Source organism: Acinonyx jubatus, chromosome X (genome assembly GCF_027475565.1).
Source record: "Acinonyx jubatus isolate Ajub_Pintada_27869175 chromosome X, VMU_Ajub_asm_v1.0, whole genome shotgun sequence".
Classification (NCBI taxonomy): Eukaryota; Metazoa; Chordata; class Mammalia; order Carnivora; family Felidae; genus Acinonyx; species Acinonyx jubatus.
This window is the reverse complement of record NC_069389.1, coordinates 41,661,899-41,732,712: the sequence shown is the minus strand read 5'-3', so window position 1 is coordinate 41,732,712 and position 70,814 is coordinate 41,661,899. Positions and strand designations below refer to the sequence as shown.

The 70,814-nt window shown below is 45.5% G+C and overlaps 2 protein-coding genes, 1 long non-coding RNA gene and 1 pseudogene across 3 annotated transcripts in view; 2 read left to right on the top strand and 2 right to left on the bottom strand.

Annotated features, from left to right (window-relative positions):
• Nucleotides 1-5,061: 5,061 nt before the first annotated feature.
• On the bottom strand, nt 5,062-11,870 carry GATA1 (GATA binding protein 1). Its single transcript, XM_027054078.2, has 6 exons — nt 11,753-11,870; nt 7,870-8,106; nt 6,985-7,362; nt 6,737-6,882; nt 6,055-6,180; nt 5,062-5,593 (listed from the first exon to the last, which is right to left on the bottom strand). The coding sequence occupies exons 2-6, from the start codon at nt 8,087-8,089 to the stop codon at nt 5,222-5,224; spliced, it is 1,242 nt and encodes a 413-aa protein (XP_026909879.1). The 5' UTR covers nt 8,090-8,106; nt 11,753-11,870; the 3' UTR covers nt 5,062-5,221.
• Nucleotides 11,871-20,200: 8,330 nt separating this feature from the next.
• Nucleotides 20,201-43,007, top strand: LOC113597554 (mammalian ependymin-related protein 1-like; annotated as a pseudogene).
• GLOD5 (glyoxalase domain containing 5) lies at nt 24,718-31,262 on the bottom strand. Its single transcript, XM_027054079.2, is given in 4 exon segments — nt 24,718-25,097; nt 26,374-26,529; nt 28,304-28,441; nt 31,209-31,262. Coding segments are annotated over 4 exon segments (447 nt in total). The 5' UTR covers nt 31,236-31,262; the 3' UTR covers nt 24,718-24,971.
• Nucleotides 43,008-67,038: 24,031 nt separating the features above from the next.
• LOC113597569 (uncharacterized) overlaps nt 67,039-70,814 on the top strand; it is a 10,514-nt gene continuing 6,738 nt past the window's right edge. Inside the window, exons 1-2 of the long non-coding RNA XR_008290101.1 lie at nt 67,039-67,503; nt 67,657-70,814. The exon at nt 67,657-70,814 is cut by the window's right edge and continues 6,738 nt beyond it. This is a non-coding gene — a long non-coding RNA (uncharacterized LOC113597569). The remainder of the gene's footprint in view (nt 67,504-67,656) is intronic.

Genomic DNA, 70,814 nt, shown 5'->3' with positions numbered 1-70,814 from the left:
TTTCTGTATAGTCAGAAGACAGGTTCCTGAAGAGCAGAGGTCAGTAAACTTTCTCTGTAAAGGGCCAGATAGATAGTAAATATTCGAGGCTTTGCAGGCCTTATAATGGCCTCTTTGGCATATTCTTTTTTTCCATTTAAAAATGTAGAGATTGGCTGAAGTCTGGCTTTGGCCTGAAGGCTGTAGTTTTCTGGTCCTACTGTAGAGTGTCAGTCTTTGATTTCCTTTATCTGGCTGGGATTCTTTTACAGGAGGAGTGCAGAGTTTCCATGCATCCTGAGGAGAGGTACTCCTTTTGTGTGAGGACTGGGATTCATGGACAGGATCAGGTCACTTCTGGTGTTCTGCTGGGTCAGCCTGGACATAGTGTTCCTGGACATAGTGAAGACAGGGATTCCTGTAGTTTCTATAGTTTTGTTCCTCTACTGAACCAAGCAGGGGTTTCTCTTTTTCATTTTTTTTTTATGTTTATCTATTTTTGAGAGAGAGAGAGAGTGCAATCAGGGGAGTGGCAGACAGAGAGGGAGACACAGAATCTGAAGCAGGCTGCAGGCTCTGAGCTGTCAGCACAGAGCCTGATGTGAGGCTTGAACCTACGAACTGTGAGATCATGACTGAGCCAAAGTTGGATGCTTAACTGAGCCACCCAGGCGCCCCCAAGCAGGGGTTTCTACAGGACAAGACAGTTGTTTCTGGAGAGCTCCAGACTGGAGGATCCCGTACAAGTTCAGGATGGTACTCCTTAAACTGCATTATGACAGTGTGCTACAAAGAGACCAGGTGGTCCAGATCAGGGTCAGCACAGGTGTTTCTGTACAGGTTCAGAGCTGTGTTAACGTAGACCATAGGAACAGGTGTTCGTGTCTAGATTCAATCAAGAAATTGTTATCAATAGGGCTAAATTATGCTAGCTCCTGTAACAAACCCAGAATTTTAGAGGATTAACAAATAAATGTTTATTTCTTGCTCTTACAAAGTCCAATGTGAATATTTATTACTGGTCATTCAGGGACTCAGGTAGCTTCCATTTTGTGGCTCTGCTCTCCTCTGAGTCTTTGGGGTTCTCACCATTCAACTGGTATATGGGGAAGGAGAGAGAGTGGGGGATTCCATGAGAGGTTTTTATGGGCCAGGCCTGGAAGAGGTGTATATCATTGCCATATGCCATTGATCAGAACTCTGTCACATGTCCACATCTAACCATAAAGGTCAGAAAAGTGAATGAGGTTAGGAAAACAGGTTTGATGAGCCAATAGCAGTGCCTGCTACAGGATTCTATAAACCCCAAAGAGCTGCAATGTCCAGTGTAGTAGCCACAGTCAGAATAGTGGTTCCTGTACTGGGTGAGGGTGGGACTTCCAGGGCAAGGCCAGGGCCAAGGCTGTCAGGGTCACATCAGGGCTTCCTGTTCGGGGTCAAGAGAGTATTTCCAGAAAGCAAGGTTAGAGGTTCCTGTGAGTCGAGTTATGGGTTTCTATTGATAGGAAAAGGTTTTCTATAGAGTCCAGTCAGAGGGTTCCAGTATAGTTGTAGGCAAGGCTTCCTGTAGAGGGTCAGGGCTGTGGAGCTAACATATGGTAAGGATAGGAAGCCCTGTACGGTGTGTGTGTGTGTTGGAGGGGGGGGGGGTCCTGTGCCAGGTGAGGCTATAGGTACCTGTAGAAGATGAGGTCTGGGCTTGAAGTAGAGGGTCAGGAAAGGATTTTTTTTTTTTTTTTAAGGAAGGGGATTTCTATGTAAGTTCAAGACTAAAGTTCATGTTACGAGTGGGAACATGGGTTCTTGTGAGATCAGGAATTGTGTAGAGTGACATGGGGGTGGGGGCGCTCATTGTCAACAATGGAGGCAAGAGATCGTATATTCAGTCAGTTCCTGGAGAGGTTGAAGATGGAATTTTTTTTTTTAATTTTTTTTTCAACGTTTATTTATTTTTGGGACAGAGAGAGACAGAGCATGAACGGGGGAGGGGCAGAGAGAGAGGGAGACACAGAATTGGAAACAGGTTCCAGGCTCTGAGCCATCAGCCCAGAGCCCGACGCGGGGCTCGAACTCACGGACCGCGAGATCGTGACCTGGCTGAAGTCAGACGCCTAACCGACTGCGCCACCCAGGCGCCCCAGAAGATGGAATTTCTGCAAAGAGAGCCAGGTAGGGGTTCAGAACCAGATTTTATTGGGGCGCCTTTTATTACTAAGCCTAGGTGGCTTAGTCGGTGAAGTGTCCAACTTTGGCTCGGGTCATGATCTCATGGTTTGTGAGTTTGAGCCCGGCATCAGGCTCTCTGCTGTCAGTACAGAGCCTGCTTTGGATCCTCTGTCCCCCTCTCTCTGTTCCCCTTTCCTACTCATCCTCTTTCTCTCTCAAGAATAAAAATTTAAAAAAAAAAAAACAAAACCTTTTCAGAACTAGATTTTATTGTGATTGAAGCATTTCTAAAATGTTATCTGGAGGGCTAGGCTCCAATACAGTGTGAAGACAGAGGTGTCCTGTGCAAGGTCAAGGCAGGATTCCTATAGAGAGGTCAAGGCTAGTGAAGAGGGTCAGGACAGGTGTTTCTAAAGAGATGGTAAAAGGGCTTCCTTACAGTATGAGTTCACAGATTCCTAACTAGGGTTAAGTCAGAGGTTCCTGTGCCGTGGGAGGACGGGGTTTCCTCCTATTCACGGTGAGGGCTGATATTTCTATCCAGGGTCAGGATGGGTTTCCTGTTGCTAAATAGAGAAAGAGTTCCCTTAGAGTATCAGACTAGGGCAGCCATTCTTCTAGGAGGTGAGGACTGGGGCTCCTGAACAAGGTGGGAGCAGGCACATTTCCAGCACAGGTTCTGAAAGGGGTTTCCGTTCAAGACGAGGACAGGGGCTCCTACAAGGTGACAGGGCTGAGGTTCTACGGGGTGACCAGGCAGGCAGGAGGCTTTTATAAGGCCAGGGCAGTTCTGGACAGCCCCTGTAATGAGCATAGCCTGCTGTGATTCTGCAGTGGGCTGGCATGGCGACTAGCTAAATAAGTGCTGTTCTAAGGACAACTGCTTACTCCCTACTGTGTTTAGGACATGTGCCCCCTGCCCCCGCTCCTTGCAGCCCTTTTCTCTGGGGCTCTAGGAGAAAGCCATAAAGAGAAGCAGCCCAAAAGCAAATTCAGCTGAGTATATTGAGGAGTGAGTGATGAGAGGGAGAGAGAGGCCAGTTAAGTGTGAGCAAGACTCACATCAGGGGAAGCGGCCCCATCCAAAATCCACTCCTTAAACTCAGTGTGGTCAGGGGGAGTTACTCCAGTTCTGAGCCTTACTTTTTCATTAGTAAAATGAAAATGTAAAATAAGTATCCTTTCTTTGGAGCATTTTTTTGCAGGCGTTCATGAACTAAAGCAACTGAAGCCTCCCAGCCATTGCCCGACCCACACAAACACTCAGCAAGTGGTGCTGCTTGCTGTCAGGAGCTGCTGGGAAGTATGGACACTAAGGCTCAGAGCCTGGCTTTGGCCCTGTGTCACCAGTTGTGTGGCCTCAAACGAGCCACTTAGCCTCTCTGGCTTAGGATGCCACCCAACTCAGCGCATGTTCCTATGTAAGGGTCTCCTTTTTGGAAGAACAGATCCCACTCTGGGCAGAGCCATTCACCCAGGTGAGTAGGTGTGTTAGAGAGGGAGTTGGCACTACGGGGAGCTCCCCCACCTATGGGGTCTAAATATTCACCCCCAGATGCTATTTTGTTCTCCTAATCTTCCCTTCTCCTTCTCTTCCATTTCCCACAGAGCTGCAGGCCGAGCTGGGCCGAGAGAGATAAGAGATGAATGACAGGGAAGGCCCACGGACAACCCCATGGTCCTGCACTGGCCATCTGACCTTCTTGCCAGCTACCATTCCAGCCCCAGCCCTCCCCCTTTCCTGTCCTGCACATGCCTTTTGTTCTCTGGAAGGGGGTCCATCATTTAGACCAACTGAAACCATACATGTCGATACTTCCGTGAACAAGTATACACAGAGCTGCTTACATCGTCAGGCACTCAGAGACACTGTGATATGGCACATACCACATGATATATGCTCACACACACACAGAGACTTGCGTAGGAATACTTACCAGCCCCACAGAGATACCCTGCCCTGTGGACCTTCATCATCACATTGTTATGCCACCACACCCCACCACACAGTCTTTGTTCAACATTCCAAAAGTGTTTATCAATCAAGTTCTCTTTTTAATATTTTTTTCAACGTTTATTTATTTTTGGGACAGAGAGAGACAGAGCATGAACGGGAGAGGGGCAGAGAGAGAGGGAGACACAGAATCGGAAACAGGCTCCAGGCTCCGAGCCATCAGCCCAGAGCCCAACGCGGGGCTCGAACTCACGGACCGCGAGATCGTGACCTGGCTGAAGTCGGACGCTTAACCGACTGTGCCACCCAGGCACCCCTCAAGTTCTCTTTTTTTAAGTTTATTTATTTATTTTTGAGAGAGAGAGAGAACAAGCTTTGGAGGGGCAGAGAGAGAAGGAGAAAAAGAATCCCTCACTGTCAGCGCAGAGCCCGATTCTGCTGGAACTCACGAACTGTGAGATCATGACCCGAGCCAAAATCAGGAGTCAGACACTTAACTGACTGAGCCACCCAGGCACCTCTCGATCACGTTCTATGCCCCCTATGTGTGCCATCACACTGTCTCAAAGATCACAGCGGTGCACAGTCACACCAGCACAATACCACATGTTTCTTCTGCATTTGCCATCACACATGCACTTCCACATCCTCTCATGCAGTCACCTGTGCCCTGCCTCTCTCTGTCACCTGGTGTCATGCACACCATATTGCAAAGCCTCACCCCCTTGGTCACACACTGCATCTCATGCCGTGGTGTGTGACCATCTCATAACCCAGAAGCTGTCACACAAAGTTTCCTATACACTATTTACAACAGCACATCATAACGCACCGTCGTGAAGTGTCACATATGTTGCCTCAGCCTCACATGGCCATACATTGTAGCCCTACACTGTCATCAAAGACTCCCAGACAGTGCCATGCACCCTATCTACCGTTGCCCTTTATTCAGTCCCACACAGACTCACATCTCCAGTTTTAGGACTCCAGTGGTTTTATTTTACAAAAGCTTTGAAGGTCCAGGCTGGGGGACGTCTTGGGGCCCAGAGGGTTGGGTTGTACAGACTGCTGGCTACATAGGAGAGGGACATCACCTCTGCCCCAAGCCCATGATCTGTGTCCTCATGAGCTGAGTGGGGCCACCACAGTGGTGGTGGTGGTAGGAGGGACAGGGCCTGTGGGGAAGGAGCCTGTGGGCGAACCCAGCAGTGGTCCCGGGAAAGGCATGAGGTGGCTGACAGGCCCTGACAGCACCACGGGGCCCAGGCCCTGGTAGAGATGGGCAGTACTGGGTGGGCCCAGTGTCAAGCCTGAGGCCACCTCCCCACAATTCCCACTGCCGCTGCCCCCAGCCACCACCATGAAGCCACCAGCTGGTCCTTCAGCTGCTCCAGTACCTCCCAGACTTGACCCTCGTTTCTTTTTCCCTTTTCCAGATGCCTTGCGGTTTCGAGTCTGAATACCATCCTTCCGCATGGTCAGTGGTCGGTTCACCTGCCAAAAGGGAGGCCATGGATGTTTCCCAACTCCACATCTTTGCCTCTGTGTCTTGACAAGGGAGGCCATCTCTACCGCACTTCTTTAAGGATAGAGAATTGGTTCAAGGACTAGGGAAGCATGACCCTGGGGTGGTGCAGGTATTGTCCTAAGAAACCCCAAGGTTGTGAAGCCCTGGGCTTGGGAAAGCCTCTGGGGTTGATGGAGCTACAAGGCAGGGGAGTGGCAGCTGATGGCTGGGGAGGAGGAAGAGGGAGATAAAGGAGGGACAGGAGGGAGTGGAAGGGAGTGAGGAGATGAAGAAATGGAGCAGGGAGGGATGAGGACCAAGGAGGAGGGGAATAGAGAAGGAAGGAGGGGGGAGAAAAGAAAAGAGAGGAGGTTATGAGGGGAAGCAAAGGTGGGGGTGGAACAGGAGCAGGGAGGAGGGAGGCTCTGAGGGGCAGGGCAGGGCGAACCTGGTGTAGCTTGTAGTAGAGGCCGCAAGCATTGCACACAGGGTCCCCACTGGCATTTCTTCGCCACAGTGTCGTGGTGGTTGTCTGGCAGTTGGTGCACTGGGTACCTGCCCGTTTGCTGACAATCTGGGGGAGAGAGAATATGAGAATCAACCCACTGCGGGGTGGAGGACCCAAGAGGTAAGGGTCAGGTTGAAGGCCGGGCTTCCTGTGCAGGGTGAGAACAGATGTACTTGCAGGGTGATGACTGTGGGTTCTGAATGGGGCAAGAGCGGGGCTTCCTGACCAGAACAGGGGATATTGGGGGTGAGACTCCATCAGTGATGGCCAACTTTGGCCATACATTGGAATCACTCGGGGAGTTGAAAACCTGATGCCCAGGCAGCACCCCTGACCAATGAAATAGATACGTCTAGGGGAGTGCCCAGGCCCCTGTGGTTCAGAGCATCCTAAGGTGATTCCAGTGTGAAGCCAAGGACGAAAACACTGCCGTGCAGGGAGAGGATAGGGTTCCTGCATGTAGCCTATGAAGGTAGGTTGAGGATAGGCATTCCTATGCAAAGCTGGGTTCCTGTATGGATGGGGAAGGGATGGGGGCTATGGATTCTCATAGAGCATGAGGACAGGGATCCCTGTGAGAACAACAGTTCCTAGGTGGAGGCAGACAGGCCTGGGGTCTTACCAGGCGCTTCTTGGGCCGGATGAGGGGCCTGTTCTGTCCATTCATCTTGTGATAGAGGCCACAGGCATTGCATAGGTAGTGGCCTGTCCTGTCCCGCCGCCACAGTGGAGTGGCTGTTGCTCCGCAGTTCACACACTCCCTGGCCTCTGATGGGGTGGACAAAGGGGATGGGGGATCCCAGGCTCAGCCCAACTTTGCTTTGCATGCTGCCCTACCTCATCCTCCCTCTGCCTTTTTGGAGATCTCACCACAGGGGGGCAAGGGCAGCGTTCCACGAAGCTTGGGAGAGGAATAGGCCGCTGGATTGAGGGGGCTCCCGGTGGGAGAGAAGAAGGTACTGGAAAAGTCAGGACCCCCATAGGCACTGCTGGGGACAGGGATTGATGAAGGCAGTGCAGGCCCCAGCGTCAAGAGGTCTGGACTTAGCCGCTCTGTCTTTAAGGTCTCCAGGAAGCTGCTGCCACCTTTGCCTTCTGGGTCTTCTGTGGCCTGGGGAGGGGAGTCCTCGCGGGTGGGGCACACAGTTGAGGCAGGGTAGAGCCCAGTCTTGCCATAGGTCCAGCCAGCATATGGTGAGCCGCCTGGGATCCCCTCCATACAGTTGAGCAGTGGGTACACCTGAAAGACTGTCGTGGAGGGTGGGTATGGGAAGGAAGGAGGGATCAGTCTGAAGCCATCCTGCTGTCAGGATGCAGTGGTGCCCAAGAACCCCAACATAGTGGCCAAGTTTCTAATCTTCCCACAGGCAACCAGAACAGCTGCTGGCCATTGGGTAACTCCTGGGTCCTGAGCCCCCCTGGTCACTTTGACAGCTGCAGTAGCCTCCACCTATTTCCAAATGGGCTTTGAGGGTGACTGTTGGGATTTGGAGCCCCGGGGATCACTTGACAACTAGGGCTACCACAGCCTGCTTCTAGCATTGCTTTCCAACATGGCTACCCCAAGACAGGAGATGGGGAGCATTGGCATTCCCTGGCCTGGACCTAGCTGGGGGAAGTGGTTAGCTCATCCATGTGAAGGTTTCCAGCTATTTTCAAGATGACCTCCTAGTGGGATTCTGCCCCAGCTAAGGGTCACCATGGCAGCCCAGACAGCATGGAGCCAGTGCTAAGACAGCCACCCAAAGGAGTTACCTGGGGAGTGCCGGTAGGCCTCAGCATCCCTGTAGTAGGCCAGTGCTGCAGCCGCGGGGGTGGCGGTGCTGGGGGCAGTGGAGGAGGCCGCTGCATCCAAGCCCTCAGGCCCAGAGGGGAAGAAGACCCCCGACTCTGGTGGCGAGGATACCAAGGCAGGGTCCACAAATTGGGGCAGGGACTCGGAGGTCCCCAGGGCCCCTAGGCCAGGGAACTCCATGGGGCCTTGGGTTTGTCCTGTGAGAACAGGAGGGGCTCTTCAGACTGCAAAATTCTCCCTCCCTTCCCACTCCTCCTTACCTCCTTTCTCCCCTTCCTGTTCGATTCCCTCAATCTTCATAGCCCTCCTGTCTTCCTCCCTGGCCCACATCTGTCTCCGTCCTTCCCTCCATCATCTCCTCCTTCCTTCTTCCCCTCTGTCTTCCCTCCTTCCTCTTCCCTTTCTTCTCTCTCCTTCGTCCCATCTCTTCTTTTCCCTTTTCCCACAATTTCCCTTCTTTCTCCTCTCCTCTTCCCCCTCTTCCTTCTTTTCCCACTCCTGCCTCCCCCTCCTCTCCCTTCCCCTCATCCCCTCTCCCTGGTCCCACTTCTCTACTTCTGTCTCTTCCCCCTCCTTCTCTCCTTCCTCCTTCCTCAGCCCCCACCTCCTCCTCTTCCCCTTTCTACCTCTCCGCCCCTCCTTATTTTCTCTTTCCCTCCTGCCTCTCTCCTTCCTCCTCTCTCTTTTCCTCCTTTTCCTTCATCCTTCTTCTCTTCCTCTCTGTTCCTCTCTTTCTCCTTGCCTCATTTTCTCCCCTCCTACTCCTCTTTCCCCCTGCCACCATCCTCTCTGTCTCCTTCCCCTCTAGAAGAGTCTGGGTGGGGTGGACTGGGGTGCAGAACCAGAGTCCCTTGAACAGCTTGTCACCCCTAGGACCTTGGGGTTCACCCTTCTGTGCTCCCCAACTTCATCCCTATCTGTTGCATCTTCTGACTTTCTCAGAAACCCATGGTTTCCGGCTTGACTCCTCCCTCCCTAACCTCCGTTGGGTCTGCAGACAGAGGGCCCCCTCAGTTCCTCCCTGCCATGGGGGGGTCAGTACCCCCCACTGCTTATCTCTGCCATCCCCGCCCAACTTTTGAAATCACCCCAAGGCCACTGGCTTCCTCTGAGGAGGGGGACAGGTGGGAGGTGTTCCCCCTACTTGTACCCTCTGCCCTGGGGAGGTCTGCCATAGTTCTGCTTTCGGGTTCTTTCAGTCCCCACCAGCCCCAGTGCTCAGTTTCCCCATCTGCCAGATAGGAGGTGGTGACAGGGGCCCAGCTAAGACCTGTGAGATGGCGGCTTGGTCTCTGTCCTTCCCTGTGTGCATATCTATGTCCCTGTGTCTCTTTCCTGGTGACGCTCTTTCTTGTCCAGCCTGGCCCTCTAGATTTCTCTCCCATCTTTCTATGCTACCATGATGCATCTTGCCCTCTTTCTTTCTGTGCTTTTGTAAACATATGATGTTTTCCTTCCCTCTCTCTCTATTTCCATGTCTCTGTTTCTGGTTGTCTCTCTCCATCTTTATCTCTGTGTCTTTTATCTTCTTCTGTTTCTCTTTTCCTTCCCTCTCTAGTCAGTCTCTGAATGTCTCTGCTTCTCTCCCACTCTGTCTCTTTCTGCTTGTCTCCTTCCTCTTTCCCTTTCTTGATCTCACTCTTGCTTTCACTCTCTCAGCCCTCTGGCCTTATTTCCACATCTGTCTTACTAGTCCCACATCTTTGCCCATACCCCACTCCACACAGCCCAGGTGAGGAGCCAGAAAACCTACCCCTGCCCCTGACTTGCCCCCATGGTTCTGAAAGCCTCAGTTTCCCTGTCCTTGGGGTGGAATGACGGAGATAGAGTAGAAGGCCATCTTCAGACACCCAGCCTATGTGACCTGCTGTGTGAACATGCTAAAGGTTGGGCTCAGCAGTGGGGGTTGTACTGGCAAATAGATTAGCCTGTAGTTCTGTCTACCACTAACTTCTAGGCGCCAGGATCCCCGCTGACTGTGCCTGAAGAAGGTATCTTGCCTCTTCTTCTCAGTTGCCATCTCTTTCCTCTCTGACTCTCTGTGGTTCTTTCTGTCTGTGAGTATCTTTCCTTCTCCGTTCCTGTCTTGCTCTTTTTCTTCCCCTGGGTCTCCTTTGTTTTCCTTCCATCTCTGTCTCTTCCTTTGAGTATCTCTTTCTCTGTTTCTCCTTTCTTTTTCTTCATGTCTGTCTCTTGCTCTTTTTCTTTGTCTCTTTTTCTCCCCATGTCTCTCTCTTTCTCCCTTCCTTCTCTGTCTACCTGTCTCTTGCTCTTTTTATCTCTGTCACCACTGTTCCTTTATCCCCCCTCATCCTCACCTCACCCCCCAGCCCTATGACCTCCCCCCAGCCCCACTGTGCCACATCACTGCACCTAGCACCTTGGCGGGTCCAGGGCTGCCCACCCCTCCTGTGGCAGGGGCCCAGCCCGCCCTCCCCCCCCCCCCCCCCAGTTATCACTCTCCGGACAGAGATAAAGTTTATCTCGAGGCTGGGGGATATGAAAGCTCCTTATCAGCTGCCCCACTAGAGTAAGTGCTGCCCCAACGGGCAGCAGGCAGCAGGCTGGCACCCTCACCTCTCCCTTGGCCCAGCCCCTCACCCCAGGTAACATCCCTATCCGAGCCCTCAAAGGAGGGTCTCTTGGGACTGAAGGGAACAGAGATGGGGTCTGGGGGCAGATGAGTCTTGGGAGGCTTTGCGGTAGAATTTGAAAGTCAGATAGGGGGTTGAGTCAGGGAGAGGTTGGGGGTATAGCTATAGAGTTTGGGGAAAGCAGATATGGGGTTTGAGGAGGAGAGACAAATTGGAAAGGTCACATTGTGAGATCAGAAATTGGTTAGAAAAGCAGAGACAAGATTGGGAATCTGAGGTGAAGTTTGAGAGTCAGATAAAGTTGAGAAGTTAGGATGTAGTTTGGGGGTCAAAGATGGATTCTGAGGGTCATGGACAAGTTTGGGAATTCCGTGGGTTTCGCTGGAGCAGAGATGGAGTTTAGTGGTCAGAGATGGGCTTGGACAGGCAGAATATGTCTGATAGAGACGGGTTATGGAAGCAGAGGAGGAGTTTAAGAACCAGGATGGAATTGTAGTGGAGAAACATTTGGGGCCAGAGGAGATCTGGGAGGGCCAGAGACATATTTTGGGGTTGGGATTGGGGTTTAGGGAAGCTAGGCATGAGGATTTATTTGGCAGAAAAGACTTAGGGGAGTAGACTTGGTGTTTGGAGTGACAGACATTTTGGTGTGCAGGCCAGGGGTTGGCGGAGAGTAGTGGTTTGGGGGAATCAGAGAAGTCACACAGAACAAATACGGGGTTTGAGAGGCACAGATGGGGATAAGAGGATGGAGTTAGGGTTCAGGGGACTGGAGAATTTGGAGCAGAAAACAGGATGGGGAGCGGACAAGGGCATGGGGAGCAGAGACAGACATGGGGGAGCACAAGTGAGCTTTGGGGGAGAACTCAGAGATAGAAACAACTCCAGATGAGTGAAAAGCAGATTCAGGGCAGAGATAGGATTTGGGGGATAAGAGATGGGGTATGGGGAGCAGAATTAAGGCATCAGGGGAACAGATATCTTGGAAGGAGAGGATGGGAGTCAGGGCAGAAGGAGGTGGGTTTTGGGGAGTGGGTTCAGGGTAGAGATGGAGGGTTGGAAAGACAGAGGTGGTTTTAAGGAGCTGTGAAGGGTTTCAGGGGTGGTAGACACTTTGGGGACCAGCGGTAGATTCGGGAGCCTAGAGTAGGCTGGAGGAATAGCCTTGAGGTGAGGGATAGCAGGCCTGGGGTTTGCCTTGCTGGGGGCTCTCGGCGGGGGGGGGGGGGGGGGGGGTGCTGAGACTGACCTGGGCTGGTTGGTGCGGAGGGTTCAGCCGCTTTGGGGATGTGGCGAGTTCAGTGTGATCCCGGGGGGTGTCCTGGCTAGCCTTGGCCTTTGAGGCTCCCTTCCTCCTTCCCTCCCTCCCTCCCTCCCTCCCTCCCCTCTCCCTCCTCCCTCCTCCCCAGGGAGTGGCTGGTGCCCCAGTGGGTGGAGCAGACGAGGGGAGGGGGCGGGTTCCTTGCTGGTGGGGCACCTCTTGGGCAGTGGGGCCTTCTTGTGCCCCATCTGCCCACCCTGTGGATTCTTGGACCCTGTTCAACTTGGGCTCCCATGGACTACAGTGTCCAGCCAAACAAAGGCGGGCTGAAGCCAAGATAAAGTGACAATAGCAGATACAGTTTTATGACTGTACTAAGCCTATGACTGTACAGTTTTATGACTGTACAAAGTTCCTACTGTGTGCTAGGTCAGGTTCAGGTTTGGCCCTTATGTATGTGAATCTTCCTGGCCACAGGGAGAGGAGGGATGTGATTGTACCCATTTTGCAGTCAAGAAGAATGAGGCTCAGAGATGTTCGGTGGGGTTTGAACCAGAGGCCATAGGACATCTTGACAACCCAGGCTCAGCCTGGGGGCCAGCCCAGGCCAGGACTGGCAGGAGGCAGGGGCACACTCAGTGCCCCACTGGGGCTTACGCCAGCTCCGGCCTGCCCTGGGGCAGCAGATAAGTCTTATCAGATGGAGGAGACTGTGGCTGTTGGCTCCGCGGTAACAGGCTGTCTTGGGATGGGGGGCGGGGCTCGGGGGGCCACCCAGGGACAGTGGCCTCAACTTATTGCGCGCCATGCTGCTTTGGAGGCGGGAAACAAGTGGGACCCAGGGTTGGTTTCTCTGCAGGTTCTTGAGGAGTGGGATAGGGTGGGGGAAGGGAAGAACTGAAGGGATAGAGAAGGGAGAGGAGCAGAGAGCAAGAGACAGAGAGAGACAGAAAGAGATGGAAATGGGAAGACACGGAAAAAGTGACAGAGCTGGAAGGAGGCAGAGAGGGGCACAGAAAGAAAGGCAAGACAGAGAGGAGAGAGAGAGACACCAAGAGAGCCAAAACAGTGAGGGAGATGCAAAGAGAAGGAGACATAGAGAAGGACAGAAGGCAAAAGATATGGCCTGAAAGCAACAGAGGCCAAGGACACAGGTGGAGAAACTGAGAAGGGAGACAAAGATGATATTGTAGAGAGGGAGACAGAGACAGAGAGGTATACACAGAGTCTGAGAGGAAGACCATGAGACCAGGTGTCAGGCTGGGGTATACCCTGGGCAGGTGGTGCTGGTGTGGGTGGGACAGGGTTGACGTGATCCCTGTGATCTGTGGCTCTACCCTCAACTTGCTGAGAGGGACCTCCGGAACTTCTGCACCTCAGTCCCTACCTTTCTGCCCTTCCTCCCTCCCCCAAATAGTAACAACAGTGACAACAACCAGTGTCTCATGCTGACATAGACCCCAGGCCAGTCCTGTTCTGAGCACTTTCTCCATGTAAAATCAATGGATGCATGTGCACACAGTAGGTGTCCAACTTGGGACCCACAGCTTGGGTAAGTTGTGTCCAATTTACCCCATAGAGCAGGGGTGAGACTACCCAGTTGTGGCCCCAGGACTCCACAGGACAGAGCACTCTCCTGACCATCCATTCTACAGATGGGGAGACTGAGACCTGCCAAAGGCACAAGGAGCTTGCCATCCCCATCCTGCCTCCACAGGCTTCATTGTCCTTATAAGCAAAATTGGAGGTTAGAGGAGGAAAGAGAGCAGGGCTATGACTTTGCATTTATTGAGCTCCCACTGTGTGCCACGTCCTGTGCTGAGCCTTCATGAGTAAGAAGGGGTATGAAGACCCCTGGGACTTAAGTGGCAATGCTTTCAGGACTTCCACTCTGGAGCCAACTTGCCCTCATTTATAGACTGCCCTAACCACCGACTGGCCATGTGGCCTTGGACGAGTTACTGGCCCCTCTGGACCTCAGTTCCTCATCTGTAGAGATGGGGTAATAATAGTGGCTACTCCATATGGTGATTGGGACAGCTACATGAGATTTAATCCGTTAAGTGATTTTAACTCACTTGAATCTGAAATCTCAATAAATGTTAGGTATTCTTATTTATTTACTGAGTGCCTATTGTATACAAGGGATAGTACTTGAACCTTTTTTACTAGCACTACTAATTCTAGTAATAATGCTGATAATATGCAACACCAATATCAATTTTAATTGATATTTAATCCTAATTCTGATATTGATGTTAGCACTAATGCTAATCTTAATAGTGGTAGTAATACTAATTTTAAATCTAATAATTATTATTCCGATTCTAGCCACAGCCATACGAATACTAATTCTGATACAAATACTTCTCTTAGCACTAATACAGTAATAACAACAGCAGTATTGTTGGCTGAGCCTCCCCAGGCACTGTGCAAAATGCTCTCCATGCCTAATTTTATCCCATTCTCACCAGGTCCTGGTGGTATAAGTGCATATAATTGCCCGCATCTTCCAGATTGGGAGTAGGCTCAGAGAATGAAGATGTTTGTCCGAGGCCCTGTGTTCTTGTCTCAACTCTGACACTGATTTGCTGTGTGATTCCTGGGCTGGCCACCCTCTGAGCCTCAGTTTCTTTGCCTGGATAATGGGTACAATCATAGAACCCACAGCGAATGTTGTCGAGGGGCCACTCAACACAGGTCCTGCCTGGCACACCATAAGTGACAAACTCTGTAATGGTAATTCTTCTCATTGTTATTTTCATTAGAAACAGCAGTTGCAGTATTGGGAGCAAGGTAGGGAAATCTGTCCTCCTCAGGAAGGACAGGCTGGAGGCACATCTCAGACAAGAGTTTGGCCACTGGACGCAGCCTATTTCTTCATAACTGGAGCAGAGAAAGGGCTTAGGAAGGGAAGTAAAGGGTGGGGAGTGGGGGCCTCAGAGCCCTGCCTCCATCAAGAGCCAGAAACCCTGAGGCTCTGAGGCCAACCTTCACCCCATTCCCTCCCCCATCCCCGTGGAGGGGGCACAGGCCCAGAAGTCTGTGGGCGACAGTTCAGCCAGCAGGGAGGCAGCTGGGAGTGGGCAGATAAGGGAATCGGCAGGGCCAGGCCAGGCTTTGGGAGAGACCCACAAGGGTGGGGGTGGGGGTGGGGTGTCCAGGCCAAGCGTCCTCTCTGTCAGGCCTCCATTTAAGACTCAGCTCCAACATCCTCTCTTCCTAAAAGGCTTCCTTGACTGATTCCCTTCTTCCTGGCATCTTCTAGAGCTTTCTCTGTGCCCATAGCATGTGGACTATTTGTGCCTCTTCCAGACTGGAATCCACCAAGGCAGGGGCAGAACCTAAGTCTCCTTGGTGTCAGTAGTGCAGAGAGGAAACATCAAAGCCTGGCTGAGGAGTCAAATGTTTGTCTCAGAACCGAACTGTTGGTTTTTCTTTTTCATTTTTCAAAAATGTTTGTTTTTTGAGAGAGCACGTGCAAGCTGGGGAGAGACAGAGAGAGAGACAAAAGGTCCGAAGCGGGCTCTGCGCTGATAGCAGAGAGCCTAACGTGGGGCTCAAACTTATGAACATGCGAGATCATGACCTGAGCCAAAGTCAGGCACTCAACCAACTAAGCCACCCAGATGCCCGTTTCAATTTTTTAAGAGAAAAGTATAAAGGATACTTTAACAACCATTCACCCTTGTCAGACATTAGTATTCTGCTTCATTTGTTTCAGATACTTTTAAAAGAAATATGTTATTACAGATACAGTTAAAGTTCTTACACAAATTCTATTTTCCTTTCTCCTTCCACTACCTTGAGTTTGGTGTTTATCTTCCTCATGTATATTTTTATTCTATTACTCCATACGTATGTATCCATAAACAGCATACAATAGTGGGGTTTTCGGCTTGCTTTTGAACTTCATATAAATGGAACCATATAGTTATGTTTCTTTTGTTCTACTTAATGTTTGTGACATTCATCCACATTGTTGTATGTATTAGTAGTTAATTCTTTTTTATTGAGATGTAATTCACATACCACAAAATTCACCCTTTTACTTATTTATGTACTTATTTTTAAGTATTTATTTTGAGAGAGAGAGTGCATGTGCACGTGTGAGCAGGGGAGGGGCAGAGAGAAGGAGAGAGAGAAATCTCAAGCAGACTCTGTGCTGTCAGCATGGAGCCTGATGTGGGGCTCGATGCCATGAACCATGAGATCATGACCTGAGCTGAAATCAAGAGTTGGATGCTCAACCAACTGAGCCACCCAGGTACCCCAAAAGTCACCCTTTTAAAGGGTGCATTTCAGTGGTTAGTACAGTCACAAGGTTATACAACTACTACCACTGTCTAATTCCAGAACATTTTCATCATCCCAAAAAGAATCCTGTACCTATCAGCAGGCATTCCTCATAATATTGTCTGTCTCCCCTCAATCCCTGGAAACCGCTAATCTACTTTCTGTCTCATAGATTTGCCTATAATGGACTTTTCATATGAATGGAATCATATAATATGTGGCTTTTTGTGACTGACTTCTTTCACTTTGCATAAAGTGTCCAAGGTTCATTCATGTTGTAGCATAGATCAAAACTTCATTCCTTTTTATGGCTGAATAATATTTCATTGTATGAACATTCTACATTTTGCTTGTCCATTCGTCTAATAAGTTGACAATTTTGGGGATCGTGAATAATGCTGCTATAAACATTCATGTTAAAGTTTTTACGTGGGCCTATATTTTCAGTTCTCTTGGGTATATATCTAGGAATGGAGTTGTGGGGCCATACGGCAGTTCTGTGTTTAACTTTTTGAGAAATTGCAGAAGGATTCTCCACAGCAGTTGTATGAGGATTCTAATTTATCGACATCTTCTCCAACACTTGGTATTGTTTCTCTTTTTTTTACATTTTTAATTTTTTTTTGGATAGAGGGTGCAAATGATCGAGGAGCAGAGAGAGAGAGAGAGAAAATCCCACGAGGGGCAGAGAGTGGGAAAGAGAGAGAAGTGAGGCTCACCTGAAGTGGGGCTCAAGCTCACCCAAAGCAGGGCTCATTCTCACCCAAATCAGGGCATGAGCTCACCTGAAGCAGAGAACAAGCTCACCCAAAGGGGGGCTCAAGCTCACCTGATGCAGGACTTGAACTCACGAACCATGAGATCATGACCTGAGCCAAAGCCAGATGCTTATCTGACCAGGTGCCCCCTCTTTTTTTTTTAAGTTTATTTATCTTGAGAGAAAGAGAAAGAGCAGGGGGAGGAACAGAGAGAGAGGGAGAGAGAATTCCAAGTGGGCTCTGCGCTATGGGGCTCAAACTTACCAACTGCAAGATCATGACTTGAGCCCAAATCAAGAGTTTGACACTTAACCAACTGAGCCACCCAAGCGCCCCATATATTGTTTCTCTTTTTGATTCTGGTCATCCCAGTTGGTGTGATGTGACATCTCATTGTGTTTTTGGTTTGATGTCCCTAATGACTAATGATGTTGAGCATCTTCTCATGTACTTGTTGGACATCTGTAGCTCTTCCATAGAGAAATATCTGTTTAGATCCTTTGCCCATTTTTAATTGGGTTATCTTTTTGTCGAGTAGTATGAGTTCTTTATATATTCTAGATGCTAGTCCCTTATCAGATATGTGATTTGAAAATATTTTCTCCAATTGTTGGGTTGCTCTTTTACTTTCTTTTGCCCCTTGAAATGCAAAAGCTTTTAGTTTTTATGAAGTCCAATTTATCTAGTTTTTCTTTGGTTGCTTATGTGTTAGGTGTCATATCTAAGAAACCATTGCCTAGTCCAAGGTCACAAAGATTTATGCATGCTTTCTTCTAAAAGTTTTATAGTTTTAGCTCTTACATTCATGTCTTCTCTTTATTTTGGTTAATTTTTATATATGGTGTGAAATAGAGGTCCAGTTTCATTCTTTTGCATGTGGATATCCAGTTGTCCCAACACCGTTTGTGGAAAAGATTGTTCTTTCCCCATTGAATTGTCTAGGCACGCTTGTCAGAAATCAGTTGCCCATAATGTATGAGTTTATTTCTGGACTCTCAATTCTATTCCATTGACTTATATATCTTTTTTTTTAAGTTTATTTATTTTGAGAGAGACTGAGACAGCATGAGTAGGGGAGGGACAGAGAGAGAAGGAGAGAGAGAATCCCAAGCAGACTCCACGCTGCCAGCACAGAGCCTGACATGGGGCTGAAGCCCATGAAACCATGAGATCATGACCTGAGCCAAAACCAAGAGTTGGATGCTCAACCAACTGAGCAACCCAGGTGCCCCATTTATTTATCTGTTTTTATGCCAGTACCACATCACCTTGATCACTACAGCCGTGTAGTACATTTTTAAATCGGAAAGTGTGAGTCCTCCAAATGTGTTTTTCTTTTACGAGATTGTTGTAGCCATTCTCGGTCCATGCCATTTTCATATGAATTTTAGGATCAGTTTGTCGCAAGCTTGGATTCTGATATGAATGGCACTAAACCTGTAGATCAGTTTGGTGAGTATTGCCATATTAATGCTATAAAGTCTCCAATCCATGAATTTATGATATCTTTTCATTTATTTAAGTCTTATTTAATTTTTTAATGTTTATTTGTTTTTGAGAGAGAGAGAGAGCAAGCGGGGGAGGGGCAGAGAGAGAGGATCTGAAGCAGGCTCCGCACTGACAGCAGAGAGTCCAATGTAGGGCTCGAATCCACAAACTATGAGATCATGACCTGAGCCAAAGCTGGTCACTTAACTGATTGAACCACCCAGGCACCTTAGTGTTATTTAATTTCTTTCAACAGTGTTTTATGGTTTTTAAGTATACAAGTCTTACCCATCTTTTGTTAAATTTATTACTAAGTAGTTTATTCTTTTTTATGCTATTGTAAATGGAATTGTTTTCTTCATTTTTGGATTGTTCGTTGCAAGTATATAGAAATATGATTAAATCTTGTATGATCTAGTATCCTGCAACCTTGCTGGGCTCATATATACATAAAACGTAGTCTCACATATATATGTAATGGTTTTGTTGTGGGTTCCTTAAGATTTTCTCTGTATAAGATCATGTCACCTGCAAATACTGATAGTTTTACTTCTTTTTTTTCCCCTATCTGGATGCTTTTTATTTCTTTTTCTTGCCTAATTGCCCTGACTAGGACCTCCAGTATGTTGTTGAATAGAAGTGGTGAGAAGGGACATCTTTGTCTTGTTCCTGATCTCTAAGAGAAAGTTTTTAGTATTTCATCATGAAGTATGATATTAGCTATAAGTTTTTTGTAGATGCACTTTTTAAAAATTTCAGTGTAGTTTTTTTTTTTTTTTAAAGTAATATCTATATCCAACATGGGGCTTGAACTCACAACCCTGAGATCAAGAGTTGCATGCTCTACCGAGCCAGCCAGGCACCCCATTTTGTATATTCACTTTATCAGGTTGAGGAAGTTCTCATTTGTTCCTAGTTTGTTGAGTACTTTTATAAATGAAACGGTATTGAATTTTGTCACATGCTTTTTCTGTATCTGTTGAGAAGATCATGTGGTTTTTGTCCTTTATTAATATGGTATGTTACATTGGTTTTCTTATGTTGAGCAAATCTTGCATTTCTTGGATCAATCCCACTTGGTTATGGTGTATAATCCTTCTTATATATTGCTGAATTCTATTTACTAGTATTTTGTTGAAGATTTTTGCATCTATATTCATAAGAGATACAGGTCTGTAGTCTTCTTGTTGTGTTTGTGTCTGGTTTTGGTATTAGGTTAGTGCTGACCTCATAAGTTTATTCCCTTTTATGGCTGAGTAGTATTCCATGGAATGGATGTATCATGGTTTGTTTAACCATTCATCTATTGATGGACATTTGGGTTGTTTCCAGACTTTTCTGTGTTACAGCACACCTGCAATTTACAAACTCATACTTCTCTGTCTGTGCACACACATGTGAAAGAGTTTCTCCAGGGGCAGAGGATATTAGTCCATCTTTCCATTCATTCACCCACCCACCCATCTATCCATCCATTCATCTATGTATGTATTCATTCATTTACCCACCTGCCACCCACTCTCCCTCCCTTCCTCCCTCCTTTTCTCCTTCTTTCCCTCATTTCTATTTCCTTTCTTCCTTTCATAAATCATCTATCTCCAGGCATATGACATCTGGGTCCAAGGCAAGCTGTCTTTTTTTTTTTAAGTTTATTTATTTATTTTAAGAGAGAGAGCAAGAGAGCACGCAAGTGAGAGCAGGGGAGGGAGAGAGAGAGAATCCCAAGCAGACTCCTCTGTCAGTGCGGAGCCTTATGTGGGGCTCAAAACCACAAAATGAGATCATGACCTGAGCCAAAACCAAGAGCTGGACGCTTAACCAACTGAGCCACCCAGGCACCCCGACCCCCGCTTTTAAGTTTATTTATGCAAGCTGTCTTTTAAAAATAGGAAGCATGGCCCAGGCAGCCCTGGGTGCCTAGCTGCTGGGTGGCCTCTGGGTCTGGGTGGCCTCTGTAGCCTGGGGGGTGATAGTGCTGGAGGTGGCAACCAGCAGTGCCCCAGGGACCCTGTACCCTTGCCAGGCACCACAGCAGTAGGAGGGCCACTAGTTTCTGTACTACAGAGCAGCAGGTACAGTAGCCATGCCCTGCTCTCCTATGATGGGATCAACCATTAGAAGGTGCTAATCCCCTGCAAGAGATTATTTGAAAAATTTTGTTCTATAAGGACGGAGTGATGTTTCAGATTGAATAAGCCACCAAGTAGTGCGCCAAGATCACCCTGATGGACCCCTGGGACCCTCTAGACATTCCTCAGAATGCCACCTTTGAGGACTAGTTGACGACTAGTTCTCCATAGGGGGCCCCAGGAGCAGATCAAGGTCCAGAAGTGGTCTGACAGAAAGTCAGCTAGATCATATGAAATCTGGGTTGGCATTTATACAGTTAAAAATGGTTATCCTGTCCAGAAAGCCTTCACCCAAACTGTGATACTGTGCATGCAGTTTTTCAACATGCAGCTGGGCATTAAAGACCCCTGGGTGTTTACCCTGCTAAGCACCTGCCAGGTGGCCCAGCCAGAGAGGATGAGTGTGAACTGCACCTGGTAAGCCCATGAATGCAGAAGTGGCAGCATTGGGCATCATCCCCAGCTCAAGAGGGATTTGAGACTTGAGAAATGAGAAACGTCATTGGCGATAAATATCATAATTGAAGGAAGATAAACATTGATGTGGGGTTTTTTTTGTATGTATGATTTTGACTACTCAAGCTACGTATACAGAATGGGGTGGAATGGAGAATGTGTAGTAATATGAACAGAAGAGATAGCTAAGATGGAGATTGCAGACGTTTGTATAGTTTGTGTGGGTGCTGTGCTTTCTGCATATGCAGGTGTATCTAAGTGTGGCGGCACACGTGGGGTGAGCATCAGCACGAGCAGTTTGCCTTGGCAGGGAGGAGGGTCTCATTACTGACATTGCTGAGAATTGCTGAATTGCTGCCCTGTGGTGATGGTAAAATGCAGAATGATTTTAATCAGTTTTATTATTAATTTTTGAGTTCTCTGCAGATAATGGCCCCTTTATTGCCTGTGCCAGGGTGGTGACTGTTTCCCCTGCCCTGTCTCCTGCTCCCTTGGCCAACGACAAAGTGATTCCTCAAAAATCTCTTCCAGACTTAAGAGCTTTGTGACATGATCTGATTGATGTAAGTTTGGGGAGGAAATGAAAGGCTATAATACAGAGTAATTATTCCTCAAATAGAAACTTAAAAGTGTTTGTTTATTTTGAGAGTGAGAGAGCACATGTGGGAGGGACAGAGAGAGGGAGAGAGAGAATCCCAAGCAGGCTCTGTCTGTGCTGTCAGTAGAGAACTCCATGCGGGGCTCCATCCCATGAACTGTGACATCATGACCTGAGCCGAAATCAAGAGTCAGATGCTTAATCAACAGTGCCACCCAGGTGCCCCTCAAAGAGACATTTTATTTTATTAAATTTTTTTAATGTTTATTTATTTAAATTTTTTATGTTTTATTTTTGAGAGAGAGGAGAGAACATGAGCAGGGGAGGGGCAGAGAGAGAGGGAGACACAGGATCTGAAGCAGGCTCCAGGATCTGAGCTGTTGGCACAGAGCCCAATGCAGGGCTTGAACCCACGGACTGTGACATCATGACCTGAGCCAAAGTCAGACATTTAACAGACTGAGCCACCCAGGCGCCCCTCAGAGAGACATCTTAAGCAAGAGGGTTTGAAAATCTTAATGTCTCTACGTAGGTAAGCATGAGCCACGTATGCTTCCTTTTTTCTATGCAAGAATGTTGATATATGTGCTTAATCATCACAGACTTGTCAGGAGACCTAGAAAGGCAGATAGTATTCTAAAAATAGCATTGAACTGGGAGTCAGTAGACTGTTGTCTCCAAAGTCCACGACTGGAATTCCCTTGTACTTGAACTCCTTTGATTAACTAAATGCACTATGCTTTCCCTCACCAGGGCCATCCTGGAACATTGTTTCACTGCCTCTTTATCTATGTAACTCCTGTGCATCCTTCCTAGGTCAGCTCACGCTTGACCTTTGCAGAGCTGCTCCTGAACCTGGATTGGGTGCATCTCGTAGCTTGAGCATGCTGTTCTCACAATACTGATTAGACTGTGTGTTAATTTCTTTCTTATTGGACACCATTGCCCACTAGCCTGGCTATGAGCTCCTTGAGTACAGTTACCACGTTCTGTTTACTTTTACATGACCCGCACCAAGTAAGTGCCTGGCACATGGTCAGTGCCCTAAACATTTGTAGAGAATGCCAGCTTCTCTGGTCATTAGTTTACTCATCTGTGAGTGGGTTAGGTTTGCTGACTTCTAGGAAGACTCCTACTAACAAAATTTATTGTTCTAGATTCTTCTACTGTTGTGATTCATCTGGCTATCATCTGTTACTAGGAGAAATGTGTGATATCTATATTATGCTGAAAATCTGTATTAGAGTTTATGTTATCTTAATACGTATTTAATTGCCAAAATAAATAGTAAAAAATTAAAAACAGGCAGGAAGCCTGCTACAGCTTTTGGCAAAGCCTTTCACATGCTGAAACTCACATCCTTACACATCCTCTCTTTCGTTTTGGGGGGGCTCTTTGGGGGTTCACTCATAGGGTCTGGCTGAACCACCAGCTGGGGACTGTTTAGAGACTAGAGTCCACAAGACTAGAGGCTTGATCACATCAAAAGACTGTCACACATGCTCCTTTATCCATCACTCATTCATTCAGGACGCTGTACTCTTTCCTTTTCCTCACTGCCTGCCTCATTTGCTGGTTAATCCTTGTTTCAGAACTCTAAATGTCTTTGGACCTCTTCTCTAGTTGACAGTTTCTCTTTTGGTGAACTTATCCAGTCTCTGTCTTCAGAGTATCTCCATAATCTAACCACCTTTTATCACCTCCCCTGCCGGCACGGCACCGCTTGCCTGGACCACTATAGTAGCCTCCCCCTCACAGTCCTCTGTTCCTGCCCTCACACCTACAGCCTATTTTCTTCACAGCAGCCAGAGGGAGCCTGTTAAAATCCTGTCAGATCATGGCCCTCCTCTGCTCATGACCCTTCCGTGGCTCCCCTGTCACTCAGAGTAAAAGCCAGAGTTCTCTCCGTGGCCCATGATACCCTACACGATCAGTCTCCCACCCCGTGTCTGACCTCACCTCCTGCTGCTCCCCCCTCCACTCACTGCTCACTTTGCACTGGCCTCACTGTTCCTCATGCACCAGGCACGTTCATGCTTCAGGGCCTTTGCACTGCCTGTTCTCTCTGCTTGTTATGCTCTTCCTCCAGCTATTGGTGCACCTCCTTCCCTCATCTTGGATCTGCATGCAAATGGCTTCTCAGTGAAGTTTCCCCCCACCATCCTATTACACGTTAGAAACTGCCCCAGCAATTTTTATCTGCATTCCCTCTTTTCCATGTTGTCTTTTGCTCCAAAGTATTTATCATCCTCTAATATACTTCATATTTCCCTTACTGTTTTTTTTTAAGTAGGCTTCATGCCCAGCATGGAGCCCAACGTGGGGCTTGAAATCACAACCCTGAGATCAAGACCTGAGCTGAGATCAAGAGTCTCAGAGGCTTAACCAACTGAGCCACCCAGGCAGCCCTTCTTTACTTTTTTTTTTAAGTTTATTTATTTTGAGAGAGAGAGAATGCACACGAGTGGTGGGAGGGGCAGAGAGAGGGGGAGAGAGAATCCCAACAGGGTCTGTGCTGTCAGCATGAGCCCGTTGTGGGGCTCAATCTCCTGAGCCCTGAGATCATGACCTAAGCCAAAATCAAGAGTTGGACACTTAACCAACTGAGCCACCCAGGTGCCCCATATTTTCCTTACTTAATTTTATTTATTTTGTCTCTTCTACTAGAATGACAACTCCCCAAACCTAGGTATGCTTATCCTTTTTGTTCAACACTGTCTCCCCAATGTCTGGAACAGGGCCAAGCACAGAGTGGGTGCTCAATATGTGTTTATTAGTTGATTGAATGGATGGTGTTGGGAGGGGGAGGCAGAAACAGATGAAATTTGTCCCAGTCCTGTCTACTCTGTCAGGAGCTGAGCCTCAGTTAAGATGAATCTGGACCTACCAGATCCAAAGGTAGACAGCACCACATACCCTGGGGGTGAGATCAGGTAAGGCATTCCAGGAGGAGGTAGTATCACTTGGGGTGGTCCTTGAAGGTTCCGTGGGACTGACAGATATCTTGAGGTTCAGTGAAGCCTATGGGGTGGAGGACACAGGAAGCAGCACTTGGAAGGGATGAGGTGAATTCCAAAAGGATGAGAAAGGATGGGCTCACTAACAAGGACAATCTGTCAGGGGCCCTGAATCCCAAGGGGATGACCCTGGATTTGGTCCTCAGAGATGTCATACCCTGGTCACTGACCCCCAAACAGCTCAGAGACCTCACACCCTGGACAAACATTCATACATAGCACTGAGACAATAATAATGAAGAGCTCATATTAATCGAAAGGTTGTTAATTTATTAGGGGAGCCTTGGATGAAGGACATTCAGACATGTAATTTTGGTCCCAAACCCAACTCCGGTCCCCCCAGTAGGAAGAATGAAGTGCTGAAGTCCTCAGTCCTTGGAGATCTCTGGGCTTGGGTGAGAGTTTGCAGGCAGAAAGGGAGAGGGAGACATCACAGGGAACAGAATGGCAGAGGGCCAGCCTCAATCATGAGGAGATATAGTTGGACACCTCAATCAGGTTTCTGTCAGGGTCTCGGAAGTAGATGGACATAATGGGTCCTTTGGACCCTGTTCTGGGGACTGGACCCTCCTCAATGGGGACATCACAAACCTGAAGTGGGAGGAGAACACAAAAGTCATTCATCACAGTCCATGTATGAGACCAAAATTCAATTCTTAGAAGACCCCTGATATCTTTCTGACTTCATCTCCTTCCATTCTCCCCTCCCTCACTCTGGCCATTTACCGGCTGTGTGGCCTCGATCATGGTACCTAACTGCTCTGTACCTCAATTTCCTAATCTGTAAAGTGGGGATGATAAAATGGTGCCTAGTATTATCTAGTAAGTGGCAGAGCCAGAATTCAAACCCAGGTAGTCTGGGCCAAAGCCCATATTCTTAGCCCCTATGCTTTCCCCCACTTTACTTCCAAACCAGACTTTTTCACTGATACTTTCCAAAGAAAGAAATATATGTAAGACCTTATTCTGTGTTCCCCAAAAGGGGAACCAATGCTTCCTTTACATTAAACCATTTTAAGTGTTAGAAATACACCAAATTAAATATTCCCTCTTCAATCCTATTTCAATCCTCTTTTTCCTTTTTTTAAGTGTTTATTTTTGAGAGAGAGAGAGAGAATGAGTGGGGGAAGGGCAGAGAGAGCGGGAAACACGGAAGCAGGTTCCAGGCTCTGAGCTGTCAGCACAGAACCCAACACGGGGCTTGAACTCACAAACTGTGAGGTCATGACCTGAGCTGAAGTTGGATGCTTAACCAACTGAGCCATCCAAGCGCCTGTTTGTTTGTTTTTATTATTAAGTAATCTCTACACCCAATGTGCGGCTTGAACTCAGGACCCCAAGGTCAAGAGTTGCATACTCTTCCTACCGAGCCAGCCAGGTAGGTGCCCCCTATTTCAATCCTGATTCTATCAAGAAGTCTCTGGTGGATGCTACCAAGTCCTTAGCACCTCCCCAACCATTTGCCAAATCTCCCTTTGTAACATCAAGCCCAGAGGGTTCGGAGAAAGGAAGTGGATAGAATCTAATGACTGGTGTTTTTATAGCTGTTTGTCTTTACAGTTAACTTCCCTTTGTGTCAAGATATAATGGTCTGTTCATGTACTTGGTTGAACATTTGCTTTTTACATAAATGCATTTATGTAAAAAGAATTTAGGTTTGTATTCTTTACAAGAGTGATGTAAATGTATTTGTTTACATGAAAAAATGATGTCAGGAAAAAGAACGAGCAAATGGTTGTATACAGGCATGATCTGGATATGACAAAACCTGTTATGTCTGAAGTTTGAGGAACACCCAGCTGGGTCATGCATTCTGTTTTCACCATACCAGCAGCAGCTTCTCAAAAAGAATGGATGTCCAACTCACCTTGAGGTGCTGGACCATTTCCTCCAAAGGTACCTCTGTGATCAGACATATGTCCAGGGAGCCAGGAACTGGGTGAGCAGCTTTGGGTTCAAATTCCTTTACCACCTCATGGAGGTTAAATTTCTGGTCTCCAAAACACAATGCTTTCCGGTCGCCCTATTTGGGAAGGAAGAACAACTGAGAACAACCTCCAAGGTTAAAAAAAAAAAAAAAAGGTAAAATGGGGCTTTTAATTAAAAACAACCTCCCTGGGGCATCTGGGTGGCTCAGTAAGTTAAGCGTCTGATTGTTGATTTTGGCCCAGGTCATGATCTCGCAGTTTGTGAGTTCGAGCCCCACATGGGGCTCTGAGCTGACAACACTCAACCTGCTTGGGATTCTCTGTCTCCCTCTCTCTGCCCCTCCCCTGCTTGCTCTCTATCTCTCTATCTTAAAAATAAAAAAAAATTTGTGCGGTGCCTGGGTGGCTCAGTTGGTTTTAGCATCCACCTTGGGCTCAGGTCATGATCTAGCAGTTTGTGAGTTTGAGCCCCACATCAGGCTCTTTGCTGTCAGTACAGAGCCTTCAGACCCTCTGTCCCCTTCTCTTTCTGCCCCTCCTCTACTTGTTCTCTCTCTCTCTCTCTCTTTCTTTCTCTCTCTCTCTCTCAAAAATAAATGAGTAAACTTAAAAAATATTTTAGAAATTTTAGAGAGCCTGGGTGGCTCAGTCAGTTGAGCGTCTGACTTCAGCTCAGGTCATGATCTCATGGTTTGTGGGTTCCTGCCCTGCATATAGCTCTGTGCTGTCAGCGTGTATCCCACTTCAGATCCTCTGCCCCCCCCCCAATGAATAAACATTTTTTTTAAAAAAGTAAACTCTCTACATCCAACATGGGGCTCAAACTCACAACCCTGAGATTAAGAGTCTCAAGCTCTACTGACTGAGCCAGCCAGGAGACCCATATATCTAAGAATGTTTTACTCTACACTCACCTTGATTAATAGTTTGGCTGCACATAGAATTCTAAGTTGAAAATTTCCCCTCAGAACCTTGAAATTTGGAGTGCCTAAGTGGCTCAGTTGGTTAAGCATCCAACTCTTGATTTTGGCTCAGGTCATGATCTCACGCCTCGTGAGTTTGAGCCCCAGGTCAGGCTCTGTACTGACAGTGTGGAGCCTGCTTGGGATTCTCTCTCTCTGCCTCTGCCCTGCTCGCACATGATCTCTCTCTCTTTCTCTCAAAATAAAGTTAAAAAAAATCTTGAAATTGTTCTATTGTCTTCTGGTCTCTGATGTGACTCATGGGCAATCTGGTATCTGCATATTTCTTTTCCCTTTGTAGTTGAACTACTTTTCTTTTTTTTAATATAGTTTTAATTTTTTTAAATATTTATTGAGAGAGAGAGAGCAAGAGTGAGCACACAAGCAGGGAAGGCGCAGAGAGAAGGAGAGAGAATCCCAAGTAGGCTCCACACAATCAGTGCAGAGCCCGATGCACGGCCTGAACTCATGAACTGTGAGATCGTGACTTAAACTGAGATCAATAGTTGGACGCTTAACCGATTGAGCCACCTAAGTGCCCCTAACTACTTTTCCTTTTAACTTATTTGAAAGCTCTTACGATATTCATTTCCACTTTGATGTTCTGTAACTTCCCAAGAACATATCTAAGTGTCAATGTGCTGGATACTCTTCCACACAAAGACTGGAAAGTTCTCTTGCGTTACTTTTATGACAATTTCCTCCCTACCTTTTTCTCCATTCTGTCTCTGGAAGTTCCACTATTTAGAATTTGGAATCTCCTACATTGATCCTTTGCATTTTTCTCACAGATTTCCTCTGAGGTTGTTTTGTTTTGTTTTGTTTTGTTTTTTGAGGGGAAGGGGGCTGAAAAATATTATAACCAAATTCTACTTCACTTGCAATTTGCATATGGGAAAGTGATTACCTTGAAAGTTGTGACTTCCATGCCCAGGATCTTGGAATAAAACATCGTGGTGTCTTTGATACTCTTTACTGTCATCACAATGTGGTCCAGTCTATGGATAAGACATGGGGAAGGAGTCTGACTGCTGTTCCTCTATGACTTAAAAAAAAATTCAAAAGAGATCACATTGCCACTGGTCACACCCAAATTTCCTGTTTCCTTCTCAGCTCCCCTCATCTCCACAATGACTATACTTCCTCCTCAACCCCATTTCCAGGGAAAAGTCCTGGGAAAAAACTTGAGGAGAGTCTTATCACCCATGTGTAGATTCACAAGAGTCTGCCATGATCATTCTCTACTGTTTTCTTATTCTCTTTCCCCCTCTAGAGGGCTAGAGATGAAGTTTAGGGAAGTGGAGGCCAAGAAAAAACCCTCTCTTGTTGTCCCCAAGCTGGAATTCATATCTTTTGCAAGGAATGACAGGACACAGAGGAGCCCCAACCCCTAAAAGTACAAGCCCTCTGTTGGCCAATTTTACTCAGTACCCTTTTTTCTCACTCCTCAGCTATGCCAGGACTGGAAGGGAGCATCTCAGATGAAATAAATGTTTCTAGGCATGTGTATTTCCAGACTCACCTTGATACCTAGAGGGAGGGCACACCTCCCCCCTTCTTACTTCCTGCCCTCAGCACACTTCCCACCTGACCTTTCTCTTGATTTGCATTCTTTAGTAATTTGTACATTTACACTACATGTGCTACAGGATTATAAGGTGCCTGTGGTCTGGCACTATAGCACAATATAGTGGTTAATAGAACAGATTTGGGGAGCCAGACTGATGTTTAATTAATCTTGCTGTGCCTTGGTTTCCTTCTGTAAAATGTGCATGATTATATATATATATATATATATATATATATATATATATATATATATAGTGAACATTAAAAAAATTGTATTTTTAAGGGCTTAGAACAATGCCTGACACATAGCAAGTGCTATAAGAGTCAACGATGATGATGATGTTGTCATGGTCATCTTGTTAAATTTCAGATTCCCTTCCATGGCCCTTAGTCTCTACAGCCCCATCCATTTCTTTTGAACTCCAAGCTACATTGTCTTTTGCCTGTTCTCATAAGGGCAATCTTTGTATCTTTGGCCTCAGGGCCTTATGCATATCTAATGCATATGCTATTATCTGTCTCTAGGACTAGAATATAAGTTACATAAGGGTAGAGATTTCTCTCTGTTTTGTTCCCCACTGTGTCCCAAACAACTAGCAGATGTTCAGTAATATCTGTTAAATTAGTGGATATCTACTACAACAATTAGGCCCAGCGCCTAGCACAAAGTCTGACTTCTACTCCACTCTACTCTACTCTACTCTACTCTACTCTACTCTACTCTACTCTACTCTATTCCATTCCATTCCATTCCATTCCATTCCATTCCATTCCATTCCATTCCATTCCACCCTATACTATTATATTCATTCCATTCCACTGTGTTACATTCTATTCAAACCATTACATTTTAAACAATTGATTTCACTGAGACCCAACTGTAAAAAATGCTGTGCTGTTGTATTTTCATGAGTGGAAGAGGTGTTAGCAATGTTGCTGAGTTTTACTGTCCTGGTGGATACAGAGGATCCACAGGGACACAGAAGCAGTATAATGAGAAAATGACTGGCATTTGGGCTCCATTGAAAATAAAGTAGAATGCTAAAAACCTTTTAATGTCTGTAGGGTCTGTAATAGCACCCCCTTCTCATTTCTGATATTGGTAATTTATATTTTTTTCTGTTAAAAATTTGAGAGAAAACAGACATTACTAATATTTTATTAATCTGTTCAAAGAATGAATTTATGACCTTGTCAATTTTCTCCAATGTATGTTTGTTTTCTATTTTACCAGTTTCTGCTCTTTATAATTCCTTCCTTCCACTTTCATAAACGTAAATTTGCTGTTCCTTTTCTAGCTTCTTGATAAGGAAGCTCAGATCATTGGTTTTCAATTTTCCTCATCTCTGCATTTGGAACTATAGATTACCCACTAAGCACAGCTTTAGCCATAACCCCCAATTTTGGTAGTCTATTGGAAATCAACTCAACCCATTCCTCCCATTTTCAGTGCCTGCCAGCTCAGACTCACTCCCCAGATTCTGGTTTGAAGAGAAGGAACTCCATCCTCACAAATTCAAGGATGAGCAGGGCTGGTTCTCTTAAGGATCCAGAAGAAGGCCAGTGTGGTTTAGAATCCAAGAGTGAGTGAGGAATGAGTAGGTGGAGAAGGCAAGGGCCAGATAGTTCAGGGTTGTTGAGGCGAGGTGAGGGAGGCTGGTTTATAAAAAGATCATCAGGACATAGTAATCATATAAGGCTTACTCTTTGCCAAGCCCTGTTCTAAGCACTACATGAAATGTAATCCATCTTATTCCCCACAGCAAATCTCTCTATATAATAGAGTGCCCAGAACACGATGTCCTCCCTCCTGCCTCCTCTTTTTCTACAGAATCCTCTACAAGGTCTCCTTCAGGGTGTCAGGGGCCCCTGGAATTCTCCTGGCAAAGTTCAAGGTCAGTGCCCTGTTTTCTGGCCCTTTCCCACACTGCCCCATCTTGATGTTCCTGGCCAAACTGGCTCCCTGGAGCCACCCTGAGGGAGCAAAGCAGTCATCCCTCAGCTCAGGGCCACTCCTGCAGACGTGTTGCAGTCTGACTGAGTTAGAACAGGGCCTTTCCATGTCCCTCTGCTGCCCTCTGCTTGTCTTTGAAAGAGGAAGAGAGAGGAGGACCGGGAAAATGGATGTCCGCACTTCAGGATAGCCCACAGAGAAAGGAAACCGGTTACCAGGCCTGAGCTAGGCAATTCCCAGCCTTGGGGCAAACGCCTATGCCCCAGGCCCCTGGGATCACCCCACTCACCTGCTTCTCCAAAGTCCTGCCCCACATCCTGGCTAGCAGCCTGGAGGGCAGACGGTACAGCTTGGCAGGCTAGGTGTCTTTGCCCTGGAGCCTCCAGACAACCCTTTGGCTCAGTGCCTAGAGATCAAGGGGCAGAAATGGGAGGGCCCCAGGCTGAGGACTGCTGGTAGTAACAGAAGTCGGCAGTATAAGAACTCTGATATAAAACTCAGGGCCGTGAAAGTAAAAGCTTAAGGTGTGACTTGGTCAGCTCAGGCCACCATAACAAAGCACCACAGACTGGGGGGCTTAAACAACAGAAATTAGTTTTCTCACAGTTCTGGAGGCCCAAAGTCTGAGATCAGGTGCTAGCAGGATCACATTATGGTAACATCTCTCTTTCTGGCTTGAAGAGGACCACCTTCTCTCTGTGTCCTCACATGGTGGAGAGAAAGAGCAGGCTCTGGTTTCTTATAAGGGCATCAATCCCATCATGAGGACCCCACCCTCATGACCTCATCTAACCCTAAACACCCCCCCAAAGGCTTCACCTCTGAATGCCATGACACTGGGGGTTAGGGCTTCAACATAAGGATTTGGGGAGACACAAACATTCGGTCCATAACAAGGTGTATGTGTAAGGGATTGCTTTGTAATAACACAGAAAAATCACCCATCCCAAGTATGGTGGGGGGATCTTTATTCTAGGATGCGAGACCTCTGGTCTCCTTAGGCTTGTGTCCCCAGAATATGAGACCCCTGATCTATTTGGGAGTCAGAGTTTGTGTCCAGGGTGTGAAGTTAAAAGCTATCTGGGTTAAGATATGACCACTCTGGCTTATGGGTCTGTTTCTGAGCCGAGATCTCTAAGCTGTTAAGTGCTCTGTGTCCCAGGGTGCAATGTTTCTGAATTCTTTTAGGGTGTGAACTCTCAGGTTTTCCCCATCCCCAGTCATCCCTTTACCATGCCCTCTCCCAACACTGCTGAGAGGGAACATTCATCAGTCCCACTGTTGTTTACCTTACCCTGAACTGAGTTCCCTGTGTGTGGTGGTGGTGGTGGTGGTGGTGGTTTATTTGTCTAGCTCCTGGGGCATGGGGCATGTGAGTTTGAAATTTTCCTAGGCACACCCCAGATATACCCCCCACACATACAAGTTCTCTGTGCTATGCTTATTGACTTTAGCATATGATTTTCCCCTTATACTACATGAATATAGGTTTGCATAAAAAGTTTCAACAGTACATCAGTATATGGACTACAAGGACATCCTCCAGTCTCCAAAAATTACCACTGAGGACAGTTGCTAGTGTTTCCTTACACTCGCGCACACTTGTCACCATAACCAGCCCCCACCTGCTTTTCTTTGTCAACAGCCTGTCCTGTGGAAGGCACACACAGGTCTCACTCATTCTGTCTCACACCCAGCGGGTGCTCTGTGGTAGAATATGAACCCCCTGCATTCATGTCACTCTGTGAAAGTCATTGGCTATATTATAGGTGGACATTTACAAGGTTGTCCCAATTGTTGGCTCCTACCAGCCTTGTACACACAGCTCTGAAAATGTACATGCATGTTAGAGTTAGAAGTGGAATTGAGGGGTCAGAGGGTTCATTCATTCACCAAACACCTAATGAGTGTGTTCTGTGTACTGACTGCTGTTCTAGGTGCTGTGGTGACATTAAAGAACTAGATGGACAAATGTCCTTGCCCACATGGAGCTGACATTCTAGTTGGGGAGGAAGAGGGTGTAAAATGTTGATTTCCATAAATGTTTCACAAGATCCTGGAAGGTTTTACTCCCATTAATGGTGCCTTTACTGGCTTCCTCTCCACTACTCCCTGCAGGCTGGAGTCTGTCGCGGGAGGCTAGCTGTCTTGGTCTTTGCTCTCTTCAAAATCTGCAGGGTCTGGGGCTGGGATGGTCTATTTGGGAATGTGGATATATATATATGTGTGTGGTTGGGGAGGAGGCTATGGGAATTGAATGGTCCACTGGAGAGAGTGAGGGTAAATAGGAATAGAAGAGGTCACTTGGTGGTGTGGGCCGGAGCTAGGGACACAATGATCTGCTGAATTAGGTATGAACATCCACTCTCAGGTCACATCCACAGAGGGTGTGGGGGAGTAGCAATGCTGAGGAATCCAGTACTGTCTTAGAATATACCATCGTGTGGACCCCTCCAGGTCACAGAGATAGTGGTGTGCATAATTCTGGAATCACACAGAGTGAAGTGTGAACAGTCGTGGAGCCACATAGATAGGGGTGTGGCCACCACATGAGGTAGTATACTCTAGGGGGTGGACAGCCTTGGGTTACTCAGGTGGGGGTCTGGGCAATCCAGAAGTCACACACCGTAGGGAGTGGTTACTCCTTGAATCATACACACTGAAGTCTGCACACTCTTGAGGTCATGCAGAGTGGGTAGTAGACACTTCTGGGGTCAGATTGACTACCATGTTGACACTATAGTAGTCAAAGTGGGAAGCAGATGGTCCTGGGGTCAAACAGATTGGCATATGGACACTTCTGGGGTCACACATGCTAGGGAGTAGACACTCCTGAGTCACCCAGACTGGCTAATAGACATTCACAGGGTCACACATGCCAGGGTGTGGACATTCCAGGGGTCAGATAGCAGATTGGATTGTGGAGATTTTGGGGTCATTCAGACTGGGATGTGGGCACTCCTGGACTCAGCCTAAGGTGTAGACGACTATGAGGTAAGAATGAATGGGTGTGGACAGACATGATGTCACAAAGATGGGGGTTTGAACATTCCTGGAGTCACTCATGCTGGAGTGTGGACAGACATAGGGTCACTCAGAGGTGTGAACACTCCAAGGGTTCTGTTACACACACTGGAGAGTGGAAATCTCTGGGGTCACACAGGGGGAGTTTGGGACTCTTTAAGTTAAAAACACTGGGAAATGGAGACTCCTAAAAGCACACATATTGTGGATTGGGCATTCTTTGTGTTACATAGACTGGGATGTGAACATCTATGGTGTTATACAGACTGAGGAGTAGACACTCCTGGGATTGTAGTGACTGAGGTAGGGACAGTTACCTGGTCAAATAAATGATGTGTTGGCACCCCTCAGGTCAGAAACTGAGGTGCAGACACTCCTGTGGTCACACAGAGTGATTGATGGATACTCCCTGGTATAGACTTAGGAGTGGACACTGCTGAGGTCAGACTATAGTGTGGATGGCCATGGGATCACACAAACCAGGATGTGAACTGTCTTGGGGTCACACAGACTGGGTGTAGACATCCCTGCAGTCACGCAAATGGATATTTGGACACTAAGGGGGTCACACGGAAAGGAGAACAGACTGTCATGGAATCACACATGCTGGGGACTTAACACTTCTGGAGTCACTCACATGAGGGTTTGAATACTCACTGTCATAGAGTAACGTGTGGACACTTTCGGTGTCACACAACTTGGGAGGTGGGCACTCCTGGGATTACACATACTGGTGTATGGACACAACTGTGGTCACACAGATTGAGTTTTGGACACTGCTGGAGTTACACACACTGGGATGGGGACACCTCTGGCATCACACACACGGGTGTGCATGTTCATGATGTCACACAGAATGAGAGGACGCTCCTGGGGTCACACAGATTGGGGAGGGAATGATGCTAGAGGTGTGCATTTGTTGACCCTGATTAAGGGGAGAAAGTTTAGGAGTGCCTGAGTGGCTCAGTTGGTTGAATGTCTGACTTCGGCTCAGGTCAGGATCTCACAGTTCTTGGGTTCAAACCATGCATCAGGCTGTGCTGACAGCTCAGAGCCTGGAGCCTGCTTTGGATTCTGTGTCCCTCTCTCTCTCAGCCCCTCTTCTGCTAGCACTCTGTCTATAAAACATGAATAAATGTTGGAAAAAAGTTTTAGGGGCGGCTGGGTGGCTCAGTCAGTTAGGCAACCGACTTTGGCTCAGGTCACAATCTCACGGTTCATGAGTTCCAGTCCCGCATCAAGCTCTGTGCTGACAGTCTGCTTCGGATTCTGTCTCCTCTTTCTGCCCCTCCTCTGCTCACACACTGTCTCTCTCAAAAACGAATAAACGTTTAAAAAATTTGTTTTCAAAAGAAGAGAAAAATTAAGGTGCCTGGGTGGCTCAGTCGGTTGAGCGTCGGACTTCGGCTCGGGTCATGATCTCATGGTTCATGAGTTCGAGCCCCATGTTGGGCTCTGTGCTGACAGCTCAGAGCCTGGAGCTCAGATTCTGTGTCTCCCTCTCTCTCTGCTCCTAACCCACTTGCATTCTGTCTCTGTCTCTCTCAAAAATAAATAAACATTAAAAAAATAAAAAATAATGAAAAGAGGAGAAAGTTTGAATACCACCTGTTAAAAGTACTTAAACAAGGAGGCCATTAGACTGAGGTGGCTCTGATGCCTTCGTAGCCTCAGTAAAGCAAACCAAAACCTAAGCCAGAACTTGTATCCAAGAAATCGAAATTTAAGAACAACCAATTGCAAATAGCCAAGTAGGCTTTCCCCTATAAGAGCAACTGCTTCAGCTATAACCAATCAAATAATCTCCCTTTGCTTCCAGTTTGTCCCATAAAAGACTTGCACTTGGCTCCTGTCCACTTCCTAACCACTTCCGGTTTGGCCCTGCCTAGTTCCAATTGACTTCTGCTCCAATAAAGTCCTGAAAATTTAAATGTGCTTCATCTTATCTTTTAACACACGTGAGCCATGCACAGGACAAGCTCTAGAATGTGGGCCTCACTATTAATTGCCTTGGAAGACCCCAAAGACAGACTCTTTTCAGGGGTGTTTTGGATGCCTGAGGAAGTTGGAAGGTCTGCAGTGCCTATGACCTAGAGTTTCTCATTTCTCTTCAGAATTGGTCTTACTCAGTTTCCTTACCTGTGAAAGGGGGATCATTTGTGTCCCATCTCCTTTGCCAAGACAGTTTTAGGGTGAAGTTCTTAAGCTAAAACTGCTTTTATTTATTTTTGAGAGAGAGAGGCAGATCATGAGCGGGGGAGGGGCATAGAGAGAGATACACACACAGAACCCGAAGCAGGCCCCAAACTCCGAGCTGTCAGCACAGAGCCCAATGCAGGGCTCAAACCCACGAACTGTGAGATCATGACCCAAGCTGAAGTCGGAAGCTTAACCCACTGAGCCACCCAGGTGCCCTGAAACCACTTTGTAAAATAAAGCACCAGGCCTAGGACTCTTCCTAAAATTCAAGGCAGTGAGCTGGCTGGTCAAGGTGGTATGGGGCAAGGATCTGGGAGAGTGGACACCTAGTTTGTAATCATGGATCTGTGTCACCTTGAGCAAGTCACATGCCTGTACTGATCCTCAGGTTTCTTGGAGATAGTGCCCATCTGACAGCGTGTCACAGTGACAGCTGGTTGTCCCCAAATGTTATGCTTCATCTGCCCAAATGTTGAGTTGTTGCAAAGCGCTGCCGAACCAGAAATTACATGACATTTCCCACACACGCACCCCCTTGCACCTGGGTGGGGCTACGCGACCAGTCCTCCCAAATGACTTGAGCTAAAATGATGTGTGTCCTTCAGGAACAGCGGTGCTCTCTCCATTTGCTCTTGGTCCATCTTTTGGAGGTCTACAGCTCCAGCAGAGAGTGAAACCACTGACATTGTGGCATTGGTCCATTATTGAAGAATGAATTCCTGCATACACACGTAGTGTCGTGTGGATCAAATCCTCTGCAGAAATGGGCTCTGTAAGCTGAGGACCTCATGGGTGGGGGAATACTCTCCCAGGAGGGCCTCCTGGCTTCTAGGAGCTGGTCTTCCTTCTTTTACAGCAGGCAGAGCTCTGGCCAGGGTGAAGGGGCTGGGAGGACATCACCTGCACCTCCAAGCTGCACTGGCTCCACTGCAGGGGGCCCTGGATGCAGAGCCCTATTCTTCAGAGATCTACAGGAGAATGAGGCTCTGTCGCTCTGTGGCTTGGCGTGGCTTTATTTTTTTTTTTTAATTTAGTTTTTATTTTTTCCAAATGTTTATTTATTTATTTATTTTGAGAGACTGAGAGAGGGCATGAGCAGGGGAGGGGCAGCGAGAATCCCAACGTGGGCTCGATCCCCATGAACCATGAAATCGTGACCTGAACTGAAATCAAGAGTTGGACGCTTAACCGACTGAACCACCCAAGTGCCCCATTGGCGTGGCTTTAATAAGGGGCTTCAGGGTACATCAAGGGTTGGTATAATTCACCTACTCCTTTCCGTAGATGGATTAAAGATAGCTCTGATTTCACTAAATGTCTCCAATAGAGGATTTCTTTTTCTCCTTAGGTTGTGGCACCTGCTGCTGAGTGACTGAGACCCAACATGCTTCCTGCTCACCACTGGTCCAAGCACTGCTCCCAGGACAAAGCCCCAGAAGAACCAGCGGGGCAGCAGCCAGGGCTTCCCAACCACGGCCACGTTCAGGGCCATTTGATGTTCCTACAAACATAGGCCCGTGCAATGTGCCGCGGCAGTGTTCGCTTAGGAAGTATACTTTTACCCCCAAGGAAAATGCCTGCCTTTCCACCAGGTCCAGTTTGTGAGGACTTCAGGGAAGACATTTAAACCACATAGGCTCTGTGGCTCAGTTTCCTTGTTCATAAAAATGGTGTGCTATGACCTAACCTGGCTGTCCCAAAAGGTAGTTAAGAGATTATGTGAAAAGGGTCTTTCTCAGGCATTCTTCCCCCTGTAATGAACAGAAAGCTCTGTCAGAGTGCCTTCCAGTGAGAGGGGTTTATTTTTTCCCATTACCAGGAAATTTGAGATTGACAGTCTCAGGTTCAATAATATTGTAAGAGGAGTCAAAGTTTCCTTCACTTTTCATCACGACCATCTTTAAGCCTGCTGACCTTTTTCTTCATGTTTCTTGCCTCATGGTCCCAAAATGGCTGCTGTACTTCTAGATGTCACATCTGCATCCAATGCAGGAAAAAGAGATCAGAACAAAGGCTTTCTCCTAATGAGGCATTGTCTTTTTATTTGGTGTGGACAGCCCTCCCTATAGAATATCCCTTATATCTCATTAGCCAAAACTGCACCAGATTCCCTCCACAGTTTGTCACTATCCAAAGGAAGCAAAATTGCTATGACTGGTTTAAACCAATCATAATCCATCCCCTTGGTCCAGGGGAGGGACTTATGCTCCTTAAGAACAGGGGCCCTCCACTTACCAACTGAAAAAATTGGGGATGGAGTAGTGGAAAGGGAGGGAATGGGGGTAAGGATTATAGGGAGGCAGTGGAAAACATTGGCTATAGAACCACAGAACTGGAGGCAAGGTGAGTTGAGTTCTAGCCCTTGCTTTGCATTGGAGCTGCTGTGTGGTTTGGGTTCTGTCCCTTGCCCTCTCTGGGCCTGTTGCTTCTTTGGTACAGAAGGAGTTGAGCTCAGTGGTCTCAAAATACACTCTAAATGTTGGTGGCCGTGTGGCCTTGACCTGGACATGGAGTCTAGGCTGTGGAACCTAGCAACATGACAGGGAAGGCCCACTGAGTCTTGAAGGGGGGAGGTCCAAAGGCTACTTGACTCAAGTCTCCTACCAATGGCTGGGGGCAAAAATCTCTCTTCCCTCTGTGATCAAGGTCATTTTAGTTGTCTTTGAAGTTACTCTGAGTGTTTACAAGGGACTCCTTGTAAGACAGAGCAGGGGCCCATATCTAGGTCCAGTTTCCAGGCTTAGCTCTGTTGCTGATGTCATGCTGGGTGAATATGAACAGATTCCTGCCCCCCCCCCCCGTGCCTCAGCTTCCCCCATTTGTTCAATGAGGAGGTTAGATAAAATGGTCCCTGCTGGACTTGATAGTCCTAAACTCCTGAGGCTGAGTGGATTTAAGAAGGACAGAAGGGATGGGGCACCTGGGTGGCTCAGTCGGTTAAGCGTCTGACTCTTGATCTTGACCTCGCAGTTTGTGAGGTTTGAGTCTGGAGTTGGGCTCTGCGCTGAGCGTGCCGAGCCTGCTTAGGATTCTGTCTCTCCTTCTCTCTTCCCCTTCCCTGCTTGTTCTCTCTCTCTCTTTCAAATAAACTTTAAATTTTTTTTTTTAAAGGACAGAAGGGAAAGGTGAGGTCACTGCTGGAAGCAGCTGCTGGCGTTCCTTGGCTTATGGCTGCATCACACCAGTGTCCACCTCTTGTAAAGACAGTTGTGGTTATATTTAGGGCCCACCCATACAATCAAAATAATCTCCCCGTCTCCAGACCCTTAGCTCCTTTTTCTTTTTCTTTTTCTTTTCTTTTTTTTTTTTTTTTTTTTTTTTTTTGCCACCAAGTGAACATTCACAGGTTCCAGGGATTAAGAGCTGGATACCATTATTCAGTGGTGGGTACCAGAAAGGAGTCCTCAGGGAGGTGACATCGCAGTTAAAATCTGAAGGATAAGGAGTTAACTGAGCAGAAGAAAAAGAGACAGCATATGCCAGCAGGAGGAACAGCATGTGTAAAGCACTTGGAGATGAGAACTAACAGTAGCGTCGTGGGGGAAACTGAGCAGTTTAGGACAGCGAGCCCTACATCGATGGGCAGTTGCTGAGGGTGCTGAACTGAGGCTTATGGCATACAAGCTTCTCCACCCCGCTCCTTTCTAGGCCCCCGGGGGCCTGGCAAGGTTCTGGGTGGAGCCTGCTCAAACCTCAGCACCACCCCGGCTTCCCGAGGCCCGGGCACTAGTCCAGTCAGGCAGAGGAAAGATAGGGAAAATGGCAGCCTGACAATGTGCCCGTGGTTCGCAGGCCACACGGCTCCCTAAGTCGTGCCTAATGGACAGGCTGCGGGCTGGCCTGTGCCTGAGAAGTGCAGGCTCTCGCCAGGCCTGAAGACATGGGCAGCCAGCTCCAACTCACTCACTCAGGAAGGCAGGCCTCTGGGCAAGTGTGTCCCCACTGGCACAGGTCAGCGTGGACTGACGATGGCTAAGAGCCTGGTTGGGCAATGTTTGGGCAGGCTGGGCTGGGATTGCAGCTCTGTCGCTCACTGGCGGGATGGCCTTTGGCCTCTCTGGAACAAGGGTTGAGCCCACCTGAAGCCATTTCCTCTTTTGTGAGTTGGTCCATTCTCTTATTGGTCAAGCTGGTTCAAGTTGGTTTCTGTTACTTGCAGACAAAAGCATCTCAACGGATAAAGGTTTTTCATGATTTTTTTTTTTTTTTACTTAGGGAATTATGAAAGATTTAAATGTAGAGGATGTTGTAATGAAACCTGTAGCTGAGGTTCAGCAGTTTGTTACATTTTGCATCTAGTGCCAGGCAGCGTGACTCATCCACCCCAAGGATGCCCACATCCTAATCCCCAGAACCTGGGATTATGTTAGGTTACACTGCAAAGGAGAATTAAGGTTGATAATCAGATGACTTTAAGATAAGGCAGTTGTCCTAGATTATCCGGTGGAACCAATATATTCACAAGTATCCTTAAAAGTAGAAGAGGGGGGCACCTGGGTGGATCAGTGGGTTAAGCATCCAACTTCAGCTCAGGTCACAATCTGCCAATTTGTGAGTTCAAGCCCCATGTTGGACTCTGTATTGACAGCCAGAGCCTTAAACCTCCTTCAGATTCTGTGTCCCCCCCTTCCCTCTGCCCCCTCCCCTGCTCATGCTCTGTCCCTCTCTCTCTCTCTCAAAAATAAATAAAACATTAATTTTTTTTAAAGCGGGAGAAGACAGGAGGGATGTGATGTGAGAAGAACCCAACTACAGTTGCTACCTTAGAAGATGGAAGAAGAAGGCCATGATCCAAGGGAGGTGGGGCCTCTCAAAGCTGGAAAAGGCAAGAAAAATTTCCCCCGGAGCCTCTAGAAGGGAACCCAGACCTGCTAACAACTTGATTGGAGCCCAGTGGGACCCATGCCAGACTTCTGACTTCCAGAACTGGAAGGCAGTAATTGGTGTTGTTTTGAGCCACTATGTTTGTGGCAATTTGTTATAGTGGCAAAAGGAAACTAATACAACAGCCATTTATTTTTCTTCTGTTACTTTATTTTTTAACATTTATTTTTATTTTTGAGAGAGAGAGACAGAGACAGAGCATGAGCAGGGGAGGGGCAGAGAGAGAGGAAGACACAGAATCCGAAGCAGGCTCCAAGCTCCAAGCTGTCAGCACAGAGCCCGATGCAAGGATCAAACCCACAAACCATGAGATCATGACCTGAGCCCAAGTCGGATGCTTAACCAACTGAGCCACCCAGGTGCCCCTCTTCTGTTAGTTTAATTGAACAAAAACTCAACACCTTTCACTTAAACCAACATGTGTAGTGCAAGCCCATTAATATAAATTGCTTTTGTTTCTTTCTCTCTTTCTGACTCTCCATGTACCAGTCTTGCCTCCTTGTACATGGGCAGAAGGAACATCATAAGAAAAATGGTTATTTCTTGGTATTAGGATTTAGTGATTTTTTTTTTAATTTTTATTTTTAAAATACTTTATTTATTTATTTATTTAGAGGCAGGGTGAGGGGCAGAGGGAGAGAGAATATCTTAAGTAGGCTCCACACTCAGCACCCAGCCCAGTGCAGGGCTCGATCCCACGACCCTGGGATCATGACCTGAGCCTAGATCAAGAGTCAGATGCTCAACTGACTGAGCCACCTAGGTGCCCCTTATTTTAAAGTAATCTCTACACCCAGCATGGGGCTTGAACTCACAACCCCAATATCAAGAGTTGTATGCTCTACTGACTGAGCCAGCCAGGCACCCCTAAAGTGATTTTGTTTTAACGTTTTTATGTTTGTGCTTTTCTGCACTCCCCCCCTATATTTTGTAATTATTGGGCATTACTGTTATTATTTTTAACCAAAACAATAAAGTCATGATGATGCATTTTCATTGAGAAAGCCTGTACCAAGCAATGAGCCGCCATTGAGCAATCTTTCCATCTTGGGTGAGGCTACCATTGAGCGATCTGCCCATCCTAGCTGAGGTCTCCCCAAAGCAAACTAACACATCCCAGACCTAAACTACTCCCTCCTCTTCTTCCCCCACCTCAGACAAATAGTTTAAATTCATCTCTGGCTGTTATGGGCTGAGTTTTGTCCTCCTCAAATTCATATTTTGAAGCCCCCATCCTTAGTATTGCAGAATGTGGCTGTATTTGAAGACAGGGCCTTTAAAGAGGTGATCAAGTTAGAATGAAGTCATTAGGGTGGGTCCTAATCCAGTGTGACTGATGTCCTTATAAGAAGAGCAGATCAGGACACAGAAAACAGAGAAGACTTGTGAGGACACAGGAGTAGATGGCAATTTGCAAGCCAAAGAGAGAGGCCTGGGGAAAGACCAACTCTACCAGCGTCTTGATCTGGCCTCCAGAACTGTGAGAAAATTAATCTCTGATGTTTAAGCCACCTGGTCTGTCGTATTCTGTTATGGCAGCCCAAACCAACTAACACAGGTGTTACTTTGCTCCAAAGAAACAACTTCCGTGTGATAATTTTGAAATGTGTTACGTTCTGAAAGAGCTGATTTAATTCCTTAAAGAGACTTCATTTTCACTGTCTTGTGACCTCTCAACAAACCTGTGAACTTGTGTTTATTTGGCAGAAGGAAAAACTGAGACCCGTGGGGGACATATGACTCGGCAAAAGTGACACAATCAGAATGCAGATCTCAAGATTCCAGTCCAGAACGTGGCATAGAAGCACTAAGATCAGGAATATGTGGAAAGGGGGCCAAGCTTTCCATCTTCCTGTCTAGGGCATAGTCCATCAAATCAGTTTTCTTTTGTAAGAATCACATTTGATCTTGGCTCTGATCTCTAAGACACCCCCATCCCTATCTTCAGAGAGCCTTTTATAAGTAACAAAAAAACATTTAATCAATTGTTTACAAGTTGCTAATACTACTTTTACAGATATGAAACCAAGCTGAACCCTTGCTGGCTCTTCCCATGAACTGAAATTTATGAAATTTTAATGGATTTTTTTAAGACATTTCTATTAATGAAAATAGGGCTCAATTTTTTTTAAGTTCATTTTTATTTTGAGAGAGACAGAGAGAGTGAGCAGGGGAGGGGCAGAGATAGAATCCCAAGCAGGCTCTGCACTGTCAGTGCAGACCTCGATTCGGGGCTGGAACCAATGAACTGTGAGATCATGATCTAAGCCAAAATCAAGAGTCAGATGCTTAACTGACTGAGACACCCAGGTGCCCCAAATAGGGCTCAATTTTTAAACATTAAAAACATTTTTTTTCATATTTATTAGAGAGAGAGAGAGAGAGAATGGGTAGGGAGGAGCAGAGAGAGAGGGAGACTCCAGGTTCTGGAGGGGTGGGGGAGAATCTGAAGCAGGATCCAGGCTCTGAGCTGTCAGCACAAAGCCCAACTCAGCTCTTGAACTCACAAACTGCAAGATCATGACCTGAGCCAAAGTTGGATGTTTAACGACTGAACCACCCAGGCGCCCCTATTTTTATTTTTTATTTATTTTTTAAAATGTTTTTATTTATTTTTGAGACCGAGACAGAATACTAGTGAGGGATGGGCAGAGAGGGAGGGAGACACAGAATCCGAAGCAGGCTCCAGGCTCTGAGCTGTCAGCACAGAGCCCGACACGGGGCTCAAACTCACAAACTGTGAGATTGTGACCTGAGCTGAGGTCGGATGCTCAACCGACTGGGTAGCCCAGGAACCCCCAGGCGCCCCTGTTTTTAAATGAGGATCCAAGCCACCAATATTCCCGTTAGGACTCTTTCTTAAACTGAAAACATATTCACCAGTCACACCCAGGCGGTACAGCTGGAACTCCTTGTTCAATGGTAAGGTCAGGGGGCATGCAGGGCCCTGGGGAATCAAGGGATATATGAATGTCTGGGTGGGAGCAGGCCATTTGGAGAAAGACTGCAGCACCTGCTTGAGAGCCACTGCTCCATGTTGGGCATGAGGAATGTGGGGGTTAGTGCCAACTTCCTATCTAGCTGTCATTTGGGAAACACTTACGTTTCTCCCCGACCCTTCCAGGTTTGCAGAGTCCAATTGGCAGGGGAAGGTGGAGATAAAGTCAGGAGTGGTTTCCCCAGCATGTCCCAAACCCTTTTATGAAGTCATTCTGACAGTGGATACAGAGGGCATGGGGTCACCAATGTACCATCTAGAGGAGCAGTCACTACCCTGCTCCCACCCATTGCTGCTATATGGGTAGCCAGATCTTCCAATATCCCAACAGTAGCCAGGCATTGTAATTTAGTAGAGAACCTTTTACTTTTTAAAGGCTGACCACTAGTTACATATTTTGAAAAATCCTTTGCAGCCAGTAAAAAAGGGGGCAAAGATTTGAACTTGCACACTACAGAAGATGATGCCCAAATGTCCAATAAACATGTGAAGGATGTTCAACCTCATTATTCATCAAGGAAAAGAAAATTAAAACCACAAAAAGGAACATCACAATAATATCGTATTGGTAAAACAATTTTTTAATGTAATACTTTTTAAAAAAAGTTTTATTTATTTTGAGAAAGAGAGAGAGAGCACAAGTGAGGAAGGGGCAGAGAGAGAGAGAGAGAGAGAGAGAGAGAGAATCCCAGGCAGGCTCTGCGCTGTCAGAACAGAGCCTGATGCGGGGCTCAAAATCGCAAACTATGAGATCATGACCTGAGCCAAAATCAAGAGTCGGAAGCTCAACCGACTGAGCCACCCAGGCTCCCTAAATGTAACACTTTATATACTGTTGGTGGGAGTGTAAACTGATGCAACCACTTTGGAAAAGCATTTGGGATTATTTAGGAATGTTTAAAGGTATGTGTCCTCTATGACCCAGAAATGACACTCATTGATATGCACTAAGAGAATGGATAAACACATTGTGATCTATCAATGGAATACAGCAAAGCAATTAAAACGAGCAGATTGCAGCAACACACAACATAGACGCATCTCATAGACATAATGTTGAGGGGAAAAAGCAAGACACAAAATTACATAATGTATTAGTTCATTCATATACTTCTCAAAAGAGGCAAACTAAACTCTGTTGTTCAGGTTCACAGATGTGGGTGGTAAAGAGCAAGAAAATCAAGGTAATCAGGAAAACAAAAACCAGGGGAGTAGTTGCCCCAGGAAGAGAGAATGATATGACAAGGAGGGGGCCCAGTGAGGGTTTCTATAGTTCTGGCCATCAAGGGCCAGCGAACTACAACCCATGGGCCAAATCTAGCCTTTGCTTGTTTCTGCATGGCTTTGGCCTTGAGCTAAGAAAGGTAAGAGCTTTTTACCTTTTAAAATTATTTTAAAAACACAAGAAACAACAACTGTTGGCGAGGATGTGGAGAAAAAGGAACCCTCGTGCACAGTTGGTGGGAATGCAAACTGGTGCAGCCACTGTAGAAAACAGTGTGGAGGTTCCTCAAAAAATTGAAAATAGAACTACACTACAACCCAGTAACTGCACTACGGTATTTACACAAAGGATATGAAAACACTAATTTGAAGGGATATTTGCACCCCTATGTTTTGCAGCATTATTTACAACAACCAAATTATGGAAGTAGCCCAAGTGTCAACTGATTGATGAATAGATAAAGAAGATGTGATATATTCTTTATATACCAGTGGAATATTACTCAGCCATAAAAAGAATGAGATCTTGCCATTTACAGTAATGTGGATGGTTCTAGAGAGCATAATGATAAGCAAAATAAGTTAGTGAGAGAACAATAAATACCATCTGATTTCACTCATATGTGTAATTTAAGAAACAGAATGAATGAAAGAACAAAGGAAAAAGAGCCACGTCGAAAAACAAACTCTTAACTATAGAGAACAAACTGGTGGTGCCAGAGGGGAGGCAGGTGGGGGGACGGGTGAAATAGGTGAAGGGGATTCAAAGTATGCTTGTCTTGATGAGCACTAAGTCGTGTATAGAATTGTTGAACCACCATATTGTATACCTGAAACTAATATAACACCATATGTTAACTATACTGGAATTAAAAATATTTAAATAGTAATAGAAGGATGAACCTGGACCACTTTCTTACACCATACACAAAATAAACTCAAAAAGGATGAAAAATCTAAACGTAAGACAGGAAGCCATCAAAATCTAGAGTAGAAAACAGGCAACAACCTCTTTGACTTTGGCCACAGCCACTTCTTACTAGGCATGTCTCTGGAGGCAAGGGAAACAAGAGCAAAAATGAACTATTGGGTCCTCATCAAGGTAAAAAGCTTCTGTGCAGCAAAGGAAACAATCAGCAAAACTAAAAGCCAACTGACAGAATGGGAGAAGATATTTGCCAATGACATACCAGATAAAGGGTTACTATCCAAAATCTATAAAGAACTTATCAAACTCAACACCCAAAGAACAAATGATCCAGTGAAGAGATGGGCAAAAGACATGCATAGACATTTCTCCAAAGAAGACATCCAGATGGCTAACAGACACATGAAAAGATGCCCAACATCACTCATTATTAGGAAAATACAAATCAAAACCGCAATGAGATACCACCTCACACCTGTCAGAATGGCTAACATTAACAACTCAGGCAACAACAGATGTTGGCAAGGATGTGGAGAAAGGCTAACCCTTTTGCACTGCTGGTGGGAATGCAAACTGGTGCAACCACTCTGGAAAACAGTGTGGAGATTCCTCAAAAATTAAAAAGAGACCTATCCTACGACCCAGCAAGGGCCCTACTAGGTATTTATCCAAAGGATACAGGAGTGCTGATTCGAAGGGGCACATGAACCCAATGTTTATAGCAGCACTATTGACAATAGCCAAAGTATGGAAAGATCCCAAATGTCCATCAACTGACAAATGGACAAAGAAGATGTAGTATATATATATACACAATGGAATGTTCCTCAGCGATCAAAAAGAATGAAATCTTGCCATTTGCAACAACGCGGATGGAACTTATGCTAACTGAAATAAGTCAGTCAGAGAAGGACAAACATCATATGATTTCACTCATAGGTGGGATTTGAGAGAACAAAACAGATGAACATAGGGGGAGGGAAGGAAAAATAAGATAAAAACAGAGAGGGAGACAAACCATAAGACACTCTTAAATACAGAGAAAAACTGAGGGTTGCTGGTGGGCTGTTAGATGGGGTGATGGGCTAAATGGGCAATGGGCATTAAGGAAGGTGATTGTTGGGATGAGCACTGGGTATTACATGTAAATGATGAATCACTAAATTCTATTTCTAAAAAAAAATAGTAATAAAATAAATTCTAGGGGCACCTGGGTGGCTCAGTCTGTTAAGCATCCAACTCTTGATTTAGGCTTGGGTCATGATCTCACACTGTGCTGACCGCTTGGAGCCTACTTGGAATTCTCTCTCTCCCTCTCTCTCTCTCTGGCCCTCCCCCACTCATGCTCTCTCTCTCAAAATAAATAAATAAACTTTTAAACTTTTTATTTTTTATTATTTTTTAATGTTTATTTATTTTTATTTTTTATTTAAAAAAATTTTAATGTTTATTTCTGAGAGAGAGAGACAGAGCATGAGTGGGGGAGGGGCAGAGAGAGAGGGAGACACAGAATCCAAAGCAGGCTCCAGGCTCCGAGCTGTCAGCACAGAGCCCGACGGGGGCTTGAACCCACAAACCGTGAGATCATGACCTGAGTCAAAGTTGGACACTCAACCGACTAAGCCACCCAGGTGCCCCAATAAATAAACTTAAAAAAAATAAATTCTAAAATAAAATGATTAAAAAGACCAAAAATAGTTTGTTTTTTAAATTGATTTTTTATTATTGAAAAAAATTTTTTAGGGGCGCCTGGGTGGCGCAGTCGGTTAAGCGTCCGACTTCAGCCAGGTCACGATCTCGCGGTCCGTGAGTTCGAGCCCCGCGTCGGGCTCTGGGCTGATGGCTCAGAGCCTGGAGCCTGTTTCCGATTCTGTGTCTCCCTCTCTCTCTGCCCCTCCCCCGTTCATGCTCTGTCTCTCTCTGTCCCAAAAATAAATAAACGTTGAAAAAAAAATTAAAAAAAAAATTTTTTTAATGTTATTTTCGAGAGAGGGAGAGTATGCACGTGTGCGCAAGGGGCAGAGAGAGAGGGAGACAAAATCCAAAAGTGGTTCTGTATTGACAGCAGAGAGCCATCTGATGTGGGGCTTCAGCTCACAAAGCGTGAGATCATGACTTGAGCTAAACTCGGACGCTTAACATACTGAGCCAGTGAGGCGCCCCAGAACAAAAAAATATTTTGCGACATGAAAACTATACAAAATTCAAATTTCAGTGTCAGTGAATGAAGTTTTGCTAGAATACAACTGCTGTTGTTCATTTATGTTGTCTATGGCTATTTTCACCACAATGGCAATGGTTGACTAGATGTGACAGAAACCATATGATGGGGGCGCCTGGGTGGCTCAGTTGGTTGAGCATCCGACTTTGGCTCTGGTCATGATCTCATGATCTCATGATCTGTGAGTTCGAGCCCCGTATTGGGCTCTCTGCTGTCAGTGGGGAGCTTGCTTCACATCCTCTGTCCCCCTCCCCTGCTCATGCATGCTCTCTTGAATATAAATAAACATTAAAAAAAAAAGAGAATGGGGCACCTGGGTGGCTCGGTTGGTTACGTGTCTGACTCTTGATTTTGGCTCAGGTCATGATCTCACGGTGCATGAGTTCATGCCCCGTGTCAGGCTCTGCGCTGTCAGCGTGGAGCCTGCTTGGGATTCTCTCTCTCCCTTTCTGTCTACCCCTCCCCTCATTTGCTCTCTGTCTCTCTCACAAAATAAATAAATAAACTTAAAAAAATTAAAAAAGAAAAGCAACTTTATGGTGTCTCCCAAAGCCTAAAATATTTACTATTTGGCCCCTTACAGAAAAGGTTTGCTCACATCTTCTGTTCTATTTCTTCACCTGACAGGCAGTTTGGTTGGTGTTCGCTTTATACTATAGTACATCAATTCTATGAAACACATTTGTGTGTGTGGCCTCTGGGACCAAAATAGGATTGCCAGGTGTCCTATATATAGAGGGCATTTCCTGTGTTTAATTAGTTTGTGCTAGGAAATGCATTACCTTTGTCAGGATGCCCCCAAATCTTGTATTTAGATTTTTCAATGAATTGCAAAAATTTGACAGCTGGAGCTACTTTTTTGCCATAGTAATTGGTTCTTAAATCACTAAAATGGCAACATTACTTAAAATCATACCTCCTTTTGGGGCGCCTGGGTGGCTCAGTCGGTTAAGCGTCCCACTTCGGCTCAGGTCATGATCTCGCGGTTCGTGAGTTCGAGCCCTGTATCCGGCTCTGTGCTGACAGCTCGGAGCCTGGAGCCTACTTGGGATTCTGTGTCTCCCTCTCTCTCTGGCCCTTCCTATCTCGAGCTCTGTCTCTCTCTCTCTCTCTCAAAAATAAATAAACATTAAAAAATTAAAAAAAATCATACCTCCTTTTTTATTAAAAATTGTTTTATAGAGTCGCCTGGGTGGCTTAGTCAGTTAAGGGTCTGACATCGGCTCGGGCCATGATCTCACGGTTGGTGAGTTCCAGCCCCACGTCAGGCTTTGTGCTGACAGCTTAGAGCCTGGATCCTGCTTTGGATTCTGTGTGTCCCTCTCTTTCTGCCCTTCCCCCATTCACACTCTATGTCTCTCAAAAATGAATAAATGTTAAAAAAATTTTTAAATATTGTTTTATAATGTTTATTTTTGAGAAAGAGAGACAGAGTGCAAGTGGGGGAGGGGCAGAGAGAAGGGGAGACGCAGAATCCGAAGCAGGCTCTAGACTTTGAGCTGTCAGCACAGAGCCCGATGCAGGGCTTGAACCCATAAACCATGAAATCATGACCTGAGGTGAGGTCGGACACTTAACCAACTGAGCCACCCAGGTGTCCCTTAAAATCATACCTCTTTAAACAAAGATATGGAACATCTCTTATGATGTCTCCTGTAAGTTTGGTTGAGAGAAAACCAAAAGGGGTGACTGAGAATTAAAAATACATATTGAAGAAAGGAAAAGTCTGTTTTGTGGCCAAATTCCCAAGTTGTGAACAAGTAATCATGGTTTAGAAATAACTTTGGATCTGTACACGTGCTCGGGAAATCAGCCAATCAGTGATAGCCTCACTGCAGTGACCACACTTCTGAGGGTTTACAAATCAACCACAAGCTGAAGCTTGTGAAATTCCATGGACAAATGGGCAAAAGAGTTGAACAGGCAAGTTACAGATGAGGATAGACAAATGTTCAATAAATGAAAGAGACAGGGCACCTGGCTGGCTTGGTGGGTAGGGCATGAAACTCTTGATCTCGAGGTTGTGAGTTTTAGCTCCACGCTGGGTGTAGAGATTGCTTAAAAACAAAAACAAATGCAAAATAAAATATCTGGGGAGCTTGGGTGACTCAGTCAGTTGAGCATCTTACTCTTGATATCTGCTCAGGTCATGATCCCACAACTCTGCACTGAGCATGGAACCTGCTTAAGATTCTCTATCTCTCTCTAAAATAAAAAATAATATGGGGCGCCTGAGTGGCTCAGTCGGTTGAGCGTCCGACTTCAGCTCAGGTCACGATCTCACGGTCCGTGGGTTCGAGCCCCGTGTCAGGCTCTGGGCTGATGGCTCAGAGCCTGGAGCCTGCTTCTGATTCTGTGTCTCCCTCTCTCTCTGCCCCTCCCCCGTTCATGCTCTGTCTCTCTCTGTCTCAAAAATAAATAAACGTTAAAAAAAATTTAAAAAAAATAATAAAAATAAAAACTAAAATAAAAAAAACTTTAAAAAATGTGAAGACATTCAGCCTCATTTTTCACTGAGGAAAAGCAAATTAAAATCACTATAAAGAACACCACATAATATCAGAATGGTAACAAAAAATATTTTTAAATGTTTATTTTTTTTGAGAGAGAGAGAGAGAGAGAGATAGGGCAATCAGGGGAGGGCAGAGAGAGAAGGAAAGAGAGAATCCGAAGCAGACTCCACACTGTCCACACAGAGCCTGATGCAGGATTGGAACCCATGAAGTATAAGACCATGACCCTAGCGGAAATCAAGAGTTGGTGGCTTAACCGATCAGCCACCAAGGCACCCCATAATGAAAAATATTTTTAAGACATTTCTTCATGCACAGCTGGTCAGAGTGTAAAATGATTCCACCCTTAGGGCCGCCTGGCTGTCTCAGTCAATGGAGCGGGTGACTTTGATCTTGGGGTCGTGAGTTCCAGCCCCACGTCAGGGGTAGAGATTACTCTTAAAATATATTTTAAAAAACCATCCAGCCGCTTTGGAAATCATTTGGAATTATTTAAGACAGTTTAAAGATATGCATCTTTTGTAATCCAGAAATTCCACATTCTCTAGGCACAACTAGAGAATGAATAAACACACTGTGGAGTACATCCAATTGTCACTGGGTGATAAATGCCCTGTCCTCAAAGCCAGCCAATCAATGATAAGCCCTCCTGAAAAGTCAGCCAATCAGTGACAATCCCATGCTTCTAGAAGACATCCAATCAGCCTGTGCTCACTCCAGCCGCCAATTCTGAAAGTTGAGGCTTCACAGCAGCCTTACTCCAGTGAGAGTAGGAACACCCTGAAAGTCCTTCAGTTCTTCACACTCCCACTTATCTATATCCATCAATCCTTCCCTGCACATGTGGTTCCCCAAAACCTTCCCAAAGCTCTGGCTTTGTTCTGGAAAAGGTACAAGTACAGTTCACCCTTACAGGTAAACATGAAGTTTACCTTATTTACAGCAGATATCAACTACAATTTATTGTTAGTTCACAAGTTCACAGGCCTTTCACAGTTTGTTATGCATTTGATGTGTAACTGATGTACTGTGAGATGATCAAATCCAATTATAATTGTGGTGGTTACTATTATATATATATTTTTAAATTTTTGTTTAAACTCCCAAATGTTAACATGCAAATTTTGTGGTAAATTTACTAAACAGTAGACATTTATTAAATGAGGAAACGTCTTTTTGAAGTTCTTTGAGCAGTAGCAATCCTTCTTCAATATCAAAAATGGTAGGAAGGGGCGCCTGGGTGGCTCAGTCGGTTGAGCGTCCGACTTCAGCTCAGGTCACGATCTCACGGTCCGTGGGTTCGAGCCCCGCGTCAGGCTCTGGGCTGATGGCTCAGAGCCTGGAGCCTGCTTCCGATTCTGTGTCTCCCTCTCTCTCTGCCCCTCCCCCATTCATGCTCTGTCTCTCTCTGTCTCAAAAATAAATAAACATTAAAAAAAATTAAAAAAAAAATGGTAGGAAGTCAGATATAAACTAGCATAGTACAGCTAAGCATGAGAGATATATGATTTCCTCAACTTGTACCAAAGAAACTGATAAAAGACTAACATTTTTGTTGAGATATTCAGCTGAAGGGGCGTCTGGGTGGCTCAGTCAGTTAAGTATCTGACTCTCGATTTCCGCTCAGGTTGTGATCTCATGGTTCGTGACTTCAACCCTTGAGTCAGGCTCTGCGCTGACAGCTCAGAGCCTGGAGCCTGCTTCAGATTCTTTGTCTCCCTCTCTCTCTGACTCTCCCCTGCTTGCGCTCTGTTTCTCTGTCTCTCAAAAATGAATAAACGTTAAAAGAAAGAAAAAAAGATATTCAGCTAAATAAGATAAATGAATCACAGCAGAAGTTGTAATGGCTTTCCATACTATCATCATTAATTTTCAGCTCAAATGACTGCATGAACTTACTACTACCACAGTATTTTTTGATTCCAAAATTGCAAGCTAACTTCTTTTTTAAGTTTATGTATTTATTTGAGAGAGATAGAGAGAGCACGTGCATGCACGCACACGACTGGGGGAGGGGGAAACAGGGGTGGAGAGAATCCCAAGCAAGCTCTGCACTGTCAGTGCAGAGCCCAACTTTGGGCTTGATCCCACGAACCCTGAGATCATGACCTGAGCCGAGACTGAGTCGGACACCCAACCAACTGAGCCACCCAGGTGCCCTCCAAACTGCAAGCTAACTTTTAAGTGCCAGGATGAAATCTACTGCAATAGTAAAAAAATGTAACAGTTCCACTTACTATTACAAATACTATGAAAGATCTAAATGCCTCATCTTTTATGAGTGCAAGTAATGACTGCACTGTGAGTGCAAGTAATCACAATTCAAAGAAAAAAATTCCTTTGCTTATACAATATTTTTTTTGCATGAAAAAGGCTTGCTAATTAGGCTGTTTTGAGTAAAATCCCTTTTAGCCAAGACTTCAGAAACAATAGAAAATTGTTACAGAGACTCTCTTATTGATTTAGAAGTTAAGGAAAAAAATTATACTGTTTTCAGTGCTAGAGACTTCCAATTTTTTTTTTTGCTGTTACAATTATTTTTATTTAATTCATTTTTTAATTTACATCCAAGTTAGTTAGCATATAGTGCAACAATGATTTCAGGAGTAGATTCCTTAATTCCCCTTACCCATTTAGCCCATCCCCCCTCCCACAACCCCTCCAGTAACCCTCAGTTTGTTCTCCATATTTAAGAGTCTCTTATGGCTTGTCCCCCTCCCTGTTTTTATATTATTTTTGCTTCCTTTCCCTTATGTTCATCTGTTCTGTATCTTAAAGTCCTCATATGAGTGAAGTCATATAATATTTATCTTTCTCTGATGGACTAATTTCACTTAGCATAATACCTTCTAGTTCCACCCATGTAGTTGCAAATGGCAAGATTTCATTCTTTTGGATTGCTGAGTAATACTCCATTATACATATATATACCACATCTTCTTTATCCATTCATCCATCGATGGCTCTTTCCATACTTTGGCTATTGTTGATAGTGCTGCTATAAACATGGGGGTGCATGTGCCTCTTCAAAACAGCACACCTGTATCCCTTGGATCAATACCTGGTAGTGCAATTGCTGGATCGTAGGGTAGTTCTATTTTTAGTTTTTTGAGGAACCTCCATATCGTTTTCCAGAGTAGCTGCACCAGCTTGCATTGCCATCAACAATGCAAAAGAGATCCTCTTTCTCCGCATCCTTGCCAACATCTGTTGTTGCCTGAGTTGTTAATGTTAGCCATTCTGACAGGTGTGAGGTGGTATCTCATTGTGGTTTTGATTTGTATTTCCCTGATGGTGAGCGACGTTGAGAGATGCTGGTTGGCCATCTAGATGCCTTCTTGGGAGAAGTGTCTATTCATGTCTTTTGCCCATTTCTTCACTGGAGTATTTGTTTTTTGGGTGTTGAGTTTGATAAGTTCTTTATAGATTTTGGATACTAACCCTTTATCTGATATGTCATTTGCAAATATCTTCTCCTATTCCGTCGGTTGCCTTTTAGTTTTGTTTCCTTCACTGTGCAGAAGCTTTTTATTTTGATGAGGTCCCAGTAGTTCATTTTAGCTTTTGTTTCCCTGCCTCTGGAGATGTGTTGAGTAAGAAGTTGCTGTGGCCAAGGTCAAAGAGGTTTTTGCCTGCTTTCTCCTCGAGGATTTTGGTGGTTTCCTGTCTTACCTTTAGGTCTTTCATCCATTTTGAGTTTATTTTTGTGTATGGTGTAAGAAAGTGGTCCAGGTTCATTTTTCTGCATGTTGCTGTCAAGTTTTCCCAGCACCACTTGCTAAAGAGACTGTCTATTCCATTGGATATTCTTTCCTGCTTTGTCAAAGATTAGTTGGCCATACGTTTGTGGGTCCATTTCTGGGTTCTCTATTCTGTTCCATTGATCTGAGTGTCTGTTTTTGTGCTGTAGCAACTTTCAATTCTATTGATGTTTTCCAAGAACTTGCATTTGGTTCCATTGATTTTTCTCTATTGTTTTTTTGTTTTCAGTTTTACTGATTGCTGTTTGTATCTTTATTATTTCCTTCCTTCAGGATAATTTTTCTAGTTTCCTGCATTGGAAATTTAGATAATTTATTTGATACCTTTCTTCTTTCCTCTTATAGGCATCTTATTGCTATTAATTTCCCTCTTGTCACCACGTTAGCTGCATCCCACCAATTTTAATTTGTTGTATTTTTATTTTTATCCAATTCACAATAATTTCTTATTTCCCTTCAGATTTCCTCTTTGATTCAGTGATTATTTATTTATTTATTTATTTGAGAGAGAGAGCAAGCGGGTGAGTGGCAGAGGGAGGTTGAGAGAGAATCCCAAGCAGCCTCCACACTCAGCATGGAGCCCAACTCAGGGCTCAGTCCCATGACCCTGGAATCATGATCTGAGCCAAAATCAAGAGCTGGACGCTCAACCAATTGACCCACCCAGGTGCCCCTGATTCACAGATTATTTAGAAGTGTGTTATTTAGTTTTCAAATATTTTGAGATTTTATATATATGTATATATACATATTTCAAATATTTTGAGATTTTATATATGTATATATATCTGTTGTTGGTTTTTAGCTTAATTCCATTACGGTCAGAGAACATGTTTTCTGTGATTTCAATTATATTGCTTTTTTTTTTTTTATATATAGGGGTTTTTAAAAATCATTTCATGGCACAGAATATAGTCTATTTTGATGAACGCTCCATGTGCATTTGAGAAGAATTCATATTCTGCTCTTGTTGGTTAAAATGCTCCATAAATGTCAGCTAGGTCAAATTGTTTGATAATATTGTTCAAGTCTTCTATATCCTTACTGATTTTCTGCCTACTTCTTATTACTATATTACTAGATGACAAACATTGACATCTCCAACAATAATTGAATTTGCCAGTGGCTGCTGTTAGCTCTGAGCCTGCTTCAGATCTTCTTCCCCACCGCCCCCCCACCCCTCCCCTGCTCACCCTCTCTCCCCCTCAAAAATAAATAAACATTAAGAAATGTATTTTTAAAAAGAATTGTCGTGATTCTCCTTACAGTTCTATCAGTTTTTGCTTCGCATATTTTGAAGACTTGTTGTTAAGTACATGTATATTTAAGATTGTTTTATCTTCTTGGTGAATTGAGCACTTTGTTTTTACATAATTTCCCTCTTTATCCCTGCTAATTTTCTTGTCGTGATGTTTACTTTGTTTGTCTCTCCATCTTTTTTCCATCCTTTTACTTTTCACTTATCTATACCTTTATATTTAAAGTGGGTTTAGTGGTGCCTGGCTGGCTCAGTTGGTTAATTAAGCATCTGACTCTTAATCTCAGCTCAGGTCTGGATCTCACGGTCATGAGTTCAAGCTCCACATTGGGCTCCATGCTATGCGTGGAGCCTACTTTTAAAAGTGGATTGGGGTGCCTGGGTGGCTCAGTCGGTTAAGCAGCCGACTTTGGCTCAGGTCATGATCTCGCAGTTCGTGAGTTCGAGCCCCGCGTCGGGCTCTGTGCTGACAGCTCGGAGCCTGGAGCCTGTTTCAGATTCGTGTCTCCCTCTCTCTGACCCTCCCCCGTTCATGCTCTGTCTCTCTCTGTCTCAAAAATAAATAAACGTTAAAAAACTTTTAAAAGTGGGTTTATTATAGAAAGTATATAGTTGGATATTGTTTTAAAACATGTATTTATAATCAGACAACCTCTGTCTTTGAATTGATGAGTTCAAGCCAGGAGTCATGAACTATAGCCTGCAAGCTGATCAGCTGTTTTTGTAAATAACATTTTATTGGAACACAGAAAACACGTATCCATTTACAATGGTCCACAGTTTCATTTGCACTACAAAAGCAGAGTTGAGTAATTGACAGAGACTATATGGCCCACTGGCCTAAAATGTTTACTTCTCTGGCCCTGTAAGCAAAACTTTGCTGACCCCTGGTGTGGATCATTTACATTTAACGTTATTATTGATATGGCTACATTTAGGATTACCATTTTATTTGTTTTCTGTTTACACCTTTCTCTTTTCAAAAAATTTTTTTAAATGTTTATTTATTTTTGAGAGAGAGAGAGAAACAGAGTGTGAGTGGGAGAGGGGCACAGAGAGACTGAGACACAGAATCTGAAGCAGTCTCCAGGCTCCAGTTGTCAGCAGAGAGCCCAAGGGGCTTGAACCCACATACTGAGATCATGACCTCAGCCAAAGTCAGACGTTTAACCAACTGAGCCACCCAGGCACCCCCTCTTTCTCTTTTGTTCCACTGTTCCCCTTTCTTGTTTTCTTCTGGATTGTTTGGATAGTCTTTAGTGTTTCATTTTAATTTAGCTATTTGATTTTTGGGTGTATTTATTTGTAGTAGTTTTTAGTGGTTGCTCTAGGGATTATAAAACATATAATCTTTCACAGTCTTTTTAGAGTTGATATTTTACCACTTCAAGTAAAATGGAGAAGCCTTGCAAACATATAACCCCCTTTGCCCTACCCCCTTTCGTCATGGTTGTTGTATGTATTACATCTTCATACAATTAAAACGTTAACACACAATGATAACATTTTTGCTTAGAGCAGTCATCACATTTTAAAGAATTTAAGAGGAGAAAATTAGTCTTTTATATTTACCCAGATATTTACCATTTCCGTTGCTCTTCCCTCATTCTTGAAGTTCCAAGTTTCCCTCTGTTTTTATAAACATAAACATAAAATATAAAAATAAAATAATAATAACTTATTATTATTATTTTATTTTTATTTTTTTTAGAGAGAGCATGAGCAGGGGCAAGGGGCAGTAGGAGAGAAGGAGAGACTCCCACGCAGCTCTACGCTCAGCACGGAGCCTGATGTGGGGCCTAATCCCACGACTCCCGGATCATGACCAGAGCCGAAACCAAGAGTTGGACGCTCACCCAACTGAGCCACCAGGCACTCCCCCTCTGGTATTATTTTTCTTTATCATTTCTTGTACAACACATCTGCTGTTGACAAATTCTTTTAATTATCCATTATCTGAGAATGTCTTTAATTTTCATTCATTTCTGAAAGTCATTTTCACTGATTGAAATTCTGGGTTGACAGTTAGTTACTCTCAGCATTTTAAAGATGTTGTTCCCCTGTCTTCCAGCCACTATATTTCTGAAGTGAAATCTGTGTGATATGTATTGTTTTTCTACTATGAATAATATGTTGTGCTTTTTTGGCAATTTGATTATGATATTTCTTGGCATGATTTTCTTTGAGTTTATGCTGCTTGGGGATCACTGCATTTCTTGAGTCTGTTAATTTATGCCTTTCTCTCAAGTTTGGGGGAGGTTTGGTCATTATTTCAGTTTTTTCCCATGGCAATATCATCCTCTCTTTCTGAGACTCCAATAGTATAAATATTAGTCCTTTTTAAAATGGTTATTTATTTTTGAGAGAGAGATGGGGGGAGGGAAGGGGCAGAGATAGAGGGGAACTAAAGCTCTGAAACGGGCTCCGTGCTGACAGCAGACAGCCCCATGTGGGGCTCAAACTCATGAACTGTGAGATCACGACCTGAGCCGAAGTCAAACGCTTAACTGACTGAGCCACACAGGCGCCCCTTAGACTTTTAATATTGTCCCATAGATCCCCTGAAACTCTCCTCACATTTTTCAGTATTTTTTTTGTTCAAGTTAAATAGCTTCTATTGATCTATCTTCCAGCTCACTGATTCTTTCTTCTGTCATTCTGCTATTGAGCCTATCCACACAATTTTTTATTCAAATGTTATGTTATATTTTTGGATCCTAGAATTTCCAATTGGTTCTTTAAAAAAAACAGTATTGGGGCACGTGGATGGCTCAGTCAGTTGAATATCCCACTCTTGGGGTGCCTGGGTGGCTCAGTCAGTTGAGCATCAGACTTTGGCTCAGGTCATGATCTCACAGTTTGTGGGTTCAAGCCCCACGCCGGGCTCTGTGCTGACTGCTTGCTCAGAGCCTGGAGCCTGCTTCAGATTCTGTGTTTCCTTCTCTCTCTGCCCCTCCCCCACTCACACTTTGTCTCACTCTGTTTCTCAAAAATAAATAAAATGTAAAAAAAAATTTTTTTTTTAAATCCCACTCTTGATTTTGGCTCAGGTCATAATCCCAGGGTCATGAGATTGAGCCCTGCTGTCAGCATGGAACCTGTTGAAGATTCTCTCTCTCTCTCTCTCTCTCTCTCTCTCTCTCAAATACTTTTTAAAAAATTATTTTAAAAAAACAGTGTTTTAATTTTTAAAAGTAATCTCTCTGCCCAACATGAGGCTTGAACCCACAACCCTGATTCATGAGTTGCATGCTCCACCGACTGAGCCAGCCAGACACCCCACCAACTGGTTCTTTTTGATAGTTTCTCTATTGTCTTTATATACTCTAAAGAGTATTTAAAACTCTATAGTTTTTAATTATATTTTTCTGCTGAAAACATCTATCTTACTGTTCCTTTTAGTTGCGTTTACCTTTGTTTCATGAAATATGATTGGCATAGTTTTTTCCAGTCTTCTAAAAAGACGTTGAAAATTCTAACATGGAGTCATTTTATGTTAGTATCTGTTGTCTCCTCCCTTGAGAATTCTCTTGAGAATTCCATTTTCCTGGTTCTTTGTATGTATAGTAACTTTAGGTTTTACCCTGAACACTTTGAATGCTCTGTTCCTTAGACTCTAGCTATTGTTAAGTTTCCGAAAATAATAATTTATTTGTTTTATTAGGCAATCAATTTGTTTAGGTTCAAACCACAAATTTTGCTTCACCTCCTGTGGACAGTAGTTTTGAGGTCTGGTCCATTTTCTTAAAAAATTTTTTTTAAACTTTTTTTTATTTTTGAGAGAGAAAGACAGAGCATGAGCAGGGGAGGGGCAGAGAGAGGGGTAGACAGAACCCAAAACAGGCTGTCAGCACAGAGCCCAATGCAGGGCTCAAACTCAGGAACTGTGAGATCATGACCTGGGCTGAAGTCGGACACTCAACTGACTGAGCCACTCAGGTACCCCAGAGGTCCATTCCCTTTTCAAAGCCACTGCTATCCTTTTGGGTCTGCTCATATATGCACAGCTCAGGAGTGAGCCTCAGACCTGTGTCCGTTTATGCACAGAATTAGGGGACTCCTTTCTCCAACTCTCTCCTCTGTGGAATTCCCCCCCGTATTCTCCAGCCTTCAGGGGCCTGTTTTCTTGGGTCCTCTGGCAAGAATGTTATCATTTCTCTTGGAGATTTAGTTGCCTACACTGCTGCCATAATAGTTCTGAACTGGCACCACCATTAGGATGAGGTTAGGAGAGAAAGAAGAAAAAAATCCCCAGGTTCCCCCCATCCCTACCCACACTATTCAAAGTATAGTTGGGTATTGTGGTTCTGGGTGGGAGATCCTCTTTTTTTTAAGATTTTATTTTTAAGTAATCTCTATACCCAATGTGGGGCTCGGACTTAACCTCAAGACCAAGGGTCACATGCTGTACTGACTGAGCCAGCCAAGCAACTTGGGTGTGAGATCCTTATACTGTTTGAAGATCATTCCCCAAGATATGTGGTCTCTCAGCTCTTTGGGGGTTTTATCTGAATTTAGATTTATTTTAAATATTTGGGCACCTGTGACAGAGAATTTGAGAACTCTGAACTCTGTGTGTGCGTGTGTGTGTGTGTGTGTGTCCCATGGATGAGGTCTCTGAGGACCTTTGATTTCTGTGTCCCATGACACGATGTCTCTAGGTTGTTTTGGGTATATTTCCAGGTGTGAAGCCTCTGTTCCTTTTGGGTATCAGTCCCAAGATACGATGTTTTTGACTTGGTAAGGTATTGTTTCTGTAGTTTCTGAGCCATTTATGAGCCAGGATCCCAAGGAATGAGATCTCTAAGGTGTTTGTAGGTTAGGTAACTGTGCGTGAAGTCTCCGCGCTGTTTTGGTGTTTGAGTCTTAGGACGTAAATTCTCATAACTGTTTTGGCATCTGTCTTGCATGGTGTGAGGTTCCTGAACTACTTGGGGTATGCTTTTAGGCATGATGTTTCTGTTCTTTTGGGAAAATCTCACTTCCAGGGCTGGTGTCTCTGATTAACTCAGGGCTGTGTGATTAATCAGAGTATTAGTTATCTAGGCTGTTCATCAACTTATGGCACAGGATATGTGGTCTCTGGAAGATTTGGGCTTTGTGCATCAGGTTATAAGGTCTCTGGGGGTATATGTAGATCTGGAGTGTGATGTATCTGAACTATAGAGGTCCGTGTCCAGGGTGTGAAGTCTCTGGGATGCTTTGTGGTTGCTATCCCAGTGAATGAGATCACTTGAAGTGTTCCCAGGGTTGGAGTATGACATTTCGGAGATCACATGTACCAGGCTGTGAGGGTACACACATTTACTGGCTCTGTGCCTTCTTGTACGTGGCATCTGAGCTCTTTTGGGATGTGCGTCCAGGGTATGTGATCTTGAAATTTGTAAGCAATTTTTTTTTCTCAAGAGTTTGAGGTATTTGAACTGTGTGTAGGATTTTGTCCCAGAGTGTGAGGTCTCTGAGGTGTCAGGGGTGAGGGCTCTGTCCCAACATGTGAGGTCTCAGGGGTTTGGAATTACTATGTCTCTGGCTGTGTTCCACAGTGTGATCTCTTGGAGGTGGTTCCATGTCTATGTCCTAACATATGAGGTTCCTGAGTTTCTCTGGATTGTGCTTCTCCATTGTACAAAGATTTATATTATTATTTTAGTCTGTGTCCAGGGAGTGAGGTCTCTTAGCCATTTGGGGACCTGAGCTGTCTTAAGGGTATGAGGTGTCTGAGTTCTTCTGGGCCTGTGTTCCATGCCATGCAATCCCTGTGTCATCTGGGGTGTGTTACAAGGTGTGAGGTCTTTAATATCTTTGGTGGTTCCTGTATGAGTGTGTGATGCCTATCACCTATTAGTTGTCTGTTCCTAGGGTAGGAGGTCTCAGACATTTATCATGTTTGTGTCTCAAGTAGGAGATTTCTTTTTTTTTTTTTTTAGCATTTATTTATTTTTTGAGAGAGAGAGAGAGAGAAAGAGTAAGCACAATCAGGAGAGGGGCAGAGAGAGAGGGCTACAGAGGATCCGAAGCAGCTCCGTGCTGACAGGAGACACCCTGACACGGGGCTCAAACTCGGGAACTGCGAGGTCATGACCTGAGCTGAAGCCGGGACGCTCAACCGACTGAGCCACCCAGGCGCCCTTCAAGTAGGAGGTTTCTTTGCTAATTAGTTTCTATGTAGTTCATGGGCTATTTAGGACCCTGTTCAAAATCTGTTACCAATGTAAGAGTTTCTGAATAATTTTGTGGTCTGTGTCCTGGGTGTGAGGCATCTGAACTCTGCGTAACTGGTGGCTGTTTGCAGGACGCAAGGATTATTTTTGGTGTCTGTACCCCATAGTTGGATACCTCTGAGAGTTTGTTTTTGTTTTTTCTGGATCTGGGTCCCACCACATGAGACCTATGAGCTCAATGGCGTCTATGTTCATGGCATGGGATTTCTGAACTGTTTTCTGCCGTGTGTCCAGGGTGTTAAGCCTCTATGCTGCTTTGGATTCTGTGCCACCTGATGGGAATGCTGAGCCATTCAGGATATGTTTCCAGGTGCGAAGAACTCTGTTCCTATGGACACTCACTGTCAAGGGTATGCTGTCTCTGACCTCTGTTTCCAGGGAGTGGGGTCTCTGAGCTATGCAGCTGTCTGTGCGACTGTGTGAGATCACTGTCTGTTCCTGGATCTGGGCTCCAGAGCATGAGACATCTGAGCTGTCTGGGGGTTTGTGTCCAGAGTGTCACATCTTCTGAGTTGTTTTGGTCAGCTTTCAGGAGATAAGATCACTGAGGTACTCGCTTTTCATGCCCCAGGGTGAATTTTTGAGCCGTTTGGGGGTGTGCATTCTAGGATGAGAATTGTCAGAGATATTTTGGGTACGTGTCCGGTTATGAAGGTCTCTGAGGTATTAGGGGTCTGGGTGACAAGATGTGAGATCTCTCTGTTTGGGGTTTTTTCTGTTCTCACAGGGTCTGTGAGGTTGGGCAGGAATTGTGGGGGAGGTGGGGGGGTCTGAAACAGTCAGTGTCCAAAGCTGAAAGCCTCAGAATTGTTTTGTGCTGTGCTCCAAGTCTGAGATTTCTGAATTTCTGAGCTCTTTGGGACACTGTGTCTCAGGGTGTGAGGTGTCTGTAGTGGTTCTGGGCCATTGTCCCAGCCTAGAAGGTCTCTGAGCTCCTTGGGAATCTGTGTTCAGTGCATGAGGCTTAGGGATTATTTTATGTTCTGTGTCCAAGGATGTGAAGTTTTTGTAGCCTTGGAGTCTGGTACCACAGAATGAGATTGCTGAGGTGTTTGTATTTCTCCCCATCTCAATGAAAGTTTTCTAAGCTGTTGGGGTGTCTTTGTCCCAGCATGTGAGGTTTTTAAACTCTTTGGGGATGGGTCCAGGTTTTAAGGTTTATGAATTTTGTGGGGGTCTCTATCAAGGGTGTGAGACCCCTAGCTATTGCGGGTCTAAATCTCATTATATGAGATCTTGGAGACATTTGGCAGGTGTTTCCAGGGGTGAGGCCTTTGCCATTTGTGTGGGTATCAGTTACAAGAATGAGGTCTTTTATTTATTTCTGGATATATTTCCAGAGTCTGAGGTTTCTGAAGTACTTTTGAGTGTGTATACCATGATGCGATGCCATTAAGGTGTTTCAGGGTCTGTGTCCTGACCTGTGAGATCTCTCAGCTATTCGGGGTCTATGTCCGGGATAGAAGTCCCCAGAGCCATTTCAGACTTTCTGTTATGGGTTCTGAGGTATCTGAGCTCTTTGGATTCTGAGTTCCATGAGGTGATATCCTTGAGCCATTTGGAATGTGAAATCTCTCTTCCTTTCAGAAATGTCAGTCCCAGGGTGTGGTGTCTCTGTACTATTAGGGATTACTTTTTTTAATAAAAAAATTTTTTAATGTTTATTTATTTTTGAGAGAGAGACAGAGACAGAGACAGAGCATGAGCATGAGCAGGGCAGGGGCAGAGAGAGAGAAAGGGAGACACAGAATCCAAAGCAGGCTCCAGGCTCTGCACTGTCAACTCAGAGCCCGATGCAGAGCTCGATCCCACAATCGGTGAGATCATGACCTGAGCTGAAATCAAGAGTCAGACACTTAACTGATTGAGCCACCCAGGCACCCTTAGGGATTACTTTCTCGACTGTGATGTCCCTGCCTTATTTGGTGTCCATTTCCAGAATTATTTATGGGGATGTATCACAAGGTATGATGTCTCTATTCTCTCGGGGGGTCCATGTCCCATAGTGTGTGATATCTGAAATGTTTTAGAGGTCTGTGCCTAGTGTGTAAAGTCTATGGGGTGTTGGGTATCTGTGTCTGAAGATCTCTGAGTCGTTTGGGGTTCTTGGCCTTAGCGTGCAAGTGGTCCCAACTCATGTGGATCCCGAGTTCCATTCACGTGAAGTTTTTGAGTAATTTGGGGTTTGTTTCCAGGCAGAGATTTTCTGATCTTTTTGGTGATCTCAGTTCCAGAAGGGGATGTGTCTTATTTATTAGGGTCTATTTCCAGGCAGCAAGGTCACTTAGCTGTAGCAGTGTCTCTTTTCCAAGGTGTGAGTTGTCTGTGTTCTTGAGTCTCTGTGTTCTTTTTTTTATGTTTATTTATTTTGAGAGAGAGAGAGAGAGAGAGAGAGCAAGCAGGGTGGGGCAGAGAGAGGGAAACAGAGGATCCAAAGCGGGCTCCACAATGACAGCAGAGAGCCCAACGTGGGGCTCGAACTCATGAACCGTGAGATCATGACCTGAGCTGAAGTCCGACGCTTAACCAACTGAGCCACCCAGGCGCCCTGAGTCTCTGAGCATGAAGTCTCTTAGGCTATCTGGGGTTTGTTTCTAGAGTCTGCAGTCTTTGATCTATTTATTTGTTTAAACTGTGTGCCAGGTTGTAAGGTCTGAAATGTTTCCACATCTGCACATACCACATCTGCATCCAAGGTATGATGTCTCTATTGTTGTGAACTCCATGTCGCAGATTTTGGCGTGTCTGAGATATTTGGGGGCCTTTGTTACAGGGTGTTAAGTCTGCACTGTTTTGGAACCTTTCTTCCAGGGTGTGGAGTCTCTGATTTTTTGAATGTCTGTGTTCTTGACTGTAAAGTCACAGAAGCCGTTTAGAGATGCTTCCAGAGTCTGAGGTCACTGTGTTATTTTTTGGTTCTGTGTCTTGTCCTGGGGTTGGAAGTTCCTGAGTTGTTTGGGAATTTATGTGCAGAGTGTCACATTCTGAGCTGTTTGGGGTCACTATGCCAGGGAGTGGGTCACATGGTTTATGTCAGAGCTCTTTGAGCTGTTTGGGTGTGAGGTCTCAGAATATTCTTCAGGGCTGGGGTTCCTGAGTGGCTCAGTCAGTTAAGCATCTAATTCTTGATTTCGGCTCAGGTCACGCTCTCACAGTTCAAGAGTTCAAGCCCCGAATCGGGCTCTGTGCTGTGTCAGCATGGAGCCTGCTTGAAATTCTCTCTGCCTTTCTCTCTGCCTCTACCCCACTCATGCTCTCTCTCTCTCTCTCAAAATAAACTTAAAAAAAAATTTTAAAGAAGACTTTTCGATGCTCCTCTTATGTCTTTGAGCATTCTTTTCCCCACCTGCTCCTCCCTCATTAACAGTATGTCCTTTGGACAGTCCCTTGAGCACATACAGGTGTGTCGCCCTCATTCTGTGTCCAGGCCTCTGAATTGTTTTGTGATCTGTGTCAAGGGTACGAGGTTTTTGCCTGGATGTTTTATGTAGATCCCCGGTGGGGACATCGCTGAGCTGTTTGGGGGATTACTCTGTCCATGGTATAAGGTATGTAACCTATTTGGGGTTTGTGTCTTAGTGTGGAAGGTCCCTGGGGTGCTTTAGTGTCCTAGGGCATGAGGTTTCTGCGATGTTTGTAGTAGTCTGTAGCCAGAGGACGAGATTTATAAAATAACTGATTATCTATGTCTTGTTACATGAGTTCTTGGGGGGTTTTTTGCTTGTTTTTTTGTTTGTTGGTTTGTTTGTTTTTGCCAGCCTTTGGCCAGAGTGTGAGGTCTCTAGGCTATTTTGTGGTCTGTGTCCACAGTGTGAGACCCCTGAACTGTTTTGGGCTCTGTGTCCCGTGGTGTGAGGTCTCCAAGCTTTCCTGTGCTCTGCGTTCAATGATATGACGTCCCTGAGCCACCTGGGATATGCTTCCAGGGACAAGGTCTCATTCTGTTTCACAGTCGGCTGGTACTCCATGCTATAGCATGAATCACCTTGATTAATTTACCCTTTTTCCTCTAGTTGTTTGCTGCTCCCATTCTTTTTATTTTTTTAATTAATTTATTTATTTTGAGAGAGAGAAAGAAGGGGAGGGACAGAGAGAGAGAGGGAGAGAGAGGATTCCAAACAGGCTCCATGCTGCCAGCTCAGAGCCCGTCGCAGGGCTTGAACCCACCAACCTTGAGATCATGACCTGAGTGGAAACTGAGTCACCCAGGCGTCCGCTCCTCCTTGTGCACACTGACCGGCGCCATGTGTATTTCCTTAGAACACATATTTAAAGTGGAATTGCCAGGTCCAATAAGTTATTTATTCAGCAATATTTTACTCCCTTTTGAGTACCTACTGTGTGCAGGGCGGTTTTAAGTGCGTGTAGAGACACCACCACATGCACGATGGTGATACTAGTGGAGAGGGATATCCACTTTTATTTTGATAGATGCTGCCACACGAATTCACACTTCTATCAGTGGCATCAGAATTTGAGTACCTCTTTATGCGCCAGAACTCCGCAGCGGGGAGGGGGGGGGGGGAACACCACGGAGTCGCATTCAGCTAAATCATCTGAGGATGGGGCTGGGACGGTCCATTGTGGGATATGAGGGGGAGCACGGAATGGAACGTGTGCAGGGGGAGGAAGACTTCCGAGTCTATTTAGTTGTGTTGGAGTGAACTGAAGATTGACTGACTCCTGGGACATTAACATGAAACTGCCCTTCACGGGCCGCACACATAAAAGAGCTTGAAAGGTGGGAATGAAGAGTTAACCAGACAGTGCAGCTCTGGGGCATACCATTGTGCCACATGGAAATGGAACGGTCTGCTCTGGGAGGTACCACGGGTGGGGGGGAGGGTGTCGTGTATTTTGGAAGAAACCACTATGTATGTAGGGACACGAAAGGTCTCTTCGTTTTGCGCGTGCATCGGCTCGGCTCCAAAACGAGAAGACCACGGCGCTGCCCTCACCGACCTGAGCCTCAGTGAGGGCGATGGTGGACCCCACCCTCAGCCTAAAACCTCCACCCATCCGGAAGCCACCTCCCACCAGGATCTTACGTCTGGTTGGCTCTGAAGACTCGAATCAACAGCAGGGGTGGGGTGGGGTAGAAGGCTGCGGAGCAATGATTGGCTCCGCTATGAGAAGGGCGGGATCAAGCCCTGCACTGAGTGCTGATTGGCCACCGCAAGATCGCCCACCCAAGCTCTTCCAGGGTACCGAGGTTTTCGGGAATCACTTATAGGCTACGAGCGGGTCGTCTGGCTCCGTGCTGCTATTGGCTGCTGACTTGGCGCAGGCGCTATGGCCCCTGCGTTGGCGTTCGCGGTTGCAGAGGCAGGGCTTTGGCTACGGGAGACCATAGGTTCGAATCCCGCCTGGGAACTTCAGTTTGCGCACCTGTAAAGAAGTTGGCATTATTGGCTAGCACAGAATGTGTCGGGTAACCTTTTCTATTCTCTTCTACTTGTTCTCTTTTTAAAACAATGCTTATTGTGTCCCATTATATTGATTTCAGGACCCACTCACTGTTCACAGCAGCACTGAGAAAAATTCTTCACTGGGGTTCCTGACAGCTGTATTTCAGGCTACCTGCAGGTCCGAGTTCTGCAGAGAAGGTTCAAGGTGATCTCATGATTCTACTCTAAAACATCTCCTCCTCCCCCCAGAGAGGATGACTTGGAGGCTCCCTGCCCCCTCTGGACCAGGCCTGAGTAAGGGTGTGTGGAGGAGTGTGTGTGTGTGTGTGTGTGTGTAGGGGAGTAGGGAGAGGGGGTGGGCCATAAATGCATCATAACTGCATGATTTCATGCTCTGGGATGGAGAAGTGTGTGGCATTTAAAGGGGAATTTTGAAAAGGGCAAGATGTAACTGAATGATAAACTTTTTAATGATGGGATTTTAGGCATGAGGCAGGGGAGGTGTTTGGCTGAGTGTAGGTAAGTAGAAGGAAAGTGGTTCTCAAGCCAGTCAACTCATCCTAAGGTAGCTCTTACATGCTACATGCAGCTTGGAAGTCTGTGTCACAGAGATTTAGGTCTTCCAGGTGTTTGTGGGGCTCTGTCTCAGGGTGAGAAGTCTCTAAGCTGTTTGGGGATCTTTGTATCAGGATGTGCAGGGGGTTTTTTTTTCTCTTAAAATGGAATTTCATTGTGTTTTGTTGGCATTTCTCTGACTACTGTTGGGGCTTAATACTGTTTTCTGAGCTTGTTGGCAAGATGTGTTTCTTAAGTTTTACAAATTCCCTTTTACATCCTTTAATCTTTTTGAAAAATTATTTTAAAATCATTTTAGACTTAGAGAAAATTGCACAAATAGTGCAGAGAGTTCCTGTATACCCTTCACCCTGCTTCCCCTAGTGTAAAGGACTTACATAACCACAGTGCGAGCTTAAAAACAGGAAATGAATACTATTGTTCATGAACTGTTGCTCACCTGTTTTCTGTCTGTGACCACGGTGTGAAATATCTGTCCATTTTGGACCCAGCGCTCTCTTGGGTTCTGTGTCCCATGCTGTGATGCCTCTGAATTTGGTGTATGTTTCTAGATGCTGGGTCTCTCACTTCCTTGGGGGTTTCTGTCTCAGAGAATGGTATCTTTGATCTGTTAGGGTCTCTTCAGGGCATATCCTCTCTGAGCTGTTTTGGGCTTTCGTGTTCAGGGTGTGAGGTCTCTGAGCACTCTTTTTTTTTTTTTTTTTTTTTGGATACAGACAGCAAGTGTGAGCACATGAGCCGGGGAAGTGCAGAGGGAGAGGGAGAGAGAATCTCAAGCAGGCTCCATGCTCAGCATGGAGTCCAACATGGGGCTCGATCCCATGACCCTGAGATCATGACCTGAGCCAAAGTCGGACGCTTAACCAACTGAGCCACCCAGGTGCCTGGTTCTCTGAGTACTTTGGTAGTCTAAGTTCAAAGCTATGTGAAAAAAAAAAAGCTATGTGTACTCCCAGCTGGTTTTTATTGGTCTCTGTCAGAGATTATGAGGTCAGTCAATACTTTCGGATTCTGTGTCCAGGGCAGGATTTCTCAACCTCAGCACTATTGACATTTTGGACTGGAAAATTCTTTGTTATGGAGGGCATTGTGGGATGTCGTACTAGTTTGCTAGGGCTATTAAAAAAAAAAAGGTACCACAAACTGGGGGGCTTAAGCAACAGAAATTTATTTTCTCATAGTTCTGGAAGCTGGAAGTCTGAGATCCTGGTGTCAGCAGGTTTGTTTCCTTCTGAGGGCTGAGAACAACAATCTGTTCATGCCTCTCTCCTAGCTTCTGGTAGTTTGCTGGCAGTCTTTGACATTCCTTGGCTTCCGCTGTATCAGCCCAGTTTCTTCCTTTATCTTCACATGGTGTTCCGTGTGTGTGTGTGTGTGTGTGTGTGTGTGTGTCCGAATTTCCCTTTTTTATAAACACACCAGTCATATTGGATCAGGGGCCCACCCTACTCCAGGAATACGACCTCATTTCACATCTGCAGCGACCCTCTTTCCAAATAAGGCCACAATCTGAGGCCCTAAGGGTTAGGACTTCAACATACGAATTTGAGGTGTGTGGGGGGGCATAATTCAATCATAAAAGATGTTTACCATGAGAAAGAAAGGAAAGAGGGAGGGAAGGAGGGAGCAGTCCCCAACATCCAATGTTGTCTTGGTACTCCCAGCTAGGCCATGTTATTCTCCTGTTAGATATAAACAGTCTCAAGAATACTCTGAGACCAAGGTTATTCTGAGACCGTGATAAAACGAGACAAAGCAAAGCTACTTTATAATGTTGTCTAAGCACAGACAAAAACTGGTCATTGTGCCACCTCCCCAGATACCAAACATCCCCCTCTCTTGGTTAAAACGAATGACTGCTGCTTCTTTACCGATTTCCACTTTATCCTTACTCTAGTCTGCCCTCGCTGTAGATAAGATTTATTGAGATACCTAGTCATCAAATTGCTCTCACTTTCTGACAGTGTCCAATCTAGAGTGAGCCCCACTTCTTTCGATCTTCTACCAAAACCACTCAACTGAAGTCCTGATCCTATAACTGGTTCTTTCTTTTTTTAAAAAAATTTTTTAATGTTTATTTATTTTTGAGAGACATAGACAGAGCATGAGTGGGGGAGGAGCAGAGAGAGGGGGAGACACAAAATCCAAAGCAGGGTCCAGGCTTTGAGCTGTCAGCATAGAGCCCCACATGGGGCTCAAACCCACGAACCATGAGATCATGACCTGAGCCCAAGTTGGAGGCTTAAATGACTGTGCCACCCAGGCACCCCTGGTTCTTTGTTTATTGTTTTTTTTATTTTTTAATGTTTATTAATTTTTGAAAGACAGAGAGAGACAGAGCACAAGCAGGGGTGGGACAGAGAGAGAGGGGGACACAGAATCTGAAACAGGCTTCAGGCTCTGAGCTGTCAGCACAGAGCCCGACGTGGGGCTCGAACTCACAGACAATGAGATCATGACCTGAGCCAAAGTCAGATGCTCAACTGACTGAGCCACCCAGGCACCCCTCTTTGTTTTGTTTTTTTTTTAAATACTTTTTAATTTTTTTAGTAAGCTCTATGCCCAACATAGGGCTTTGAACTCATGACCCTGAGATGAAGAGTCGCATGCTCTTCTGACTCAGCCAGCCAGGCACCCCTGATTGGTTCTTTCAGATACCCTCTTACTAAGACGTCTCTTG

Excerpts from the sequence above, each read along its gene's own strand:
- GATA1 (XM_027054078.2), bottom strand. The coding sequence starts at position 8,089 with ATGGAGTTCCCTGGCCTAGGGGCCCTGGGGACCTCCGAGTCCCTGCCC. Across the intron at positions 7,363-7,869 it reads GGCCTACCGGCACTCCCCAG|TCTTTCAGGTGTACCCACTG; the intron begins GTAACTCCTTTG and ends CCTCCACGACAG. Across the intron at positions 5,594-6,054 it reads TCTACTACAAGCTACACCAG|GTGAACCGACCACTGACCAT; the intron begins GTTCGCCCTGCC and ends CCCTTTTGGCAG.